This window comes from Desmodus rotundus, chromosome 1, assembly GCF_022682495.2.
Source record: "Desmodus rotundus isolate HL8 chromosome 1, HLdesRot8A.1, whole genome shotgun sequence".
NCBI classification, from domain to species: domain Eukaryota; kingdom Metazoa; phylum Chordata; class Mammalia; order Chiroptera; family Phyllostomidae; genus Desmodus; species Desmodus rotundus.
In genome coordinates, this window is record NC_071387.1 from 84,472,777 (window position 1) to 84,544,865 (window position 72,089).

General features: G+C 41.4%; 1 protein-coding gene and 1 pseudogene across 8 annotated transcripts; both read right to left on the reverse strand.

Moving 5' to 3' along the window:
* Nucleotides 1–5,210: 5,210 nt before the first annotated feature.
* DIRAS2 (DIRAS family GTPase 2) lies at nucleotides 5,211–37,466 on the reverse strand. Of its 8 annotated transcripts, none has more exons than XM_024563362.3 (4): nucleotides 37,337–37,466; nucleotides 37,047–37,096; nucleotides 22,091–22,239; nucleotides 5,211–9,082 (listed from the first exon to the last, which is right to left on the reverse strand). In XM_024563362.3, the coding sequence occupies exon 4, from the start codon at nucleotides 9,044–9,046 to the stop codon at nucleotides 8,447–8,449; it is 600 nt and encodes a 199-aa protein (XP_024419130.1). In that variant the 5' UTR covers nucleotides 9,047–9,082; nucleotides 22,091–22,239; nucleotides 37,047–37,096; nucleotides 37,337–37,466; the 3' UTR covers nucleotides 5,211–8,446. The 8 variants fall into 8 exon arrangements, with proteins under 8 accessions (XP_024419130.1, XP_045053640.1, XP_053781527.1 ...); XM_045197705.2 differs by having other exon boundaries at nucleotides 37,350–37,453; XM_053925552.1 differs by having other exon boundaries at nucleotides 37,320–37,453.
* On the reverse strand, nucleotides 14,741–16,229 carry LOC112307272 (nucleoporin p54 pseudogene; annotated as a pseudogene).
* Nucleotides 37,467–72,089: the final 34,623 nt, after the last annotated feature.

Below are 72,089 nucleotides of genomic sequence, written 5' to 3' on the forward strand. Positions count from 1 at the left end.
TGGCGCGAAAATGTGGGGCGGAGCACGGCGCGAAGCGGGAAGCGGGGGCTTACAGAAGCAGAAGGCAGAAGTTAATGTGGCGGCTTATGGCTTGGCAGAACTTTCTTAAAATGGAGTTCAGCTTTCCTGTCACACCTGGAATCATAAATCAAGATCAAGAAGCATGTAGTTAACCAGCTACTGTTCTGGAGAATAAAGCAGTATGTGATTTCCCATCCAAATACAACCTTCCCTTTTCTGTGACAGTTACAGCCAGTTCCCACTACACTCCAGTAGTGTGCCCTGTGCAGAGCACCTCACCTCTTACAAAATTGGGACAAAGTAAACAAATGATGACAAAAACATCTCCTATGGTGTGGACTCTCTGTTGACCCCTGATGTATCCCATCTATATGTGTTGAACTGATTCAAGTGTGAAACAATCAGCAAACACACTAATGCACTGGTGACTGCTTCTCCACATGGTAGGTCATTAATATTGTGTGATATCCAACAGTAAATAAATTTTAACCAAAAACCAATTGTGCTTCCTCTCAGAGAACATCTGTAACAAGCTTTGAATCTAGTCTTATCGGCTATTCTGTAATAGTATAACTTCCATCTCTTTCTGCTACCAAAAAAAAAAAAAAAAAGAAAGAAAGAATTTGTGTTTTTTTCATTTTTTTAACAACATTTCATTACTTTCACACTTAAAATCATTTGCATTTGTTTTTCTAAAAAAGATCTCAATCTTTTTTGGTGAAAATTGGTTGAATTGATAACTTTCTGAAAGAACAATTAATTGGCAAAATATCAAAATATCAAATCATAAGGTATTTTCATCTAATTTCCCAAACACCTTTTTGTTTTGGTTGGGGAAGAGATCCTTGTCTTCTAAAATAATCATACTCACAGATTGACAGATTCATCGCATGCAAAGAGAGTCACAGTGCTTTAGGACATTATAAATTTAGTGTTTTGCTACTTATTTATCTCTACCTTTAGGCTTCATCAAATCATGAGTTAGACACACAAAGGAAAAAATACACAATTTAACAAATACCAGAAACTATGTATGACAAGCAGGAAAAAGCACTAGCCAAGACAACAGGCACCGTGCTGGTAGGTACAGTCTCAGTGACACCAACAGAAGTCCCGGTGGCTCTGGAACAGCTTCACAGAAGTTGAAAACACAACTTAGGAGGATCTCAATGCAACTGCTATGAGAGCCAACTAGTTTTACAGGTCACAATTGTAAAAGTTATAGGATAAAAAAACTACTTCCCTGTCTTTTTCTTGAAAATTGAAACTGCCTACAGGTTTCTAAACCAGCCATATCTTGAGCCATACTGACTTTTTGGGCAAAGGCAAGATGTTTCAGAATGCTGGAAGTGTTGTTATCCAATTAGCCAAATTTATTGTACATTTTCTGTAATGTAATTCATTTTTAGTTGACAGTCCTCAGCCTAAATTAAAGAATGCTTAAAAAAACATAACCTGTCAAAGAAGATGAAAAAAGTTTGCGAGTCTGACTCTTGGCATGTTCTTGAGAATTTTATCCTTTACAGTAGCACTGTATTTATTTTTAGTGTATATATTTTGTTCATTTGTTATTTTAAGAAGAAAAGGTTGACAAGAAGAAAATGCTGATCTTTAACATTATAAACCGAAGACAATGTATTGGTCAAGATAAGGTGGGTTACGTTACCATAACAAATAACCCCCCAATTACTTTTTTCTTTTTTTTATTTTTATTGTTATAACCCCCCAATTTCAATGGCTTTAAACAACAAAGGTTTATTTCTCCCTGGGGCTATATGTCTATTGCAGGTCAGAGGAAGCTCTGCTCCCATCTCACCCTTTTCCTCACTCTGGGATGCAAGTTGATGGAGCAACCACTGCCTGGGGCATTGTTGCTCCTGAGGGACAAGGAAAGGAGGACACTGAAGGGCCTTTCATTGGCAATGAAATGTTTTATCCCACTCACAACTCCTCAGCCAGAAAGGTCAGAGCCTCCTCAACAACAAGGGTGCCAGGAAGTACAACCCCATGCCAGTGTGGGCAGAATGGGCCTGTTTGAAGAACTGCACAGAATCCTACCATTATCATTTAGATGGGGTTTGCTCCTCATTCTAGCAAGTCCAGTTTAGGTTACCAATGACTTTAGGTTAAATGGTATGGAATAAATCAGGACATAAGCAAAAACTACGTCTGCAAAACGAAATATGTTGGAAGAGCCATAAAGACAGAAAAACAAGAATCAAGAGCAATTCTGAAGAGGGCGAAAATTCTTTTGATTTAAATGACTGGGGAAGGCTTTATAGAGGAGTTCATTGGATGAGAGCTTTAATATAGGAAAACAGTTTAATAAGTGGAATGGGGCAGGGAGACAGAGAGAAGGGATTTCTGAGGAGAGTAAACAGCATGACCAAAGTTGTGGATTTTGAAATATGGACTTTGTAACTGCACGGTGCAAGTTTCACAGTGACAATGATATCTTAAACCAGCCCATTTCCTCATCTTCCTCTGAGCTCCTGGTACATACCCATGCTTGTCACATGGGGTGGTAGGGATACTTTATAATACCTCATTCTGATGGTTCCATGCATGTGTGCAAACATGCACACTGAGTGCTAACAAGTTGGTATTTTCAAGAGGTACTTCTTGAAAGTTAATGTGTTCTTATTAGACAGAGAGAAAAGAACATAATCCTAACCTTGATCAGAGGGCAATAAACCTTTCACATCTACTTTACTTCCCTTCGTTGCCCCGAGTAAAACACCAGAAGCTTTACCTGACATTTTTTATGACTGGACCTATCTCCATAGCTTTTTAGGGGCCCCTAGGCTGCCCTCCTTATACAAGTTCCTGGAAGGCAGGGGATTTACTTGTGTTCCTAACCTCAGGCTAAACCCCTCCATTTGCTTAAGGCAAAGAGTGTGAGGAATTCTAAGAGCAAAACAATTTAAAAAAATGATTAACTATTATCCTTATGACTGTAGAAGTTGTATTAAAATATCTGAGGCAGATGCTTGCCCCTCTGGGTCATCAATGACTTGTATACAGGGGTGGACAAAGGCCTAGAGTTAAAGTAATGGACTGGGAAAGTAACTGAGAGAAATGGAGAACTGTGAAAATAGGAAGGCAGGTGAGACCCTGCCCCACTCTGGAGCAGGACACTGGTAGTGATAGGGGACTCAAGAGTTGGAAAATTTTAGCTTAAGGTAAAAAGTTATAAGTCTAGCAAGTAATGTATATGTTAAAGCTTTTGTTTCAGAAACTACAGATAAGGCCCGTCCTGGCTCCTGGGAAAACAGCTGACCTCCTGGGACACTGCTAAAGATTGCCACCTGGGGACAACTGGAGGCATCTGGGCCTTTGTGTTCCAGGGGGAGACAAATGACCACCCACCCCTGGGAACAGCTAACTGCTCAGGACAGGAATGTTGCGGCTTCTTTCACCCAGTCCTCCCTGAATCTCAAAGCCCTCACCACACCTTGTTTATTCCCTGTTACAAAATGTCTGACCTGGAAAGAGAAGACAAGATGGTCTGTTAGGGTTTGAACCCATCTTTTCAGATCGATGGCCATCTGAATAAAGCACCCATGACAATTCAGTCACTGTCATTGCTTATTGGGTTTGGTAGTGACAGGCAGCCCGAACACCAGTGTCTTTTCTGGTTTCAGCAGGACAGAGCAGCTGCCTCAGGTCTCAGCCAGCCTGCAGGTGAGAATTTCTGACCCCTGACCTGCATTCATGTAAGGTGTCAAGGGCAAGAGCAGGTCTGCAGAGCCCTTAACAGCACATGTGCTGTGCTGCGTTTGGGCTGGATCAGAACAGAGCACTCCAGACAGTTTAGGGCTCAGGCTGAAGACCAGTGAGGTCACCCTTCTAGGTGGGGTGGTGGCAAGATCTACATTACAATTTTCTCTGCATGCCAATGTTGGAAGATGGTGTACATAGAGGGGCCCAGGACCCTCATGCCAATTTCACCAATTTGCTGCTTGGAAAACATTCATTAAAGGAGAACTCCATTTAGGGAGTTGGCAGGCATTCCCAGTGAAATTTGCTTAACAGCAATTGTTCTCAAATTTTATTCTACAGTTCAGTTGCCTGGGAAGTTTTAAACACCCTGAAGCCAAGGCCACATTGTAGACCTGCTTAAATCATGATTTCTGGGCTGGGGCCTGGATATCAATACATTTCAAGACTCCACCAGGTGGCTCCAATGGGCCACAAAGGTGCAATGCAAGTAGATCACAGCCTTGCTACTCAAAGCGCGGTCTTTGGACCATAGTATCAGCATCACTTAGGAGCCCACTAGAAATTCAGATTTCCAGGCACCACCAGCCCTGTGGATTGTGCTGAATCACAATGTCCTCAAGTGCTTTATTTGCACATTAAAGCTTGATAAGTACTGGACAGGATGCCCTTTAATGGAGCCTAATGGAGAACCCTGAATAATGTAACAACCTGGGGTGGGGATATGCTAAGAGCAAGATCGGAAAGCTGTTCAAGAAGGTGAAAGAACCTAAGTTTCTGCTTAACTGTTGTATCTGCGCAGATTAACTTTCACACTGTCTGACTTTCCAGAGTCCTACTTAGTCAAAGGTTTCTTGTTTCCTTTGAAAGCTTAATATGTGACAAGACAGCTCTAAGTGCTTTGTGCTTTATCATTAATTGACCCTCAGGGCTGACCAAGCTGCAGATGTACAGTTCTCGTTTGGCATAAGCCAGTGAGGTTAGGAACCCACCCACTGTCACCTAGCTATTCAGTGGCCCAGGAAGGATTTTGCTTTGCTTATAGTTTTGTATCTATTTTCCAGTGTTACCAAAAGTCAGTTTTATGTGATGTTAGCGTTGAGGAGGAGGGATGAGGACCAAGGGTGTCAAGCAGAAACTGTCCAAAACAGTGCCAGGGCCTCTGCCGCCATCCCTCAATAGCCAGGCTCTTGTGAGGAGTTGGGGAGAGGGAGATATTGCACTCCTATTTTGAGCTAGATTGGAGCACCCTGTCAGCCCAGCAACAGGGACCAGCTGAGAAAACTTCCTGTGAACACCACAGGGCAGCTGCTGAAGGCAATCAATCCCAGGCTTGCACAGAGGCTAAATCTCCTCTCTGGTCCAGAATCACAGAAGAGCGGCTGCAGGAGAATGAGGTCATGACCATCACGGGCAGGCTGCACCCTGAAGAATAAGAAACATCACCGTCTTCCAGCCAGGGTGTTAGAACTAAAGCTTTATTTTAATATTTCATTATTCTCAGAACATCACTGGCCACTAGAAACTTGAATGCAAGGGCAATATTTATCACTGAAGAATAAGTAAAATATAACAGATAATGAAAGTGTAACAATAAATACACCTTAAGTATAAATATATGCATTGACATCCCACACATATAAAAGTCATGCTCTATAAACACTCTGTCCACAGTTGTTTTCGTGGGGTTCTGAATTCCAGGATGGGGCTTTGAGGGCTGACATGTCTCCCATGAGTTATGGATACTTCCAGAGAGCTGATGTAGGAGCAACACATTACACATTTTGAAAAAATAATTATCACAGAGTGACTTTTTAAATATGTAATATATTTTTTATTCTATAAGGAATGAGCATTTCTGAAATATTACAAACAGTGAAACAAATATACTAACTTATGGATACGTACAATGTGCTACTTTATACTTCAAAAATGCAGGAAGATAAATTAGATATATGTTGTTATAGATATAATTTTGATCTGGTGAACAATTCGATATTGCTCTTGTACTAGTCTTGCTGTATTGCCGGCATGCCCAGGGCATGCCCATGGCTTGTCACTGTATGGAGGATGGACTGGCAGGGACAGAAGGGAATGCCTTGGAGCCCCATGCTTATTTCCAGAGTGCTATCTTCAAAGCAATATTTTGAGTTTTTAATTTACTCTGCTAAGTCAAAACTTCTGTGCCCATATGCAATGCAGGGTGCATCCTCAAGAACCACAACTACATATTTGGGATGGGGCCACATAAACGCTAACAACATCCAATTCAGTGGCACTAACTCCTCAAAGCCTGAACCAGAGTTGGGGAACTCCTGAAAGACTATTTGCCATGATCACAATACTATCAGTTAATGTTCATAGAAAATGATCGTAGAACAAGGACCCATGACTGGAGCATCAATAGCCTTTCTGTAAACTCACAGGCAAAATGAAGAGGAACAAAATGTGCCCTGAATGAGATCGAATTTTCACTAATGACAAGGTTCTCGTATTGATGAAGCTCTAAGCACTTAAGAATGTAGATCCCGGCTTGAGAGGGCAAAAAGCAATTCTGACCTGTATGGGTGGGAACCGGATGGCTGGCAGGGAGAGCACACACCGGAAGCCTCATGGACATGGCAGCCTGTGGGAGACCACCCGTTTTACTGCTGGCAAAGTGCCCCTGCAAGACTCTGAATTCTACTCTGGCCATTAAGTCCTGTTTCTTTTTCCAATTAACCCATAGCCAAATTAAAAAATGATTACATTTCTCTGATTATAGAAATAGAAAAAATATAGAGATAAGTTGAAACACAAATGTCCTAGAAAATCCACCAACTCAATCTCACTGTGAGGGTGGTGGGTCAGCCACTTGGAACAGGACAAGCCCGCAGGCGGCACACCCATTAGGCCTTCGATAGGGCCTGGAGAGGGGTTCTGGGTACCCCTGCTGATGCCCAGGCTCCTTCCACACCCTCCCTGCTCAGGATTTGTTCTCAGAGGCCACAGTGGTGGGAAGACCACAGAGCAAATGATTCTCAAAGCAAATCCCACATACTAAACCTATCCCAAGGGGGAATAATTAGAAGAGTAGAGAGAATGAGACAGAGGCAAGGACAATTTAACCAGAGGGTGTAAATTTAGGATTTGCTGAGAGCAGGAGCTGCCAAGTTGCTGCTGCCTCAGCCCTACTCAGGAGGGGCAGGTGCCATGTGAGGAGACCCACATGGTGTGCATGAAATCATCCCACATTTGACAACTCTCCCCAAGCTGGTGCTGCTGTCCACAGCCAGGGAACTCCCTGTGGGCCACAGGAAGGACTGCTGCAAGGAAGGTTCTGTAATCGGAGCCAGCATGGGTTATGCTCACTCAAGCAGATAGGAGAACTCAACAGGCTCTGTCAATGGGAATTTTCAGGAAGCAGAGCCAAACCAGACTCCAGGATAGCAGAGCAATTGAAGGCGGTGGGCTGTGTCCTGCCTGTCTCCAACCATCTTGTCTGCATGCCAGCAGGCAGGAACCAACAGTGGCTGTAATTCAGTTTGAAGGATTAGGATGCACATGTGATCATTAGGAGAAAAAGATAATTGTTTCCCGAGTGAACACTGCATTGAACAGCTCTTAGGAGACATTTATAATGGAAAATGCAAGATAATCTCCTATTACTTGAAGACATTTTCCAGAAATATCCTGTTGTAGATAGGTCATTGAAACACAGTGAAGAACTTGTTTGAAAATATTTCATTAAGGTGCAAAGTATGGCCTACTCGTGTCTGTGTCACTTAAAAAACGAATGTGCCTCTGGTCTTCAGATGGTCTTTGTCAGCTGTTGCCCAGCTGGATACACATCAAGTCATTTAAAAGAAGAAATCCATCTTGCAGGAAAAGAGAAATGTCTATTTAATAGCTTTTGTTTAAAATCTGAGGGCTGGAAGAGTTATATCCTTCATGGGTTAAAGGAAGGAAACTTAAACACATAATATCCTTAAGTCTAACATAGGAGTAGTACAGGGTGTTCATAAAGTCACAATATCCTCACTCACACACTGAAGAATCCCTGACAGAGCAGCACACTTGTAGTGAGCTCATCATTGTGTGTGAAAAGAAACTCTCTAAAAAGTTAAACCAATAGCTGCTAACTAGGTCTAGTGAGGTGAACACAGCCCCTCTGGGAAGCAAGGCGCACAGGTCAGCTGGGAATTGGAGTGAACATCCTCTGGGGGAGGCTGTTATTCTATTTTAATCCAGCCAAAGAACCATGAAATAAAGCCACTTTGGCCTGGTCTTTTCACTTCCTCCAGCCTCTCCCGTTCCCCAAGGAGGCACTGGCTTCTGAGCAGAGGGAAAGGCCTGGTCTGTGGTAGCACCTGCGGCTCCAGGTGAACATGCTCAGGCACACATGCAGGTGACAGTGGCTCCCCTCAGCTCATGCTACCTCCTAATGGCACATGATACCTTCAGAGAATGCTGGCACCTCTCAGCTCCCTGTGAAGCAGAGCATATTGGTTTTTATTTTAACCATCTGGCAGATTCCCTGATTCCGAACAGGGGTGGGAGGTTGGGGCTTATTGTTGGTGGTGTGAAATGCCCTCTTAAGCACAATAGGGCACATCTCAATCAAAATGCAATATATAACATATGGGCATCTTACATGCTACCCTTACGATGGTGGGTTTCATGGGGAAGGGGGAAGGCGAGATGACACGGGACACGAGAAGGGCATTCACATGAGCACACATTTGCCCTTGAGCTTTTCTTTCCTTTTCTGCTGCTTGCTCTTTTTCCCATCGATCTGTAGGCTCACGGTCCTGCGCTTCTCCAGGTTGAGCAGCTCCTGAAAGAGCTCCTTCACGTTGTGGTTGAGCTTGGCTGAGGTCTCCATGAAAGCACACTTCCACTTGCGGGCCAGGGCCTCTGCCTCACTGCACTCCACCTCACGGCTCGGGCTCTCATCACACTTGTTCCCCACTAGCATAATGGGGATACTCTCCACATCCCCTTTGATCTCACATATTTGTTCATAAATGGGTTTGAGCTCTTCCAAGGACTGCCGGCTGGTGATGGAGTACACCAGGATGAAGGCATGCCCTTTAGAAATGGACAGCCTCTGCATGGCGGGAAACTGGTGGCTGCCTGTAGTGTCTGTGATCTGCAATGTGCAGATGCTCTTGTCACAGCTGATGACCTGCCGGTAGGTGTCTTCCACAGTAGGGATGTAGCTCTCCCGGAATGTGCCTTTCACAAACCTCAAGACTAAGGAGCTCTTGCCCACACCACCTGCTCCGAACACAGCCACCCGGTAATCATTGCTCTGCTCCGGCATATTGCTTGAGAGCTCCAACTATCAACCAGAAAGCACCTAGCAAAGGAACCAGATGTTTGAGAGAATTAATTTAAAATATATATTGAAAGAGATCACTTTACCCTCTGATGATAGCTAAAAAAAACCAATTGAAGTTATATAGTTTGCTTTCACTCTCCCAACATTCAAATGCCACTTAAAAAATTCATAAATTCAGCCCTGGCTGGTGTAGCTCAGTGAACTGAGTGCAGGCCTGAGAACCAAAACATAGCTGGTTTGATTCCCAGTCAGGGCACATGCCTGAGTTGCAGGCCATGTCCCCATTATGGGGTGCACTATAGGCAACCATATATTGATGTTTCACCCCCTCTCTTTCTCCCTCCCTTCCCCTCTCTAAAAATAAATAAATAAAATCTTTTAAAAAAATTCTTAAATTCTAAATCCAATCCTCAATTTCTAAAGGGGCAGACAATCTACTCATCTTTGCTCATATATGTACCATCTATCTAGAGGAAAAATGCCGAGTCTTCCCAAGGGAGGCAGAATCAAGGAAAGCTGAGGGAGACATGGCAATTAACTCCCCCGACACACACTCAGGCACACATACACAGTCACAGAATGTCTCCATTGTTTTTCCTGAAGTTTTGTAAATACCCAATGCACTACTCACAATATGTGATTTATTTTTTTATGAGCAGTGGGCAGGGAAGCAATGGAGTGGAAAGACTATTAATATTTATTCACTGTCCATATTAACTCATGAAATCCTCACCACCTTGCAGAATTGGTGTCATTGTCCCTTTTGCACAATGAAGAAACTGGAAACACAGAAGGAATCAGGGAATGCAATGTCCCCATCTTGGCGGGGACAGTGAGAGATGAGGCTGCGATGCAACCCAAAGTATCACAGCCACCTCACTCACCCTGCAGACTGCCTGGGCAGAAAGCGTGTAGCAGTAGGGTGGCACCACTCAGGTCATGGGGTGAGCTGTCTCAACTCAAGCAAGAGTTGATAGTCAACAAAAAAGCTTGGAGAGTCCTTTCGTTCATTAAATTTAAAACAGTTATAAGTGCTTCTTATTTATGAATCATAAGGAGGCAAGCAGTGCCAAGAAAAAATAAACTACTATCAGCAGTAATTAAAATGGAGTACAATGGGGTTTGTATTCATCACAAACATCACCCCAAATCCAGAAATAAATGTACTTTCCTCATGTACAGATTATATCTTTCATCCTGCCCCTTCTTTGGTAAGAGAGGTAATATAACACACAACAGTAGAAAATTAAGCAACATCCAAATTTTGTTTTAGCTGAAGTGTACAAATTACATGATAATATAAAGCATGAAACCCATTTCCTCCAGACAACCACTGAAAGGCAGTAGGCTTTCACTTTTCGAATGTTAGAGTAACTGAGGACTAATAATCAGTCATTTTCTGAGGCCAGAAAAAATATTAAACGTATTATCCATGGAGGGGAATGACTGTGCACAGTGAATGATCAAAGACCAGGACTGTACATCTGTCTCCTGGTTTCACCACATACACATGCCTACAAGTCCACTTAAACACTTAGCTGTTCTCATATGCACTTTGGAATCCTAAACCTACCAAGAAACTGAAGAAACATCAATGCTAAAAGAGAATATAGACAAATGTCAGGAAGTTCATTAACAGTAAAAGACTGAGAGAAAGCCTGCTGACGAGTTCAATTAGGCTATTAAATGCTCATGAGATCCTTATGGTCAATTCAAGAGCGTAGAATTATGATAAATTGTTCTGTGTTTTAAAAAATGCAATGGTCTATAAAATCTAGCATGAAACTTCTCTCTGCATCATCAGAATGAGGTTTTCTTTGTGCTTTGAAGGCAGAGTCCTCACTCAGCCTTGCTTATATTATGGTGCTTTAGCTCCAGACTGGAGGGTAAGCATTTAGCTGGAAGGGAACATGTTTTAGCAAGCTCTGTATCTGAAAATCTCTTGGTCTGAAGCTCACATTCATTCTGTGTTTTGATGAATATTTCTTAGCCAAGCTAACATTTCTCCATTATTAGACTGGTAACCAGATATAGAAAATAAAGATAAAACATAAAAAAGAATAATTTGTGGGTACTATAATTCATTTGTCCAAGAAATCTCTATTGAACTTCCTCTAAAAGCCGGGCTCCGGGCTCTGGGCCAGCAAACAGCTGTGCAGAGGACAGATCTAAGGCAGGGCCTCTGTTCTTGTAGAACTTAGGATCAAGTGGAGCTGACAGACATCAAAAAGATAATTTCACAAAGATTTAATAAATTATATCACAGGAGTGTGGCAAAAGAGAGGTTTAAAGGAGTCTATCCACCCTTGGGTATCAGGAACAACTTCCCTAAGGAGTTGGCATGGGAATAGGAACCTGAAGGATGCACAGGAGACAGGCAGGTGAAAGGGTATAGAAGTTCACTGAATTTATGAGCTAGGTCTGGGGTAATAGCTCCATACTGATCTTCATATTCTTCCACCTCAGATTCATTCATTCATTTTACAAGTATTTGTTAAAACAAAACAAAAGAAAAACCTCCAAATAATATGCAAACTTGGTGCTTACCCAACAGAAGCTACAAAATGGTGATAATAGCACTAATTTCCTCACAGAGCTGCTGTGGAGTTTAGTAAGACAATATATGACCAAGCATTTAACACACTTGCCAGTGCAAAAGTCTCAGGCTATTTTCAGTAAGGACCAGGCAGCAAAGGGGTCACAAAGAAGCAGTAAAGTGAGTAGGGAGAAACTGAAGAAAAGATGACAAAAATGCCAAGAGAGCAGAAAAATGTCAAAAAGACATTGAGGATGTGCAACCAAAGCAGTACTTAAAGGGAAAATATAGCTATAAACAACTACATTGAATTAGAAAAAAGATCTCAAATCAGTAATGTAATTTCCCCACCTTAATAGAGAAAAAAAGCAAACTAAACCCAAAGAAAGAAAAACTATGGAAAAATTAATAAAATAATGAATATAAATGTAATAAGGATGAATCAATAAACCCAAAAAGTGTTTCTTTGAAAATATTAACCAAAAGAAACATTTTGTTCAACTAACCAAAAAGAAAAAAAAAAGGTGAAAAGACTCAAATTATTAAAATCAGGAATGAAAGCAAAGACATTACTACTGACCTTACAGAAATATAAAAGATTATAAGAGACTCCTAAAATCCACTGTATGCCAACAAGTTATATAATTAAGATGAAACAGACACAAACTACCAAAGCTGACTCAAGAAGAAATAAAAAATATGAATAGGCCTATAACAGGTAAAGATATCAAATTAGTAATCAAAAAAAACTATCCACAAAGGAAATCCCAGGGCCAGATGGCTTCACTGGTAAATTTCAGCAAACATTTAAAGAGGAATTAATACCATTTTTTCAGCCCTGGCCAGTGTGGCTCAGTTAGTTGGAGCAGCATCCTATAACCAAAAGGTTGTAGGTTCAATTCCTAGTCAGGGCACATACCTAGGTTGCAGGTTCAATACCTAGTCAGGGTGCAGGCACATGTGACCCCTGGTCCAGACACATATGGGAGGCAACCAATTGATGCTTCTCTCTCTCATCGATATTTCTCTTTCCCTTCCTCTCTCTCTAAAAGGAATGAAAAATAATGTGCTCAGATGAAGATAAAAAAAAATCTTCACAAAGTCTTCCAAAAATAAAAATGAATTGGAGGGAATGTTTCTCACTCTTTCTCAATGTAATATTACCCTGATACCAACACCAGGAAAAGATATCACAAGAAAACTACAGACCAGTATTTCTTATAAATACAGATTTGAAAATTCTCAGCAAAATAATAGCTGATTGAATTCATCACAGTATAAAAACAATTTTATATCATAAGCAAGTAGGATATATACCAGGAACACAAAGTTGGTTTAATATCCAAAAATAAATACAACATAACTTATCAATAAACTAAAAGACAAAAACTATGATAATTTTGATATAAAAAAGTAACAAAACTCAGCACCCAATCATGAAAAAAAAAAAATAAACCTTAAACCAGGAATAAAAGGGAATTTCCTCAACCAAATAAAGGGCATATAATTTAAAACCAGAGCTAAAATAATACTTAATGATAAAAGATTGAATATTCTCTCCCTACAATTAGAAAAAAAAAAGATGTGCATCAACCCTTACAGTTTTTTTTTGAGTTGTAATTATAATTTAATACTTGTATAAACATGAACAGTCATTCTCTCAGAACCAAATAAAGCACCACAAAGAATTATATAAAAGTAATTACAATCAATAATTTGTTTTCATATTCTTTAGAGATAAAAGGGTTTAAAAAGTGAAAAGTTGCAAAAATGAAAAATATAATTTTGTTATATCCTAATTCTTTAAGTGTGTTCTATAAATTCCAAATAAGTAAAATAATAAAACAATATATTTTTAAATCTTTATAGAATGGAAAGAAAATCACATTAATCATTAAACATTCTTGTATTTTCTTTACTTCTCCCACAGATGAATTCGCAAATGTAAAAACTGATATATATTTATATTCTGAAGTACAAATTTCAAACAGCCAAGTAGTCACACATTTTATGTGCAAAATAGATGTTGCGTATTTGCTTGCTATGGAAAGCAGAGTATAGGCTCAATGGAGAATAATCATTAAACATTGATTTTTTAAGAAAAATGCTGTTGTAAAAATGTACAATAGTACATATTTCTGGTAATTATGTACTTATCAAAGTAATCTTTTAAAGGCTGTCTTTGAAGAACTGTGAAGTGACTTATTTCAAATCTGTTGTCATCTGTAATTTTTATCACTCAACTTATTCTCCTATTTTCTATCAATAACACTTTAATCATTCTTTTTGGAGACACTTGTCTTTATTCTAGTTCATAAGTTCAATAGTGCCCACCCCAGGTCATAGTAATTAGGTCAAGAAGGGAAATAATAATCCAAACTGGGCTAATATCTCTATCAGCAATACTTGTTGGAACCATGGAGAGGCTGTGAGAAGTTAGTTGAAGGAGTTTTTTTCAAAACTGAGATTGCTTAACTAATAAGGGTGACAGCCTGTAGCTGTGGGTGGTCCTCTTGCCACCATGAACAGAGAAGCTTCCTGGGAATTGAACAGATATGAAGGCAGAACAAAAGACAGAAAAAAAGAAAAACCCATGCATTCTTCATACATCATTTGAGCACCAAGATCCATCTGTGTATAAAGCCCTAGACTCTTCAACTATTTCATCAATAAATGTCCCTTTTTAAAGACAAAAAAAAATCTGAAGAACATTTTTAATTGTATTTTATTGTTTATGCTGAGAGCTACCCCCACTTTTTCTCCCATTGCCCACCTCCAACCAGCCCCCCACCCCTCAGGCAATCCCCACACCACTGTCCGTGTCCATGGGTCATGTATATGTGTGTTTTGGCTACTTCCTTCTGCTGCTTTCATGCAGTCTGCACCCCAACTCCCCTCCAACAGCTGTTCCATGTATCTGTGCTTCTGTTTCTATTATGTTTAATTAGTTAATTTTGTTAAAGAACAATATTTTGTCAGTAACCTTCTCAAAAACCAAGCCAGGAGAGGATTTTTTCTTTTCATTTTTTTTCCATGTAGTCAGTTTCATTCTTAGAGAAGGTCTGATTTCGCAAGGAAGATATAGGCCTGATGTGGCAAGAAGATACAGTTTGCAAACCTTTAACAGAAGTTGTGATCTGTCAACTAAAGACACCACCTCCAGCGTGGGTGGCTTCATTCGACCATATTCTACCAACTTTTATATGTTCTAGATCATCTTTTATGATGCTAATCAAGTGGCTAAGGCTTCCTGTTCTTGTTTCAAAAGCTGCCTGACTTCTTGTAGCAGATCTTTCTTCAGATTTGACTGTTTGCTCCAAAATGATTCTGCATCCTGATTTGAAACATCAGTTCATTTAGCCAGCCCTAAAACTGAGTAGGTACATTCAATTCACAATGAATTGTATCTAGCTGAACCTGAAGCTGATCTTCATCAGCTTGGCTGGCATACCCACTCTTCCTCTGAATCTCCTGTTTAATTAGGACCTGTAAGGTTCTGTGGAAAAGGCCCATGAGTTTCCTCTTGTACTGTGCAATTTCGGCCAGTACAAGTTGGATTCTTCTGTAATCTCTTCAGATATATCTAATCTGGTCTTATGCTGCTTAGCCATCTGATCTTGAATCTTCAGTCTTCTAAGAAGTTCTTTGAAACCCCCATTGGTACAGGATTAAGTTTTCAGAACAAGGGTGATCCAATTTAGATTGTTCCCAGATAACAAGATCAACAACACCAGCAGGAGGATTCTGTAAAAGCTGTTTGATCTGTGCAGGAGAAAGTTCTGTTCTAGTCATAGACAGTGTTACACCAAGTCATTGCAGTTGTGTTTTTATACTGGTTTGTTCAAATAAGCATATAGTGTTGCAGCTGGAACACTTCTTGAAGTAGCACTTGGAGAACATTTAACAACATAACTGACAACTTCTGTCTGACCATCTGGCAATGTTTCCTACCCTCTACATTTACTGTAAGGGCCTGCTTTCCTCCCAACACTTTAGGCAATGAATCTACCAATTACCGTTGGTGGCTTCAAGTATCTGTTTCTTTTCTGTTGAAAACTAAAACCACTAGCACATCTTCATCTTTATTATTGGGCATACAACTATAACCTACTGCTTTAAATCAGCAAAAGGGACTTTCTTGTGTGAATTCCACTGGTAAAATGTTATTATTGAAATAGCCTTTTTCAGTTCCCCAAATGGCCTGCAGTTGATTCCACTGTGCCAAAAACCATCTTTCTCATCTCCTAACAGCACTGGAGCAGAAAGAGCACTTGCAGTATGCGTCAGTGAGTTGGACTGGGCAGGAGCAGTGTAGGCTGACCAGAGACCACCTAATACAGTTTGTTCCCCCTGCTGTGTATTAAATCCTCCAAATCCCCATCCAGTTCCCAAACCGGTACCTAAACCAGTACTAGTTCCAGCTGTTGTGCCAAAACCAGTACTAAATCCAAAACTTTTGTTATGAATAGTTCAATAGTGCCTGTGTTAGCTGCAGCAAAAAAAGCTGAATGCAGAACCTGCTGTTATAGACGTTGTCTCAAACCCTCTGAACCCACCACAGGGGGCTGCAGTAGCAGCAGTGCCCAAGGCGCCTGAGGTGCCCAAGGGAGCACCAAAGTTGAAGGCCATGTAATGAGAACAAGGGACCAAGAAGCTACTTCCACAACACTCAGTGCACTCCCTTACAGTTTCTATTCAAAATTTTACTGGTGATTTTAGCCTGAGGAATTAAGCAAGGAAATGAAATTTTAAAAATTTATTTCTATAAAGGGAAAGCAAGAAATATAACTATCTTTTTTTGCATATGACATGACCTTGTATATGGAAAATCCTAAGAAATGCAAAAGAAATTAAAACTAATAACCTAGTTCAGGAAGGTTTTAGAATACAACATCCATATAGAAATCGACTATATCTCTACACATGTCTATGAAACAATTTGAAAATGAAAGTTGAAACCAAATCCATTTATAAGATAATTAGTAATAAATTTAACAAAGAAATATAAAATTTACACTCTGAAAATTATGAAATATTGCTGAAAAAAATAAGACCTGAGAAAATGGAAAAACATTCATGTTTATGTGTCAGAGGACCTAATAGTGTTAAAATAGCAACACAGGCAGTCCTCAAATAATGTCGTTTCATTCACTGTCCTTTCATTATAACACTGAGGAAATATAGGAACTTAACTCTTTTTATGTCAATTAACCTATGGTCAAATTGTTTTGTTATATGTCATTTTGCTGCAGTTCCAAGAACCTATTGACAACATTAAATGAAGACTTCCTGTATTCCTCAAGTCACCTACAGATTCAATTCAATCCCTAAAAAAATCCCAACAGACTACTTTATAAAATTTGACAAGCTGAACTCAAAATATGTATGAAAATTCAAGAAGCCCAGAATAGTTAAAACAATGTTGAATAACAACAACAAAAAAGTTGGAGGACACATACTTCTTGATTTCAAACTCACTACAAAGCTGAAATAATCAAGACAATGTTGTACTGGCACAGGATAGAATATAAATGAATGGAAAGATTCAGAATAAAAAAAATGAAGCATCATATTTACAGCCAATTGATTTTTGACAAAGATGCCAAGAAAATCCAATGGAAAAAGAATAGCCTTTTCAACAAATGATGCAGGGACAACTGGATATCCACATGCAAAATAATAAAGTTGGAACCCTCCCTCACACCAGATAGAGAAATTAATTCAAAATGGATCAAAGATCTGAAGGTAAGACCAAAACTATAAAACTCTTAGAAGAAACTATAGGCATACATTTTTCAAAGATTTTTATTTATTTATTTATTGTTTTAGACAGGGGGAAAAGAGGGAGAAAGAGAGAAAGAGAAACATCAATGTGTGGTTGCTTCTTGCACACCCCCATCTGGGGACCTGGTCTGCAACCCAGGCATGTGCCCTGACCAGGAATCAAACCAGTGACTTCTTAGTTCACAGGCCAGTGCTCGATCCGCTGAGCCACACCAGCCAGGGCTATACGCATACATTTTTATTATCTTTGATCTGGCAATGGTTTCTTAAATGTGATACCAAAAACATAAGCAACAAGATCAAGGATAGGTAAATTTGACTTTTTCAAAATTAAAAACTTCTGTGCATCAAAGGGAAGTATTAAGAAACTAAAAAGACAACCCACAGAATGGGAGAACATTTTTGCCAACCATCTATCTGATAAGGGATTAATTCTAGAACATATAAAGAATTCCTATAATTCAACAACAGCAAAAAACAATTTTAAAAATGGACAAAGAATCTGAATACATATTTCTCCAAAGAAGCTACACAAATGGCTAATAAGCACATAAAAAGATGTTCAACATTACTAGTTATTAGGGAGATACAAATCAAAACCACAAAGAAATACCTTATACCCATTAGATGACTATATAAAAACAGAAAATAAAAAATGTTAGTAAGGAAGTGGAGAAACTGAAACCCTTGTGCTTTGCTGGTCTGACTATAGAATGGCATAGCTTCTTCACAAAACATTCTATAACTTCCTCAAAAAGTTAAACATAGAATTACCACATGATCCAACAATTTCCCTTCTAAGCAAATTCCCATGAGAAATAAAAACATAGCCATACAAAAATATTGTACAGAAATACTCATAGCAACATTATTCATAATAGCCAAAAGTGGAACAATCCAAATGTCCACCAACTAATACAAGGATAAGTAAAATGTGGTATATCCATACAATGAAATATTATTCAACAATAAAAAGGTAGGAAGTACTGATGCATGCTACAGCATGGGTGAACCTTGAAAACATTATGGTAAGTAAAAGACACCAGTAACAAAAGACCATACATATTGTCTGATTGTATTTATGTGAAACAAGCAGAACTGTAACCTAGGGATGACACTGAGTGGGCATTTGGTGGGAAATGAGAGGTGACTTGACAATGGGTACAAGGTTTCCTTTGGAGTAATGAAAGTATTCTAAAACCGATTGGGGTGATGACTGGAAAACCCTGTAAGCATGCTAGAAACTACTTTAATTGGGTATTATATTTCAATAAAGGTGTTATTTTTAAAAAAACAGAAGACATTGGAAAGGGCAGTAATCTACTGTATACAAAGTCATTATCTGCTGATTCTGAAACTGGTTACAGCTACAAAGGAATAGGTTCTCAGACCCCAGTGTGAGAACTGTGTTAAAGGTAACAGCCTCAGCATAGTTCCTAAAAGCCAGATAAAGAAAACAATTCACGTGTTCACAGTAGAAATAATAAACAAACAATGGAATAATCATACCATAAAATCAACATAATGAATACATATTCCTACAAGAAGAAAATTCAATGCAGAGCATGAACATATAAGGCGGTTATCCAGACTATCCTGAATAATTTTATTCTTTTAAAATTATAGACATGAAATACCAAATTTTAAAGAAATCATCAAAAATCAGGAAATCTGGGAGACAGCCAAGATGGCAGCCTAGGTAAACACAGCTTGCCTCATCACACAACCATATCAAAATTACAGCGAAACTACATAACAACCATTATTCAAAACCAGAAATTGAGCTGAATGAAAGTCCTCCAGATATGGAATTAAAGAAGAAACCACATCTAGACTGGTAGGAGCAGCAAACACGTGGATGGGCTGGTCCCACACCCACATTTAGTGGATAAAAATTGGGAGGGATATCTTGGGAGTGAGAGATTCCAGCCCCACCCCAGGCCTCCCCCCAGCCCAGGGTTCCAGTGGCAGGAAGGTAAGTCCTAATAAATTCTGGCTATGAAAGCAAGAGGGAATTGAGGCTATGGAAGACAGAAACTGCTGGATTCCCAGGCAGTTCCTCCTAAAGGGCCCATGCACAGACTTACTAAGGCTCACTCCCACTGAGCACCAGCACCAGGGCAGCAGCTTCAAAGGCACCAGAGGTATATGGGAAGGAACTGAATTGTCTCCTCAGGGTGAGTGCTGGGGGCAGCTTTCTCCCAGACAGAACTGCTCCCAAAGGCCATTGTTCCTTTTCTGAGCCCTCCTCCCACAAAGTTGGGAGGCAGGCACCATATCTAAGTCAACATCAACCTGGCTCACACTGTTTGCCACACTGTGGTAATTCTCTCAGGCTCAAATTTCAAGTCCACCTGACCCAAATTTTGAGCCCACCCAAGCTGTTTCCAGCGGCTTTTCCAAACAAATGGCTTGTTTTGGCTCATGCTTCAGATTTTCCTAAATCCTCTCAAACAAGCAGCATCTGGCTTCCGCAAGCCCAGTACCTCTTGCTAAGTAGCCCCAGGCCTGACACTAGTAGCAGCTGGTCTTGGTTCATAACTTGGCCTTAACTGAGCACCTCCAAGTCCAGTACAAGCAGCAGCCTTCTGCAGATTGCTTTGTAACTTATGCCAGTGGGCGTCAGACAGAACACAGGTGGTGGTAGACCTTGGCCTGCACCTCCCAGGATGGCCCAAGCCTGAGCACTCAGTGGACAGCTACAGACTACTTCAGAGCACCAGTACTCAACTACCTCCATAAGCAACTCACTCAATGGGTAGACTCAGTGGGCACCAGAGCCCTGCTGAAGTAAGTCCTGCTCTGTAGAGTGGGCCCCTGCACAGATGATCTACCAGAGTTGTCAGAGGTTGGTGATCAGAGGTCACAGCCAGTCCTAGCAGCTGATTGGCCTGCATAAATCCCTCCCATTGCTGTCCCAACAGCAATCAAGGCTCAATTACAAGACGAGAGTGTACTCAGCCCACATGAAGGTTGCACCTTGAGTACCCAGCTTGGGTGATAGGGGAGGCTGTGCTACTGGACCCTACAGGAAACCTATTATATTAGGCCACACTACCAATCCAGGGAATAATAGCAACATAGTAACAAACACAGGGAGGCTGCCAAAATAAGGAGACATAGAAACATGGCCCAAATTAAAGAGCAGAACAAAAGTCCAGAAAAATATCTGAACAAATGGAGACAAGAAATCTATCAGATGCAGAGTTCAAACTGCTGGTTATAAGGATGTTCAGTGAATGGAGGGGAAGAGCAAATGACCTCAGAGAGAACTTCAACAGCATAAAAAGGACACAGAAGCCATAAAAAAGAACCAGTGAGAAATGAAGGATATACTAACTGAAATGAAGAACAATTTACAGCGAGTCAATAATAGAGTGGATGAAGCACAGAATCAAATTATCAGTTTGGAATCTAAGAAAGCAAATAACATCCAATCAGACAAGTGAGAAAAAAAAGAATCCAAAAAATGAGGACAGTGTAAGAAGCTTCTGGGACAACTTCAAGCATACCAACGTTCACATTGCAGGAGTGCCAGACAGAGAAGAGAGAGAACAAGAAATTGAAAACGTATTTGAAAAAATAACAACAGAAAACTTCTCTAACTTGATGAAGGAAATAGACATACAAGTCCAGAAAGCAAAGAGTCCCAAACAAAGTGAACACAAAGAGGTCCACACCAAGATAACATCATAATTAAAATGGCAAAGGTTAAAGACAAAGAGAATCTTAAAAGCAGAAAGAGAAAAGCAGTTAGTTACCTACAAGGGAGTTCCAATAATACTGTCAGGTGATATCTCAAAAGAAACTTTGCAGGCTAGAAGGGATTGGCAAGAAATATTCAAGGTGATGAAAAGCAAGCACCTACAACCAAGATTACTCTATCCAGCAAAGCTATCACTTAGAATTGAAGGGCAGATAAAGAGCTACTCAGACAAGAAGAGGCTAAAGGAGTTCATCATCAAACCAGTATTATATGAAATGTTAAAGGGTCTTATTGAAGAAGATCAAACTTTGAACAATAAAATGGCAATACATATCTATCAACAATTGAATCTAAAAAACAAAATAAGCAAACAAGAACAGAAACAGAATCATAGATGGAGAACTTTGTAATGATTGCCAGATGGGAGATGGGCAAAAAACATGAAGGGATTAAGAAGAACAAGTTGATAGCTACAGAATAGTCATGTGGATGTAAAGTACAGCATAGGAAATAGAGCAGCTAAAGGACATATATGCATGACCCATGGACATAAACAATGGTGTGGGGATTGCCTGAGGGAGTGGGGGGGGTGCTGCATGGAGGGGGGCAAAGAGGGACAATTAGGACCACTGTAATAGCATAATCAATAAAATATAATTTTAAAAATAGAAAATTGGGAAATCCAATAGGATTTATTCTTAGATTTCAGGCAAAAATCCTATTATTAGATATCATGTATGACAGAAATGGAATGAAGGCTTTGATTTTAGAGAATAGGTAAAATGAAGGCTGGCAAAGCTGCAGTTAAGTGATGTGTTTGTTGGGGGATGTGAACAGAACTGAAGTAATTTTGCTTTGGGCTTAAGGGTGATAGGAATTGATGGGATGACTAGAAAGACAAGAGTGTGAGTTTCTCTGTAAAGGTAGTCAAGGATTAAGGAAAGGGGAAAGAACAATAGGTACGGGGTAATGTAGGGGTTAAAGGACTTGAAAAAATTACCTGTGGAGGTATGGTGATGAATATGCAATGGAGCAAATCTGGAAGAAAACTGGAGCCACTGGGAGCCAGGATTCACACGGCAGGTTGGTACTTGAGAAGAAAGGGCAGGTGACAGCACCCAAACCACGCTCACTTTCTCAGCTTAAAAACTGTAAAAAAAAAAACAAAAAAAAAAGAAAGAAAAGAAAAGAAAAATGGCATAATGCATGTATTTGTTTAAAAATGAAAAGGAGATCATAAAATCTTTTATTCACAACCAGGCCACTTCCTTCTAGAGTTCCAGTCTCTCTTTCCAAAAATAACCAGTTAGAAAGAATGGAAACTTGGTTGTCATTTCCTGGTGTTCGCCAGTATAATTTTTTAAATATATTTATTGATTATGCTATTACAGTTGTCCCATTTCTCCCCCTTCACTCCACTCCATCCTGCACAACATCTCCCTCCCACATTCCCCCCTATAGTTCATGTCCATGGGTCATACATGTAAGTTCTTTGGCTTTGCCATTTCCTACACTATTCTTACCCTCCCCCTGTCTATTTTCCACATACCATTTATGCTACTTATTCTCTGTGTCTTTCCCCCCTCTCTTCCCCTCCCACTCCCCTGTTGATAACCCACCGTGTGATCTCCATTTTTGTGATTCTGTTCCTGTTCTAGTTGTTACCTTAGTTTGCTTTTGTTTTTGTTTTAGATGCAGTTGTTATTATCTGTGAGTTTGCTGTCATTTTTACTGTTCACATTTTTTTATCTTCTTTTTCTTAGATAAGTCCCTTTAACATTTCATATAATAAGAGCTTGGTGATGATGAACTCCTTGAACTTGACCTTATCGGGGAAGCACTTTATCTGCCCTTCCATTCTAAATGAAAGCTTTGCTGGATACAGTAATCTTGGATGTAGGTCCTTGCCTTTCATGACTTGGAATACTTCTTGCCAGCCCCTTCTTGCCTGTAAGGTGTCTTTGGAGAAATCAGCTGACAGTCTTATGGGAACTCCTTTGTAGGTAACTGTGTCCTTATTCCTTGCTGCTTCTAAGATTCTCTCCTTCTCTTTAATCTTGGGGAATGTAATTATGGTGTGCCTTGGTGTGTTCTTCCTTGGGTCCAGCTTCTTTGGGACTCTCTGAGCTTCTTGGACTTCCTGGAAGTCTATTTCCTTTGCCAGATTAGGGAAGTTATCCTTCATTATTTGTTCAAATAAGTTTTCAGTTTTTTGTTTTTCCTCTTCTCCTTCTGGCACCCCTATAATTCACATGTTGAAATGTTAAAGATGTCCTGGAGGTTCCCAAGCTTCTCCTCATTGCTTTGAATTCTTGTTTCTTCCTTCTTTTCTGGTTGGATGTTTCTTTCTTCCTTCTGGTCCACACCATTGATTTGAGTCCCAGTTTCCTTCCCATCACTATTGGTTCCCTGTACATTTTCCTTTGTTTCTCTTAGCATAGCCTTCATTTTTTCATCTAATTTGCAACCAAATACAATCCATTCTGTGAGCTTCCTGATTACCAGTAGTTTGTTTTTATTAATTAATTTATTTTTATTCAGTTACAATTGTCTGCATTTTCTCCCCATCCCTCCACCCCACCCCAGCCAGTCCCACCTCCCTCCCCCACCTCTACCCTCCCCCTTGATTTTGTCCTGTGTCCTTTATAGTAGCTCCTATAGACCCCTCTCCCCACTATTCCCTCCCCACTCCCCTCTGGCTATTGTTACAATGTTCTTAATTTCAATGTCTCTGGTTATATTTTGTTTGCTTTTTTCTTTTGTTGATTATGTTCCAGTTAAAGGTGAGATCATATGGTATTTGTCCCTCACTGCCTGGCTTATTTCACTTAGCATAATGCTCTCCAGTTCCATCCATAGCAGCACAATTTACAATAGCCAAGTACTGGAAGCAAACTAAGTGCCCATCAGTAAATGAGTGGATCCAAAAACTATGGTATATTTACACAAAGGAATACTATGCAGCAGAAGGAAGAAGGAGCTCCTACCCTTTGCAATAACATGGATAGAACTGGGGAGCATTATGCTAAGTGAAATAAGCCAGGCGGTGAGGGACAAATACCATATGATCTCACCTTTAACTGGAACATAATCAACAAAAGAAAAAAGCAAACAAAATATAACCAGAGACATAGAAATTAAGAACAATCTGACAGTAACCAGAGGGGAGGTGGGAAGGAATAATGAGGGGAAGGGTTTTCAGGAACTACTATGAGGGACACATGGACAAAACAGGGGGGAAAGATGGGATAAAGGGGGGAAGGTGGATGTGGCCGGAGTCAGGCGGAGTGGTTGGGGAAAATGCAGACAACAATAACATAATTATTAAAAAAAGATTAAAAAAGAATTTCAAAGTGACTATTATTTAAAAAAAAGAAAATATCAGTTTCCTTGGGTCCATTTTATATTTTTATATAAATATTACTGATTTTAGATGGCATTGAAATCTCTGAGTTCACACCCTCTCATTTCACTGATAGAATGTTGCACCACACAAGTTCAAATTTTTTCCTTTCATATTTTAAGGATTTTTTAATTTTTAACTTTACCATCCAGAGTTGTTAATGTGAAATCCAAAGCCAGTGTGATTCCCTTTCCTTTGTAGGAGAGTTAGGTTTTTCTTTTCTCTTTGGCAGAGTTAGAATATTCTCTTTGTTCTGGGAATGATGACGTTTCAGCAGGATATATCTAGAACTGCTTTTTAATTGTGGGGGTATTTTTAGTGGCAGGGGGTTTGGTGAGAAAGGGTTAAAAACCTCATCCTTTCTGCAGCTTAGAGGAATTTCTCCTACTTTTAAAAAGCACATCATCCCAACCCCTATATCTTTTTTCTTTCTGGAACTTGTATTAGATAATGAACCCACTATACCTGGTTTTGACTTCTCTAGAATCTTTTCCCTTATATTTTCAATAGCCTTTTCTGGACTCCAATTTTTCTATTTTGTCCAAAGACTTTTCTTGTTTTACGAAAGGTGATATAACACTGAATTTCAACAAGAATGCTAATTGAGATTTGTTCCCTCTGTTCTTATTTATCTTAGAAATTCCTGGTTCTGTTTGTTTATTGTAGTTCTTCTCTTCCATGTTAATTGGTTTCACCAAATAAATGTCTGCTTTTCTCTGTTTTTCCACTAATTTATAAAAGAACCATTACGTTGTCTAGGAGAGGCAGCTGGACTGGTTTCTCTGATAATGCACAGATCTGCTCCCCTAAATAGGAAGGCTGTCTAGAATGACTTTAAATCTACCCTCTACTCTCCTTTTCCTGAATTTGTCTGGGCTAAACTGCCTCTATAGCTGCTTGTACTTCTAAGCAGCATATACACAGACAGCCACATGAGGGAGAGGATTGAGGAAAGGGTGTGGGCATCCCAAAGTGTCCCCAAATATAAATATGTGTGCCTTGTAATAAAGAGTTCAAAATGAGACTTTTCAAATGCTGAAAATCAGCTTAGAGGCTATTCTAGGTCTATATGGCCTGAGTTCTGGGAAAATGAATTTGATTTCCTGAGTCACAAAACTTGTCATTTGGAAGAAACATTAGATTCTGATGAATGAGATGAAAGAAGCTTCTCAGTTAACACAAGCTTTCCCTGTATTATACCTGAATTAAGCCTGCTTCCAAAAACAAATACTTAACATGGGAGATATAGAATAGATTGGAAGAGTTCAACCCATTGAAAGTAAAGATTTGGGAAAGCTTGACAGTTTGGTGCACTGCCCTGCCCCACGTGCCCCTAGCCAGTCTGAGTTGCAGGCACGTGGCCACCTGAAGTTCACACAGCTGGCCTCTGCTCTGTTTGCCTTGGTTTCCCACAATGCCTTTATTACAACATTTAAACTTTACTAACTTTAAACAAACTCTATATTTAAGGTTGGTACTTGAGAGCCTATATTTAAAATTTCTACGAATAAAAGGTTAATGGGTCATTTAAGTAGAAATAAGGACTATTACTGATATTACAACATAAGTAAGAATATCCTAAAAAGAAATTAAGAAATGTTTTTCAACAGAGCTTAAATTCCCTAGGTAGGAAACTCTACTTTTATATAATTTTGGAATCTCAAATTAATTAAAAATTCATTTTATGCATCTTCTTAGCTGAACCTAAAAAATGAGATTCGTTTCTCAGAGGGAAACATCTGCCTGATCATAAGGAAGAAGTAAACCTTCATGGCTCGTGTTTCTCTAAAGAAGCAGAATCCTTTTTCAGGAATCTTGCTTCACAGCATTATGGAGACACCCACCCTGGCTCTGCTGGTGCAGGTGCTGAAGCAAGTGCCACATCTACACCCAGGTGAAGGAATCATCATTCCACACTGGGGCAGGAGAGAGTCTCAGGGACTCATTGCAAGACTCAATATCTGCACTAATGAAATCCATGGAGAGGAACAAGGTATTTCTTGAGGTAGAAGGGTTAGAATAAATTATTCTTTAAGAATTTCATTACCAAAAGGCAAATAAATCCATAGCTTAAAAATATGATTCACTAATATTTGTCTGAAACTACTCCATTTGGAGAAAGCATGATGGACAGGAATTCAAAGAGCCAAATAAAATGCACTTGGTGACACTTTTCAGACTTCCAAGCATCTGACTGCATTTGGCCATTTCTGCTTATGCCTATTATTTCCACATGGGTAAGGGAAATGAAAAGGAAAATCATGTGAGTGATAAACGATGCCACAGCCTCAGTCAAAGAGCAACTTACCAAGCTTGACCCTCCATGCCCAATGCAGCATGCTAACTCTGCAGGGAAATAAACACCAAAGGATGAAGGCAACTGTCACAGAAGCTGGATGCACAGGAGAAAGAAAGTGTGCAGTGCCAGACGTGACAGCTTCATGTGCTGCTGTGTGCAGACAAGGTCCTTCCTTCACTATCCATGGATTAGAATATGGCACTATGTATGTATACCTGCTTAGTAGGTGGTTTTCTGGTTTTAGCCAAGTAAAAGTTTACAGAATTGGCAACTAACTAAAAAAGATTCCTTCAGACAATCATGAACTATTTTATTACTCATGCTTTTGGTATTATATCTAAGAATCCATTGCCAAATGCAAGGTCATGAAGAAACCATAGATCTACCACCTCATACCCACTGGGATGGCTACTATCAAAAAGAAAAAAAGTCATGAAAAACAAAAATGAATGGAAAAAAACAAGTGTTATGGAAGTTGTGGAGAAATTAGAATTCTTGTGCACTGTTGGCAGAAATCTAAAACAGTACAGCCTCTATGAAAAAGATTAATTACCACATGAGTCAGCAATCTACTTCTAGGTATGTATCCAAAATAATTTAAACAGTATGTAATCTATATATACATATATAATTGAAGAGATATTTATATATTCACATTCATAAAAGCACTATTCACAATAGCCAAAGGGTAGGAACAACCCAAGTGTCCATCAATTTGGATAAACAAAATGCAGTATATATATACAATGAAACATTGTTCAGCCTTAAAATAGAAGACGATTCTGACACATGCTACAAGATGGATAAACCATGAGGATATTATACTAAGTGAAGTGACCCAGACACAAAACGACAAATACATTATAATTCCACTTCCATGAGGTACTAGATGAGTTAAAATAATAGAGGCAGAAAGCAGAGGTTGACAGGGGCTGGTGAAAGGGGAATGTGGAGATAGTGTTTTGGGAAAGGGAACAGAGTTTCAGTTTTGCAAGATGAAGAGTTCTGGAGATGGAAGGACCATGAATCAAAGACCACACTCATGATATGAGCACAATTAGCCTCCACATCATACAGTAAAAGCAATAAGGGTATAATTTGATCTGACAAGGCCAAAAGTTATCTAATTTCCTGAGAAGATCAATTATAATTTGCACCTACTTCCTGGACCTAACTGTATGTTGTACTAATAGCAACATGAAGCTTAACTATTAGCCACAGCATTTAAACTAAACCTATAGCCTGTGCTGTCTACCACAGTAGCCACTTGCCACCTGAAAATGAGCTAGACTGAACGGAGATCTTCTGCACTGAATGCTGAACACTTAGTATAAAAAAGAATGTGAAATATCTCACTTACAATGTTGATACTGATTACAAGTTGAAATGATAATATACATAAACACTGGGTAAAAGAAAATATTTAGATTAACTTCATCTGTTTTTTTAGATGCAATTCCTGGAAAACGCAAAATCACACATGTGGCTAACACTGTGTATTTATTGGTCTTCACTACTCCAAAACATAAAAACAAACCTCTATTTTTTTAGCAAAGTTTAACAGCACATCATACTTTATCTATTACAAAATTTAACTAAACTTCATTATTTTCAGTGCTTAGAATCCTCTTTTTATTAATGGTGGAAGGCAAAAAAAAAAAAAAATCCCCCCAAAAATCCACAAGGCTTTGGAAAACCTGTGGTAAAATATATAAAACAATAAACCAAAATGTATGGTGACAAGCTAAAATGCGTACCTTTCTTAAAATCCCATACAAAAATAAATAGAAAACAATGCTGAAGGTTTGAATAAACCAACATTAGAAGTTTCACAGGGGAGAGATTGGTTGAACAGTTGACCAAAACTACAAGTGTCAAATACACTTCAGCACCTCTGTTCTGTTATTTGCTGGAAAAATTCTCTTTCAATAAGATGCTTTGGCACACTGACTCTCAGTATTTATTTACTTGTGTTTTCTCCCTCCACTCCACTCAAATATCAGTGCTCTGAAAGAAGTTCATTCACCAGCCCATCAAGGCCTCCAACCCAACACCGGACACGTCAGAAATTCCAAACACACACTGACCAATCATCTCTGCTGCTGGAACACATTTTTGTACCAAGAAAGATAAATCAACTCTTTAAAGACACAAAATAAAATTTTGAAAAATCTACATATGAGTATCCCCTCATAGGAAATAAAAATTACAAAAGGATATGTGGTAACATTACAGAGACAGAACCAGAGGAGAATGAATTCGTTGTGTCATTTCATCAGTCAGTTGTTACAGCAAAGAAGTTGTAGCCAGAAGTAGGTAGGAAATACTGGAATCATGCTTTTGGGTATTTTATTTATTTTAATATACATACAAAACCTTTATGATATAGTAGATTCCTTATAATATTTTATGTGGAGATAAGGAGCAACCACAAAAGTATTTTCTACTTCATGCTGGTTCACTAGTTACCTTGCAACAATAAAAATGTAAGTGTTGCAGAACTAAAGGGCTCAAGTTATATGTTATTCTTGTACAATAAAAGCAACTGTTCTAAATTCATTACCATTTTCTGTATGGCAGGTGGTTTTTAGTAGTGTGCCACATAACAGGTATTTTCCCAAAAATAAGCACCTTCCTCCATTCCTATAATATAAAGGTAACATTTAAATATGATTTGGGGGCCCAGTACCTTCTTTGGGAAAACAACTGTCCTATGGAGAAAGCATTTTGAAAAAAGATGTGTAAAAAGGCTTCCACCAATACATAATTTTGCCAAAAATCAATGCAAATGTGTCCCCAAATAGTTTTCCTCTCTGTGCAATTAAAAACTTGAAAATCAATATTTTAAATCATTTAAAAGGTCTGCCAAATGAAGGATTTCCACGGGTGTTAGTGCATTTGATAAAAACACATCAATGCAATTATCTTTTGGTTACATTTCTAAAATGTATAGTAGGTATCACAAATAACAACAGGCCAGAGAAGGACTTCCTGGAAAGTTGCCATTTGGACAAAGATTTGAGAGAGGTGATGGTGACACCTGGGGGAGGAAACCCAGCCAGGAGAACGGCAGGTGCAAACACAGACTACTAATGTGACATGTCCTAGGAATATGGAAGATGCTGAATGCAGGGAGGAAGAAAAGTAGATGAACCCAGAAAAGTAATGGGCAGGTGCAGAGGTAGCTTTTACTGTGAGAAGGATGAGAGACCACTGAGGGTTCTGAGAAGAGAAGTGACAGATCTGACTCCTGCTGTACTGGGTCATCCTGAGGACTCTGGTGGACAAGAGTGGAAGCAAGAGACGACTCTGGAGGACCCAGCTTGAGCGAGGGTGGTGACAGGAGAAGTGGGTGGATGCCATTGTTCCTACGAGCTCACTCGTAACACAGCCTCCTACCTCCATCCTTATTATGCTTCCCCTTTCTGCTAAACTCACACTCCCAGTGGTGTCATCTGGTTCCACGACTTTGGATATCAACCATATGTCAACCTCTCCCAATGCATGCCCACAGCCAAGCCTTTCTCTTAAACTGCAGATTCTCATGACCTGCTCTCTCCTGGACATTGCCACTTGCATGCCCTGGACACAGCATGGGCAAAACTGAATTCCCCCATATGACCCAAAACTGCTACCCCTTTTACCTCAGTCCATATCAAACTTTTCTTTCCAGTCATCCAGGCCTAAGCTGTCAGTGTCTTCCTGAATCCCTCTTGTTTTCTTGTACCTCACATCCAAACCCATCAGCCAAGTGTACAAGTGATATCTTCAAAATGCATCCAGACACACCAGGAATCTCCTTCCCCACTGTCCCCATATGTTCCAAATGACTGTCACCTCTTACCTGGGTCACTGCAGTAGACTCCTAAGTGGTCAGTTGGCTTCAGGACTTGAGCCACTCCAATGAACTCCCCACCCAGGCACTGGATCACATCATTCCTATGCTCAAAGCCCTCAATCTGCCATCCCATCTCCCTAAGAATAACAGCTCAAGGGCTCTTCCCCCAACCACACCTGCACTCTCACTTTCCACTATTTCTTCCCCTTTCCTGCCACATACCAGCCACGTTTGTCTCCTCAGTACCACTTGGACACACCTAGCCTGTTCTCCTTGCCTCAGAGCCTCTGCACTGGATGTTTCCTCTAACTGCGCCACTCTTCCCCCCACCTTCCAAAGGCCTATGTTCCAACATCGCCTTCTCAGTGAGAACTCCCTGAGCACCTCCTCTGAGTTTACAGTCCCATCCTCAACCCTGGCAGTTTGTGGCCTCTTCTGGCTTTACTTTTTTTCCATAGCACAAATTCCTTTCTGGCATTCTGTGTATTTTACATTTTAAAAATTTATGTTAAATTCTGCTATATTATAACCTCTATGAACAGCTTTTTATCTGTTTTGTTCACCAGTGTCTCCCTAATGCTTGAACACTGCCAGGCCCCTAGGAAGTATGCAGTAAGAATCTGCTCGGTGTGCAACTGAGTCTGCATTTTACTTCTGATGAACAGACTGGCAAGGCCAGGCTAAGTGACTTGCATGAACAGAGGCACTGGGCATCATCTCCACCTGGCCATGCACCTGTGGTCCTTACATACTTCAGTGGGCTGAGTGGGATCTCAGATGGGACTTCTGTACCGTAGAAACAGGACCAGTGTGGACCATGCCACTATTTCAATGATGGATCAAGCACTGCTGCTGGTGATGCCTCGTCCACATCCCCTGCTCTGTGAGAGTAGTGACAAAGTCAGACCAAGACCACATGCAGGCCCTGTGGAGGGAGAGCTTCCAAGTATCAGAAAGAGTGGGCATGACCATCACAATCAGTGAGAGAGAAAGCAGTGAGGTGAGGCTGGAAAGGGAGTCATGGCCAAGACCACACGAGCCTCCAGAGAGCATCACACAATCACTGAAAGGGTCTGGCTTCAACTCAGAAAGTAGATAAGAAGCCTATTATATCAAATCAAGCCCAAAATGGGAAGTTTAGACTAGAGCAATAGCAGAGACAGTGGAACATCAATTGGGGATGGTCGGTGAGAAAAGGAGTTAAGATGTGCAGTGAGAGAGAGTAAAGTGTCAAGAAAAACTCTTAAGGTTTCCAACTGATAGAACTGAAGAGATGGGATGAGATCACTTACTGAGAGAGTACTGGACAAAGGCCAGGTTTTAGGGGAAGAGCATGGGTTTAATTTTCAGCAGTGTGGAGTTCCACATGTCTTGGACAGTAGAGGGCTCACATCATGTGGGCAGGTGGATAACGCATCCTGGGCCACCTGTAGTGTCCGAGGTCAGGATGCACAGGTGGGAGTCATCAGTATTGAGGTAGGCCTTGAAGCCCAGGCTGTGGACGAGATGGCTTCTGAGAACGAAAGAAGGACTTAGACATGGTCTCAGGAGACTCCAAATGTCATGTCTGGAAAGGGAGTTGACCGCAAAGAATTAAAATGGTAGAAGTAACTGTACTAAAGGGCCACGTTATCAAAGCTGAGGAGAGTGAGGACTTCTCAAAGAAGAGAGGGCTCACCAGCATGAACTGGCGCCAAGAAGTGAAGTACAGAGAGAACTGGAAAGCACCCTCAGTAAGGAGGCAGTGAAAGTCACTAACAAGAACCTAGCAAGAGACATTTCGATGGCAGAAGTAGAAGCTACATTGCAATATGTTGAGGAGTGAGCATGAGATGCAGATTTGATACAGGCAGCTTAGACATAGTTTCTGAGACTGTGATTGTGAATTGGAGGAAAGGTTGTAAATTGGTGGCTGAGTGGTACCCAGTTTTGAATTTTTAAAGGCTTCTTTTTAATTAATGTTAAAATACAGAGACATGAACATGTGTAAATGTTAATGAGAAGATGACAAATGAATATATTAGCAAGACAAAATGCAAGTTCTGGGAGAGGTCCAAAGAGATGTTGAGTAAGAATGTTGCAAAGACCGGGTGCTCTGGTCAGACAGGGCATGTTCCATGGCCCCTCTGGAAGTGGGCCAGTTTCCAGCACTGAAAAGATGCCCTGTGACTGTGGGTACGAAGCTTAAGAGGATTGGAGGAAAATATTCAAAAGAACGACATTTGAAATTAGCATAAGAAGAAAGATTGAACCAGGGGCCAAGGCCCTTGAAAAGAGAAAAAAAGAATATTCAGGAGGTCAGAAGCTGATGGAGTGACAAACAGCAAGGGCATACAATCAGAAGCTGTGAACCATTAGTCAATGAATATTTATTTGTGTCTGCTCTACGGTCATTAGGAAGATCAACAAAACAAGCTATAAAGGGCTATAGCTCCTGGTGTGTCTGGAATCCAATCACACTTAACATCAGACAGTCCTAGCACCACCTGTCCTCAGCAGGCTTCCAGTCAAGGCCAGGACCCTCAGCCTCATTACAAGATGAATAGCTCAAGGCTAGAATGACATAAACATGAAGCAGGGGATATTCTTATATCCTCAGAACAGTATGAAATCAGTTATAGAGTTAGGACTGCCTGTGGGGAGATGAGCTCAGTGAAGGAACAAAGGAAAGAATGTTGATGAAAGAAGGAAGAGGGATTTAACCAGATAAAAAACAGGGAGTCCTGTAAGTAAGCCTGGTTCAGAGAGATGTGAGAGAAAGAACCAATGTTTTAAAATTAATTGGAGAGTTGTGTATTAGGTAAATTAGGAAAGGCTGATGCTGAAGCATTCCATCCAGAAGCAAAGTGCAACTATTAGACAGTGGGCTGTATGCCAGGTTGTAAAGGGGAAGGATAAAACTGAGACAGTGAGAGAGAGGAACTGTTGATAATGATCAGATAGCAATTGCAAAAACAGCCCAAGAATCCTGACCACCTAGCAAGTGTTTAGAGACACTACACAAGCTTGACCTTCAAAACACCTTTGATTTAGTTATTAGTAGCCCCATTTTACAGATAAGGGAACTGAGATGTCAGGGGTGTCAAACTCATTTTCACCTGGGGCCACATCAGCCTCGTGGTTGCCTTCAAAGGGCCGAATGTAATTTTAGGACTGTAAAAATGTAACTACTCCTTAGCTAGGGGCAAGGAGTTTGGCAGTGCTGCAGGGTAGAAATTAGGTGCCAGGCCTGATACAACAAGGTGGAGGGCCGGATTCAGCTCCTGGGCCTTGTGTTTGTCACCTGTGTGCTAGGTGGTTAAAGTAACACTTGGCACAGCTAGTGAGAGGCAGAACCTGCATTTCAACTCAGGTTTAGCAAATCCAGTAGGGAATTCAAGCCAATCCAAATTAGCAACAATTCAACAAAAAGCTCTAGATTCCAAAATTTGAGGGGATTTTTTTCACCAATATGTAATATTGCCAAGCAACTTCTAGAGCAGTCTCATATGTATTTTAAAATATAATAATGGTATCAGGCAGCTAATACTAGATGACTGTGTGTATTTCCTGACCCATCAAAAAGTGATAGATGCCTTAAAAAAGGTGCACATCAGAAACTAAACTCTTACTAATCACAACAAGTGGTTAATATAACACATGCTTGTGGGAAAACATGGGTTATACTAATGCCATGGGATAGTTAAATCAGCATTTTAACTTAACCCTAAAGCCAGGGGCAAAAGTGACCTGACAAAGCTGAGCAATAGGGGCTTAGGCCAGAGACCAGAGTCAGTGTAGGAGACCAGAAAATCTGATTTTGCTGGTCTTTGTAAGACTTAGAAGGCAATGAGAGGATATGAAAATGTTTAGGATTCACATATCTTTCAATGCTCAGGTCAGGTAAAGACTCACAGTTCCTGATGAGTACGAATTTCTAATTAGTACAACTCCCTAATTAGTACAAATCCTAGAACTAAAGTGTGGGAGTCTCAGAGTTGCAGGGCAAGATCCTGCGCCCCAAGTATGGCTTATGTTTCCCCAGTGGAAATGGAAAGACTTCAGTGGAATCTGGAATTGACTAAAGGATAGAGATGGATAATCTTTTAAGAGAAAAATCTCAGAATGTCCATGTAAGAATGAAAATAGTACAAAACAGTTACCAATGCAAAAGTTAATAATATTCCCTATACTTTTCCAATGCATTCATTTGATTGAGCTCATTTTTTCACATTAACTCACAGCAGCAATGAAGGTGATTTCTGTTTCATTTGCCAGAAATAGTCAAGAACACAGATCAGATGGGAAAGGAAGGTGGGAAATGAAACATTTAGCATGTGAGTTACAGGTGAGTGGAATCTGTTGTTAAAGCCTAGTCAACTCGGGAGAGATCTCAATAGATAGCTAATCAGCGGAGAGAAAGACACAAGGGAGTGTAGTCTCCCAGTGTTTTGTGAAAATCTGCCCCCATTACTACATACAGAGCCATCTTGTGCTTTGTAACAGCTGCACAGGACTCCCTGAGAGATGAGCTTTTCAATGACTGCTTTTTTTTTTCCTCAATGAACAGCCTTAAACATAAATATCTCACCATATTTTTGAGACTATATTAGTATATTAGAAGAATGAACAGTATGTTTTTTATCATAGATGCATCTTTTTAATAAAAGATTCCCCATTAGTTTTCAATTTAATTTTTTAGTAACGTAGGTATCAGAGTAGAGGTAGTATCCACCCTGAAAAAATCCATTTCTAGTAGGCCGAAATCATGTGTGATTTATAGGGTATGTACAGCATAAAATTAATAAGTCTCTTGTGATGGTGAAGGCATCACTGATTGATAAGAAAGGTAGACTGCTGGACACAAGCTGGAAAGGAATGCCAACAATCAGCACTCAATTTAGGTGTTTTATGCATCTTTTCTTAAGAATAATTCTATATCAAAGCTCTAAGAAGAAAAGATTCTGGAGGCTTGGAGGCTTCCACAATAACCATGCACATACAATTTCCATCTGGAGAGAAAACCGAGGAATGAGCACTGATGCTCTGCCCCGTATAGACCGCAGTCACTCCTTTCTCCTCCTCCTTCTCTGTCCATCCAGGTCCACTGTCCCTACTACCAAATTAAATGGTATGCATTAGATAGGATGAAAACGTTTCCTTGCTTTCTATCTTCTATTTCTATAAAATGAACTGTGGATCTTCCTGTGCCTTAGCCCATAGGACCTCCTGCATTTCCAGAGATAGAATTGTTGACAATTTGCAATTTCAGACAGCCAAAAGAATAGTATTATTTCCCCACAAATTTGTCGAATTTGTTCTAATTTTATTCTCCCCTTTTCTCTTCCTCCCACTCCACCTCTTCGAATCCAAATGCCACAGGAAAAGAAGCGCATTTGGACTCATCTGGAATGTAAAATGTTCCAGTCCTTTATTGTTATCTAGAAAATCTTCCTGAAAAGAATATTTTTAAAGTTTTTAGTTCAAAGCAGAAAGGACTTCACGTGCTAATGCCCGCTTCTCACATGGAAGACAGTTGTTGAAAAGATAACAGGGACAAACATAAAGCATAAATTCCTAAGGAAGGCAAGCTGTGTGACTGCATAGTCAGGAGAAACAGAATCCCACCATGATGTTTTATTTCACCATTCAAAGGAAGGAACCCATGAATCACAGAGCTTCCCATTTAAACGTCTCCCAAATCCACAGAACGTGAGTTGGAGTTTTAAAGGGGAAAACCAGCATTTCTCCACGGAGGATTCCGGCCAGTTCCCACATGGTGAGAAGCCGGCAATGCTCTGCAAGCCAGCCTGGGAGCTGTGAGCAGTCATTGTCATCTTATGGGAACCACAGTCTAACTGACAGCTAGAGATGGGGTTCAGCACCTTTCCTGTATTCTGCTCTTACAACAAGGGGGCATGAAGGAATGCATGCAGATATCATCAGATGCATTCTTCAAAAGAAAATTAAAATATTTAGCCAAGTCCATGAAGTGCTGTGTCTAGTAGGAAAACATGCTGAACAAAACGGCAGCCTCTAACGTGCTTTGCATTTTTCTCACTTTGGACTACATCTTCCTAAAACTTTCATAAATCCATTAAATCATCTTCCACATTAGTAGAAACCCCTGAACCACAGAATTTTCTAAAACACTAACTTCTATTTTGGAAGAAATTCCAATGTGTGTGTGTGTGTGTGTGTGTGTGTGTGTGTGTGAGAACTTGTTTTAGACAGGGATAGCAAAATGCTCACCCTTCCCTGCCCAGGATACATAAATGCAACATTTTCCCCCTCGCGGATTCAAGTATTCTTATTGCTGACTCGTTCTCCCAGAAAGGGTAATCCCTTTTCAGAGACTCACAAACAATAATGCCAAAGCTGTCAGTGCCCCAATGCGGACGCAGCGGAGCCCTAGCAAAGGAGGGGAAATCGGTTACCTGAGAACACAACTGCTCATAGCTTCTTCCCAGCTCGCCTCCCAAAGGACCTGGCAGCACAGAGGGTGCGGATGAGGGCTCCTCAGGGAGGCAGGCAGGGCGCGTACTCCCTCCCCCCGCCGTGGTGATGCTGTCAGCCGATCGCCCGCCCGCGATAGCTAGCCAGCCGGTGCCCCAAACGCGCCCACCGCATCCGCACACCTGCCCCCCTGCTTCCCGCGCCGCCCGCGCACCTGCGCCCCCTTGCGCCCCACATCCCCCAACCCTGCGCACCTGAGGCCCCCGCGCACCTGCGCGCCCTACCAGCGAGGCCTGGCGCTGTCAAAGCCTCCCCGAAGTCCTCAGGCCTTCCTCCTCCCTCTTCTATCTCTGACATCCACTCTTGTCAAATGGCCTGCTGCAGCGGCGGCTGCTCCCGCTTAAATGGCGCCTGCTCTCCACCAAAGAGCTTTGAAGTGCCACCTACTGCATGCTTCTGGAATAGATGGCCAGGACTGGAATTTTCTGAGATTTCAATGAATTAAAGTAATTTCATTGAAAATGTACCAGATTCTTTCGTTTTAGATCGTTCACACTACCAACTATAATTACTACTAACCACATAAGCCTTTCTTTCAATGTCCAGAAACTAAATCAAAAACATACCAATTTAGAAGACAGACAAAATGAGGCTGTGCCTGTAGCCAACCACACAGTGCAGGTTAATACATTTTAATTTGAGGAAGTCCTATGACAAAACCATCTTTGGCAACCTGAGGCTAGAACTGCCTTTTCATTGACTAGTTTCACAGTACTGTCTCAAGGAAATAACCACGTTTATTTTCTGACATTGATAAACAATTTTGTCAAAGAAGTATTGGTCAAAAACTGGTGAATCAGCAAGAAATAAGATGTATGACTAACAATTCAGTGTTGACATTTTAAAAATGCTTGCCTGTTTGCTTTTTACTTCTATTGATTATGTTCCAGTTAAAGGTGAGATCATATGGTATTTGTCCCTCACCATCTGGCTTATTTCACTTAGCATAATGCTCTCCAGTTCCATCCATGCTGTTGCAAAGGGTATAAGCTCCTTCTTTCTCCCTGCTGCGTAGAATTCCATGGTGTAAATATACCATAGTTTTTGGATCCACTCGTTTGCTGATGGGCACTTAGGTTGCTTCCAGTACTTGGCTATTGTAAATTGTGCTGCTATGAACATTGGGGTGCACAGGTTTTTTTGGATTGGTGTTTCAGGGTTCTTAGGGTATCATCCCAGCAGAGGAATTGCTGGGCCAAAGGGCAGTTCCATTTTTAGTTTTCTGAGGAAATTCCATACTGTAACCAGAGACATTGAAGTTAAGAACAATCTAACAATAGCCAGGGGGAAGTGGGGTGGGGACAGTGGGAAGAGGGTATTACAGGAACTACTATAAAGGACACATGGACAAAATCAAGGGGGAGGGTGGAAGTGGGGGAGGGAGGTGGGTTCAGCTGGGGTGGGGTGGAGGGATGGGGAGAAAAGGCATACAACTGTAATTGAATAACAACAAAAATTTTAAAAAAAAGATTGTGGAAAAAAAATGCTTGCCTGTAACATTGATCTATAAATTTAAACTACGGGTTTGAGGATAATTTGTTCTATTTTAACTTTCTTTTTTATAAACACTACCCAATTTTCTATGAGTTGAGCAATATTAATATTTTCCTGCTTTTAAATTTGATTTAGCTGACAGAAGCTCATTAACCTGTCTTAAAACTGTTTTTGAATTTCTGTGTAATTTCAAACAGCATTATCCTTTGATGTTCACTTCCAAAGTAAATTTCTACCCTGTTATTCACAGGAAATGTGTGTCTTTAAAATCTTACTCAAGAAGTATAATGATAATCAAGAAAATTTATTTTGCTCATTTGTTCATCCTAATTCTGGCCTTAAAGACATGGCCATTGGAATATGAGAAGAATATACCACTTTTGTCCATTAGTTAAGGCTTACCATCAGCAAATCTACCTCTACTTCACCAATGCCAGAAAGCAGGGTAGTCACTGCATTCCCAGTCTCCTCTCCATTTCCAGGGAATGGGTGGCCATTGGGAAGGCTGTCCTAGGAGAGTCCAGATACAGTGTGGAAGGTTCTGGGCACTACCTGCTGCCAATGCTGGAATCTGAAAGGACCATCCAGACTAACAAGTCAGATAGTTGTTTTCTGTGACAATTCAAAATGTAGGCTATTGGGTTAAGTTAAATGGTAAGATGGAGGTTGAGGACCAAACAGAGAAGGGTAAAAAGATTTATAGAACTAAAAAATGTTGAAGGCAAAAAGTCAGTTGTAGCCCAGAGCTACTAGGGAGCAAGAGTCTGCAGCTGGAAGGGCACCAGTTCGATTCTACAAATTATGCACTGTGGAAGAATCCTGCATTTTGCCATACATAATTACTATTTGTTCTAGAAAAGGAAGCATGGGCCTCAGAGGCCCCATTTAAATAGGAGCAACACACTTAAAATGGCCTCCCTGTCACCTCCTCATAAGCCCTGACTTTTCATGGGCCAGAAGGAACAGATTGCTCCCAGAAACTGAGTGTCAGAATCAGATTTAATAATATCCCCAAGAGGCATCTTGGCCTGTTGGAGGTGAGAAGCTCTAGGCCAGTGTCTTTCAAATTCCACTGCTCATCAGAATCACCCCAGGGGCTTGCTATACATAGCCAGCTGGGCAACAGCCCACATTTTCTGATTTAGCGGGGCTGGGGCTAGGTCCCAAAATGTGTAATTCTAACTAACAAGTTTCCTGGTCATGTTGAGGCTGCTTGGAGCAATCATGCCCTGAGCACAGCCGCCTACTTGGAGCACAGACTGGTAACTAGTGGTAATAGGCTCAAAGAAAAAAAACATAACATGCCTCTAATTTCTAAAGCAGGTTGAGCCTGGCTCAGCCTATCCAGTGTCCCCAATTTTGAGGAAGTCATGTCCTTCTCATTGACTCACAAGTGTGCCCCATGGTCTTTTGGGGAGGTCATAAAAGTAGCCTCTTCAGCTGCATTGGACTTTGCTCTCATGACCTAAGATTCTACAAGCTTACACTTGGCTTCTATGCAAATTAGGGGGGGGACCCTCTCAGGTGGACACAATCACTCTCCTCCCACCCCCTCAAGACAGTGCCTGACCCAAGGGTCAGAGGGCCCTTTGTGCAAAGAACTTTCTTGAGAAAGGTGCAGCTCACTCCAGGCTCCCAACTGGGTGAGTGGGCACCTGCTGAACCCCAGCCCTACTCTTGCCCTCTGCTGGCCACCTTTGCATATTACAAAACTGCACAACCCAGCACTTCAGCCCTCTCCTCTTCAGCCCACATGGTCCATGTAAGAGCTAGAAGCTTCATTTGGGACCTGGGGACACAGGTCCAGAGACTAGCAGACACCATCAAGGGAGAGGAGGAGCCAACTTCCAACCTCAAAGGTAGGAGCTGAGAGATAAAGCAGAGATTCCCTAGTTGGCTGCTGAGCAAGCAGACATGTAATAAAATACACATCTTTGGACGCTGTTCCTTATGTTTTGATGTCTCTCTTTTACCCTGTCACCTAGAAAGTAATTAGAAATGGTGATTTCAGCTCCACCCTGGACTTAGTAAATCAGAAACTTAAGGTGGGACCCATCAATCTGTGTTTCAGCAAATAATCTAGATGATGCTAATGATGCACAGTACAGGCTGGGTACTGTACTCAACCCACTGCACTCGTTTGTTTTTTTAAATATATTTTTAACAGAAAATGGTGGCGAGATTAGGTGGGAGCAAGTCAACTTCCCTCTGCACCTATTTAATCCCTATTTTATCTAAGGCTGTCCTAGTTCTCTTGTTTTAATAAAATATTAACAAACACAGATAGATGCCTATATCTGTAAAATGCAACTTTGTAAGCTCTAACTGCTCTGTACATTCCTGGATCCAGCCCTGCCTTTCCTCATTCCCAAAACTTCCACTTTATGCTGTACAACACTGTGCCTTATTCATCAAGTTCCTCTAAATCCTAACCTGCTTTGGGAAGACTCTGCCACCTTTATGCCCTAATGAAGAGCTGACTCTTCTGCAGTCCTCACTTCTCCTATAGCACATCATACAGAGACTTTCTTTTCAGGCCCTACCAATTCCTTGATCTCCATGCATTGTATAACTTCCCCTCTGGTGGCAAAATCCTTGCCTCCTTCTGGATTGTACCACCCCCTTCCTTTCATCTTGACATCTTTTAAGTCATCTGCCATTTTCCATCCTTTGGTGGCCTTCCTTTCCACCCGGATAGTGCCACATGAAATATTCACCCTACTTTCTGCTCTTTCATTCCCATGGTCTCCTTTCCTTACCCCAGTGACTTTTTCCCTCTAGCATATCCCATCCTTCCCACTGAAGACCATATCCTACCCCCTTCCATCATGACAAATCACAGAGCAGCAGGACATCTCCAGCCATTGGCACAGTCACACCTCCCTCCTAGCAAGCCAGTTTCTCCCATGTAGTCAGAATTACCTTCCTTCCAAGCATCTGTATCTTCCACATCATCACTTCTCCTTTTTCTGTCTGCATAATAGGTAGCAAACACAAGTTTTCTGTCCCTCTCTCTCTCTTGTCCTTTCTGAAGAATCAAAAAAAAAAAATGAAGGTATCATCAGTTGATGCTGAGCTTCTAAACAGCAGTCTCCCCTCATTTGTACTGGTAGCCTCCAGTCTGTGCCCCAATGCAGCCAGGAGGAGCAGAGCTGGGAGACACTGGAGGGGCATCCCTGAGCTTTAGAATCCAGCCCAACCTTTGTGTTGCCTCACAAGGCTCTCATGATCTGGCAGCTTGCTACATCTCCAATTTCATCTCTTGCCCTCTTCACTAGGCTTACAGGTGCCAACAAAACTAGCCTTTTTTCAGTTGTCTAAATGCACCCAGGTCTTCCTACCAACATAGCTACTGCACATGCTTATCTTCAGCTCTGTGAGCTCATCCAGCCATGGTCATCCTACTACGTTCTCTACCTCAAATCTACTCCCAAATCAATGTCCACAGAGAGGCCTTCCTGATGACTCTGCTTAAAGTTTTATCACACCCCGCTAAATTTGTTGAATTGTGCTCCTCCAAAAAGATATATGAAAACTATCCCCACAGTAACTCAAACATGTGAACTTATTTAAACATAGGAATATTACAAAAATAATTGGAGAAATTGAGGTCATATTGAAGTAGAGTGGGCCCTTGCTTCAAAATGACTGGTATTGTTTTAAGAAGAGGAGAAGAGATGTATGGAAGAAGATCACTAGCTATATGATCATAGGAGCAGCAACTGGAGTGGCAGACACAAGGAATGCCAAGTATTACGAGCAAACACCAAAACTCAAAAGGAAAAAAGGATTCTCCCCAAGCTTTCAGAAATAGCCTAGCCCTGACAACAGCTTGAAGCCTCCAGAACTCTAAATTCTAGCCTCCAGACATCTAGATCCAGACACTGAGACAACAAATTTCTCTTACTTTAAGCTCCCTAGTTTGTAGGATGTCGTCACGGAAGCCCTGGGAAACTAATGTACCTTCCATCACCCAGCCTGTGGATTCTACTCTCTTCATAGTCTGCACCACAATTAGTTTCCAGTTTTTGTTTGTTAAGTAGTCATACAGTTTGTATGGGTTTTATTGTGAAATTTTCTCCTTTTATTGCTTTCTGATTATTTGTGGGACGTCACTCTCTTATAGGACCATGGATCCCAGTTTAGAAACTCCTGTTGTGTGTCACAAGAAGGACCCACAGAGGGAGGATCCCACTTTCCTGGTGCAGACTCTGAAGAATCAGCAGCACCTGTAGGAGCTCGATGTGTGTTTTGGTCCCTGCATTTGAGGGACACTCATCCATTTGCCTTGAATTGGAATTTTCTAAGCTTAAACAATTTTATATTCAAACCTCCTCTTGTAAACTTATGCAAATCATTTGAAAGAGCACTTGGCAGTCCACAGAGATGGCCATGATTGCAGGGCCAACAAAAGCCTTCCAGAAAATACTAGAGTTTAGCTGTTAAATTTTCTGTATATTTATATTTGCACACCTTGACAATTGCCACCTATTTTACTCAAGTGAGCCTGTCAGAAAATTCCTTTCTTCTTTTCTTTTTTTTTTTCAAAATAGACCTCTTAGTAAATTTATTTTACTTTTTTTTCTCAGAAGCATTTTTTTTTTGCTTTTTAAGGTTAATTTTGTAGTTTTTCTACCTCATCACCTGTACTTTAAGAGAGATATGCTTGCAATTCCATATTCTGCATAACTTGAAGAATATATATTGATGATAATTAACATTGCATGATATTGAATGCCCTATAATATGTGACTTGCAATAAGCACCTGTATTAAAAATTATGAGCATTGAGAAAACATCAAGAGAGACACGGCAGAACAGATGCTCTGTCTTTGTTCATTGTGGTTTTACTCTTTCACCTAACCATAAAAAATTCTAACCTAACTTTTTATTTTATTCTTTTATTGTTGTTCAAGTACAGTTTTCTGTATTTCCCCCCAACCCCAGCCCAACACCCCAGCCCTCTCCACCTCCCTCCCTTGTTTCCAAGCCTCCCTTGTTATTGTCCATGTGTCCTTTATAATTGTTCCTGCAAACCCTTCACCCTTTTCCCCTATAATCCCCTCCTTTTGAAAGAGCACAACATAACAGAACAAAGGAATGAAAAACAACTGTTACAGCTGAGCTGTGCTCTTTCAAAAGGACAGTTTCCACCAGTCTCTCAATCTTGCTTGCAGGAGAGGTTCCTAAAGAGCAAAGAAGCGACCTAGGATGCCAGAGGACGTTTATTTAAGTGTCACTTGTACACTGCGTAATGAGAATTGAAGGAGTTCCATTTGAGATAATAAACCAATTTTTGCAAGAGAAGATGAAGTAATTATTCAAGGACAATGACTTCTTCAGCTTCATTTTCACAAACCACATTTATCCTTAGCTGTTTAAATAGGAAACAGGCTGCATACTACAGTCACAAGTACCTTTTTAAATAAGAAACTAGCTGTAGTTTAAATCAGGAACTCTGAATTTGAGTGTCAGTGCTTGTCAACAGAGTCCTCTAAGCACACGGACTACATCTGGGCAAAGCAGGGCTTCTGCTCTCCCACCATTAGGATGGTGGGAGATACACAGCCAGCGGTTCCAGCAAGGTCTGGCTGGGTGAAAAACAGCAAAAGAGGTGGACCCCTCAAATTCAGCAAAGGGAAGCTTCCCACCAGCAGGATCACAGGCTTGCTTTCAGATATTCCCCTTAGGAAAATGTTGCTGGAAACAGGATTTTGGGGATTGATATTGGTAATAATTTTCCTTTGGACTTGTAGCATCCTCCCAGATTTGCTGGGAGCCAGAGGAAGGAGTCACAGGTATTTGGAGAAACCCTGTGGTATAGAGGATACGCCAACTTTCAAAAGCAAATGACATCAGACATATTTTCCTTTGCCGGTTGGACCTGTCGTTGGCCTTCTCTAGGGCTTAATTTCCTGAACAGTTATACTAGATGATTTCAATGTTCTCTTTAGTTACAAATTGAAGGGTTTTTTAGCCCAGAACAATGGATTTCTTTAAGTGAAAGGAGAACAAATTACATGAGCATAAAATATCAAGGTAGATTTGTGTAGTGTTGGTAAAATGGCCTTTCCTTGAGCATTTATCTCTTTCTCTAGCTTAGCCTCATCTACAAGATGTGACATTCTACCCTGAGGGCACCATGAACTCATCCCAATTTAAAAAAATTTTAATTAAATTTATTGAGATGACCATAGAATTGTACACTTGAAACCTATACAAATGTGGAGTTTTTTAAAGATGTAAAATATAAGGCTCCTTTCAATTCAACATGACAAAATAGGCTGTATCTGCCTATACATTTTTTTAAAATCTTACTGTATTAGTCATGTTTCTTCAGAGATAGAACCAATAAGATGTGTGTGTATGTGTTTATTACAGTCAGGTGCTATATCACAACATTTCCATTTCCACTGATGACAAAATGCATACAATGGTGGTCCCATAACATTATCTTGGAGCTACAAATTCCTATCACCTAGTTATATTATAACCATCATAACACAATACATTACTCATGTGTTTGCGGTGATGCTGGCAAAACAAACCTACTGTGCTGCCAGTTATATAAAATAGCACATACAATTGTGTATGGTACATAACACTTAATAATGATAATAAATGACTGTGGTACCAGCTTACATATTTGCTATATTATACTTTTTATTCTTTTATAGAGTGTATTTTTCTATTTATATAAGAAGTTTGCTATAAAATAGTATGCCTTGTTACGCCTCATACATCTCATGTTTACTAAGTCTCTTGGTCAAATCACTTTCTCTCATGCTTGATTTAATCTTGTATTGTTTTGTTCATCATGGCCACGAAGCACACACAATCCACTGCCAGTAACAGGCCACGTTCAGTGATTGACCTGAAAATAAAGTCAGAAGTGATAATGACTAGGAACACGGAAAGTCAATGATGGTTATTGTTTGCCAGTCAGGCATGTCCCATTCCACCACAGCCACAATCTTTACCAACAAGAAAAAAGTGATGGAAGCTGTTACAGGATCTGTTTCATTGAAGGAAACGAGACTAACAGAAGTTCAAGAAGAGCCCATATCATATGTGGAGAAACTTCTAGTGACCTGGATTGAAGACCAGACACAGAAACCTGTCCCTCTCCACACTGCGATGACCACAGCCAAGGGTATAAGTTGCGATGTTGAAAGATAAGGCTGCACCAACTATGATGTTCAATTTACTGCTAGCTCTGGGTGGTTTAAGCAATTCAAGAATCATTATTCATTACATAATGTGAAAATGAGTGGTATTCTGTGGGTGCTGATGTGAAGGCAGCTGAAGAATTTTTGGAAACTCTAAAAGCTGATTGTGGAGGAAAATTACTTGCCAGAGAAAATATTCAGTATGGATGAAACTCCATATTTTGGAAATGAATGCCTGAAAGAACTTGCATGTATAAGGAGGCCAAGTCAATACCAGGTTTTAAGGCTCTTAAGGACAGAATAACAGTCTTGCTTGGGGGCAATGTCACAGGCTACAGACTGAAGCCCCTTGTGATCTGGCACAGTGAGAACTCCAGAGCCTTCAAGCACATCAGTAAACACACACCACCAGTGTGCTACTACTACAGGAGCAATAAGAAGTCGTGATGACCCAGCTCATCTTCCAAGACTTCCTCCCAAATTACTATCCCAGTGAAATGGAGAAGTACTGTTTGGAGAATAACAGTTTGCAAGATTTTGCTTGTTGTTGACAATGCTCCTGGACATCCATCTTTTGTTGGTGATCTTCACACCAATATCAAAGTGTTGGGTATAGGATGGAGAGATGGGCCTGGATGGCCAAGGGCAGATGGAACTTTGAAAGAGAAACCTGGAGCAGAAGGAAAAGTTTCTGTCTGTGGTGACTCCCAGGGTCAAAGGGTATGAAGAATGAGTGTGGAGTGGAGAAGACTACACCAAAACAATTCATGAAAAAAACTCTTCTTAAGGATTAAAAGGATCAGCTTTCTCCATATCGTGGTGGACGAATGAGCCAAACTCCAGGATAAAAGCAAAGAAGTAATTGCTAGAGAAATGGGATGATCTTCCTGGAAGGAGACTGAAATTAAAGAGTTGGTGCCTAGAGTAGCCTCCTCCTGGACTGGACTCGGCACGTTGGGAAGAGCCCATCTGCTCCTGTGGTACTCACTGATGCCCCATAAAATGAAACCTGGAGGTTAGCTCAAGCTGCTCACAGCCACAGAACCGTGGCCAGCTCCTTTGTCATGAGGAAGCTGAGAAAGGCAGAGGGGATACTATATTGATCAGCTAAGGCTTCCATTAATAATAAAAATAGTGTATTCATAAAAAAGCCTAGTGGTCAACCTCAGAAAACTAGACACTAGAGGATATGCTACTGTGTTGTTTATTCTCCAAAAGGTAAAACAAAATCATCTGTCAACTTCTATCCACGGTGACATTAACTCTGGGCAATTCTTTTACCTGAAAGGATAAGATCTGTAATAACATGTTAGATTCGGGTGTTTCAGGCATTTATATAAAAGGAGGAGAAAAACTCAATGCTTTATCATGTTTTAATAAGATTCTGCTTACTTTTCTGTGTACTGTGGTATGAGAGCAGACAATCTGGCACAAGTATAGCCATCTCCTTTCGTGTTTACTTCAGTTCAGTCTCCTTTCCATCCTCCCCTTTATCACAGAGGTCATTTCCATTTCTACTCCTAAGGCTTTTGGCTCCATTTTATCCTTTCCTTCAAAACACGTGATTCTTATTCTTTAGAACACCCATGCCAGCCTGTGTATGCTCAGCAATCCTTGCCATCTCTGCCACCATTCACAGCATTTAACTAAGATGTTATTCCATGGGACACTTAAGCCTCCCCTTGTCTCCTAGACAACCCAATTCTGAGAGCAAGGGATAGGACTCAGATTATCTTGTGTCCTTTACACCCTGTCTACCTCATCAGTCAAGACTGCATTGCAGCCCAGGGTACAGGGGCACTTCATGTTAGCAGAACTGAACTGCTCCGTGTCATGGCCAGTTTGTGGGAGGCCCGGACGCTACAGGTGAAGTGGAAATGCCCCATGTGCTCTTCAGTTTTTGCACATCTCCTGGTGCAGATATAACCACTCTCCTGAATTTGATGTGTAGAATTCTCACACCTGTATTTATTCTTGAGCTAGGATAGGATTGATTCACCATTTTCAACATTTTAGAAAAGATATCATGCTGTGTATATTCTTCTGCAACTTTCTTTTCTCACCATTGTATTCATGAGCTTCATCTGCAATGATCTGTGGATAATTCATTTTTACTTCTCAATAATATTCCTCTCTTAATATTTAGATTGTTTCCATTTATTATGAAATTTTGCTATTTCAAACAATGACTATGCAAACATTTTTACACATGCCACCTTGTAACTGAGTGTGGGACTCTGGGTACCTCCCTGGAGTGAAACTGCTGGCAGCACATCTTCAGTGCTGCTCCAGAGGGCCAGGTTGTCTCGAGATGGCAACACCAGGTCCTGGACGCTCCAGGCGAGTGGCACACAGGCTGCCCACACCCCCTCTGACACCTAGATTCTCCGATTTTTCATTTGTTTTGGTCTGATGAGTTAGAAATGGTATCTCATTATTTAAATGCTTACTTCATTGATTACCAATGAGTTTGGGCATTTAAAAAAGATATTTATTGTTCATCCGCTTTTCTTGTGAATTGACTCCAGATTATTGGTACATGCTGCTTCTCTTTCTTGATTTTAAAGATTCCATATTTATTTATATATTTTTGTAGGACCTAGAGACTGCATAAGCTTTTATTTTTATTTTATTATTCAATTAATGACATTCAATATTATTTTATATTCATTTCAGACATACAGCATAGTTATACAATCATAAAATTTACAAAGTGATCCCCCTGATACTTAAAGTACCCACTTGGCACTAGATATAGCTGTTATAATATTATTTTGTTAAGATTTTATTTATTTAGTTTTAGAGAGAGGGAAGGGAGGGAGAGAAATTGATGTGCAAGAGAATCATTGACTGGTTGCCTCTCACATGCCCCCAAGCAGGGGCCAGGCCCACATACCCAGGCATGTTCCCTGATAGGGAATTGAACTGGCAACCTTTCACTTTATGGCATAATGCTCAACTGACTGAGGCACACTGACTAGGGCTATTACAGTATTATTGACTATATTCCCTATGCTGTACTTTTATATCCCCATAACTATTCTGTAACTACCAATTTGTACCTTTAATACTTTTACCTGGTAAAAATACCCAGCTGCCAAAACCCCATCCCGTCTGGCAACCATCAGTCTGTTCTGTGTCAATGAGTTTGTTTATTTGTTCTTTAGATTCCTTATATTAGTGAGATCATATGGCATTTGTCTTTTTCTGACTGATTTCTTTCACTTAGCATAATACCCTCCAGGTGCATTCATGCTGTTGCAAATGGTAAGAGTTCATTCTTTTTTATGGTCTAGTAATATTTCATTGTATAAATGTACAACTTTTTTATCTACTCTTTGATCGATGGTTACTTGGGATGCTTCCACATTTTGAATATTGTCAATAATGTTGCAATGAAAATAAGGGTGCATACATCCTTTTGAATTACTGTTTTGGGTTTCTCTGGCTATATAACCAGAAGTGGGTTTGCTGGGCCATAAAGAATTTTTAAGTTTTTGAGGAATCCTTCATACTGTTTTCCATGGTGGCTATACCAATCTTCATTCCCACCAACAGTGCAAGAGGGTTGCCTTTCCTTCACATCCTTGCCAACACTTGTTTGTTGATTTAGCAATGATAGTCATTCTGACAGGTGTGAGTTGATATGTCATTGTGGCTTTAATTTGCATTTCTCTGACGATTATTAACATTGAGCACATTTTCATATGATTATTGCTCATGCATATATCCTCTTTGGAGCAATGTCTATTTAAGTCTGTGGTCCATTTTTTAACTGTATTGTTTAGGGGTTTTTTGGTATTAACTTGTATGAGTTTTTATAAATTTTGGATTTAACCCCTTATCAGATGTACCGTCGGTGAATATCTTCCTCCATTCAGTAGCTTGTATTTTTGTTTTGTTGATGGTTTCCTTTGCTGTGCAAAATCTTTTTATCTTAATTTAGCCTTATTTGTTTATTTTTTCATCCATTGCCCTTGGCTGAAAAAATATAACAGAAAAAGATATTGCTAAGAGAAATGTCACTGCGTTTACTGCCTATGTTTTCTCCCAGGACCTTTATGGTTTTGAGTTTTACATTTAAGTCTTTCATCCATTTTGAGTTTATTTTTGTGTATGGGGTAAGAAAGTGGTCTGGATAATTTTTTTTGGCATATATCTGTCCCATTTTCCCAACACCATTCATTGAATACACTGTCTTTCTCTTATTGTATATTCTTGCCTTCTTTGTCACATATTAATCGACTATATAGGCATGGTTTCTATATACTGTTTCATATGACCTATGTGTCAGTTTTCATGCCATTAGCATGGTTTGGTTACTGTAGCCTTGTATACTTTGATATCTGGTACTATGATACCTCCAACTTTGTTCTTCTTTCTCTAGATTACAGTGGCTATTTTTGGATCTATTTTGGTTCCATATAAATTTTGGATTATTTGTTCTAGTCCTATGAAAAATGCCATTAATATTTTGACAGAGATTGTGTTGAATCTATAGGTTGCTTTGGATAGTATGGACATTTTACCAATGTTAATTCTTCCTATCCATAAACACAATATATACTTCCATTTATTTGTATCTTCTTCAGTTTTTTTCTTCAATGTCTTATAGTTTTCTGAGTACAGGTCTTTTATTTCCGTGGTTAAATGTACTACTAAGTATTTTTTTAAATGGGATTGTTTTCTTAGTTTTACTTTCTAATTGTTCATTATTGGACTATAAAAATGCAATTGATTTTGAATATTAATTTTGTATCCTTCTACTGTGCTAAATTCAATGATCAGTTCTAGTAGTTTTTATGGGGAACCGTTCCAAGCGTGGAAAATGTGGCCCAGCCCCCACTCGGAAAAGCCAGTGCGGAGCAAGGTTGGCGGGCAGGACCCACGTCCATAGACAGGTTTTCCCGTGGGGAATCAGGCCTGCATTGTACTTAGGCCACTTTGAGACTTGCTCTTGCTAAAATTCCCTCACCCTGAATTAAGGCAGCAAACGTTTACTGCATATCTTTAAAGTAACTTCCTAAACTCTATGCTGAACCTTCCAAGGACCAGTGTAACCAGCTTAACCACTTTTCCCTTTACATTTGCAAATATCCTTCCTCTTTTATGTAATTAGCAACACCCTCTCCTTTGTTTTTTGTAACCACCTAAAGGGAACCTGTGCTTAGTAAATGAGGACCATCCTCAATGTAATGTGCCCAGAAAAGCAATAAAAGCCTGTCAAGGCAAGGGTCAGGGCGCTCTCCTCTAGAGAGAGCGGCCGCTCCATCCCTTTTTCTCCACAGGACTCGGTGGTCCATGTGTATTTGTCTATTGCTGCCACAACACAGGATCCTGCAGGCCAGGATCCGCGACAAGTTTTGGGTAGAATCTTTAGGCTTTTCTATATTTAATATCATGACATCTGAAAATAATGACAATTTTACTCTTTTCTTTCCAATTTCGACATTTTTTATTTCTTCTTCTTGTCTGATTGTTCTGGTTAGGACTTGGAATACTATGTTGAACAACAGTGGTGAAGTGGACATCCCTGTCTTGATCCTGATCTTAAAAGAAACGGTTTTAGTTTTTCCCCACTGAGTATGATTCTAGCTGGGTTTCTCATAGGTGGCCTTACTATGTCATATTCCCTCTATTCCTACTTTGCTGAGAGTTTTTATTGTAAATGGGTGCTGGGTTTCATCAAATGCTTTTTAGTATCTATTGATATGATCATATGATCTTTATCCTTCATTTTGTTTATGTGATATAGCGTGTTAATTTGTGGATATTGAACCAACTTTTTATCCCAGACATAAATCTCACTTCATCATGGTGTATCTTTTTAATGTATTACTGAAACCGGTTGCTAATATTATGTTGGGGATTTTTGCTCCTATGTTCATCAGGGATATTGGCATATAATTTTTTTTCTTTGTAATGTGTTCATCTGGTTTTGGAATCAGGGTAATTCTGGACTTGTAAAATGGGCTTAGGAGTTTTCAATTCTCTTAAATTCCTTGGAATAGTTTTCGAAAAATAGGGATTAGGGTTTTTTTTTTAATGTTTTGTGAAATTTACCTGGGTGAAGTCACCCAGTCCAGGACTTTTGTTTGTTGGATATTTTTTTTTTAATTACTTCTTTAGTTTTGTTGTTTGTGATTAGTCTGTTCAGATTTTCTGTTTCTTCTTCATTTAGTCTTGGAAGATTGTATGTTTCTAGGAATTTATCCATTTCTTTCAGACTGACCAATCTGTTGGCATATAATTTTTTATACTATTTTCTTATAACCCTGTGTATTTCCATGCCGTCTGTTGTCACTTCTTTTTTATTTTTGGTGTATTTAATTGACTTCTCACTATTATTTTTTCTTGAAGAGTTTGGTTAAAGGTTTATCAGTCTTGTTATCTTTTCAAAGAGCCAGCTCTTAGTTTCATTAATCTTTTGTATTGTTTTTTTTAACTGTATTTCACTTATTTCTGCTCTGATCTTTATTTTTTCCTTCCTTCCACTCACTTTGGATTTTATTTGTTCTTCTTATTTTAGTTCCTTCAGGTGTAAGGTTATAGTATTTAGTACAGATTTTTGTTTGTTTCTTGTGGTAGGCCTGTATTACTATGAGTTTTCCTCTTAGGACTTCTTTTGCTATGTTCTGCATTTGAAAATGTGTTTTCACTTTCACTCACTTCCTGGTGTCTTTTGATTTCCTCCTTGATCTATTTGTTCACCCATTCATTGTTTAGTAGCTTGTTATTTAGCTCCTGTGCGTTTCTGTGTTTTCCAGTTTCTTTCTTGAAACTGACTTCTATGTTCATACCATTGTGGTCAGAGATGATTCTTGATATGATTTCAATCTTCTTAAATTTATTGAGACTTGTTTTGTGGTCTAACATGTGGTCTATCCAGAAAATATTTCATGTGCACTTAAAATGAACATATATCTTACTGCTTTGGGGTGAAATGCTCTAAAAATATCAATTAAATCCATCTGTTTGTGTCATTATATGTCATTGATCCCTTGTTCATTTTCTGTCTGAAATATCAATCCATTGATGGCAATGTTGTATTAAAATCCCCTACTATAACTGTATTACTGTTGATATCTCCCTTTATGTCCATTCATATTTGCTCTATATATTTAAGTGCTCCTATCTTGGGTGTATAAATGTTTACAAGGGTTATGTCCTGTTCTTGGGTTAATCCTTTTATCATTATGTAGCATTTATCATGAATGGAGCATTTAAACAATTTACATTTAAAAATAATTATTTTTTCTTTTGCTCGATCCCTCCATTCCCTAGCCCTACACCCACCCCTGAGTGCTCTCCTGCTCTCCATCTATGAGTCTGTTCCCATTTTCTTTGTTAGTTCAGTTTGTTCATTAGATTCCACATATGAGTGAAATCACATGGTATTTGTCTTTCTCTGACTGCCTTATTTCACTTAGCATAACATTCTCCAGGTCCATCTATGCTGTTGCAAAGGGTAAAATTTTCTTCATTTTTATGGTCGGGTAGTATTTCATTGTGTAAATGTCCCATAGCTGTTTTTTCCACTCATCCACTGATGGACATTTGGCACTCTACTGATTGATTATCCCTGCCCTGGTGACAACCAATCAGTAGAGATCACAACCCTTAAAGGACACATCTGAAAAACTGATGACTATTCTATTGAGATCCTCCCCTGGGACCTTCCCTAAAAATCCCACCCTTAAAAGCCCTTAGAAAAGATGACGCAGCAGCTCTCCCTTCAGGGAGCATGCCTATGCCTTTCCCCTCCTCTTCTTCTTTGCCCCAGGCAAGCTGCCTTTACCTTTCTCCTAAGCTCCAAGGGCTCTGCTTTTGTCCCTGTAATGTTTTCTGGTCCCATTTCTTCTACAGCTCACTTCATCTACCTTTGTGACTTTCTAAGTAAACTTTCTCCTATAAATAATAATAAAATAAAGTGATTATTTTAGATATATAGTTATTGTGATTTTATTCTTTATATTTATGTTTTTCTTTTCATTATTTCTTCTTCTTAAAGAAGTTTTGTTAACATTTTTTGTAATACTGATTTGGTGGTGAAGAACTCCTACTGGGATTGTTTGTTTGTTTGTGTTTGTTTTGTCTGGAAAGCACTTTATTTGACCTTTAATTTTAAATAACCTTGTTGGATAAAGTAGTCTTGGTTGTAGGTTTTTGCTTTTTATCACTTTGAATATTTTGCGAGAGTCTTATGGAAGCTCCTTTGTAGATAACTAGCTATGTTTCTCTTGGTGCACTTAAGATTCTCTGGTCTTTAACTTTTGCCATTTTAATTACAGCATGGCTTGGTATGAGCCTCCTTATGTTTATCTTGTTTTGGACTCTAGTCTCTTTCTGGACTCGTATTTATTTTATTTCACCAGGTTAGAGAAGTTTTCAGTCATTATTTCTTCAAAAAGTTTCTCAATTCCTTGCTCCCTCTCTTCTTCTGGTACTTCTATGATGTAACTGTTCTTACATTTGATGTTGACCTAGAGGTCCATTGAGCTCTCCTCAATTTTTTATTCTTTTTTTTCTTTTTGCTGCTTTGAATGGATGTTTTCTGCTATCTTGTCTTCTAAATCACTAATTCAATCCTCTTCTTCATCTGATTTGATAGTTTTTTTTTCCTAGTGTATTCTTCATTTCAGTTATTGTATTCTTCATTTCTGGTTTTTTGGCATATATGTATATATGCCATAAATATATATTTGCTTACTATCTTCTTGTTGAAATTCTCACTTAGCACATCCGTTTTTCCTTTAAGTTCTTTTACCTTATAACTACTCTTTTGAACTCTTTATCTGGTAGATTGCTTACCTCCATTTTTAAAAAGTATTTTATTTATTTTAGAGAGGGGAAGGGATGGAGAAAGAGAGGGAGAGGAACATCAATGTGTGGTTGCCCCTCATGTGTCCCTTGTTAGGGACCCAGCCTGCAACCCAAGCATGTGCCCTGACTGGGAATCGAACCGGTGACTCTTTGGTTCACAGGCCAGCACTCAATCCACTGAGCCACACCAGCCAGGACTTGCCTCCATTTTATCTATTTTTTTCTGGAGTTTTCTCCTGTTATTTCATTTGGGGCATGTTTCTTAACCCCACCTCCATTTTGGCAGCCTCTCTGTGTTTATTTCAATGTATTAGGTAGGTCTTCTATGTCTCCCAGTCTTGGCAGGGTAGCCTATATGCTTATGCAGTAGGTTTTCTGAGGGGTCCAGTGGCAAGATCTCTTTGATCACCTGAGCTGGGTGCTCCAGAGGGCCCCTTGTGTGAGTTATGTGTGCCCTGCTGTTGTAGTTGAACCTTGATTGCTAATGGTACATCTGTGGGGGGAGAGGGACTGACACTCAGGCTGGCTGGCAGAGGGGAGTTTGGCAATAACCACAATATTTGAACTGCTGTGTGGGGATTGCTCCTCTGTAGCAGAACTTGCCCCATTGGGTTCTGGTGCCTCCCGAGACTTCTCCTCGTGTGTTCCACTTGTGTAAATAATTGGATCATACTTTCTTGTGGTCAGAAGCCATTCACTCGGTGTTTGGATCTGGGACTTCTTTGGAGGGACCTCAGTACAAGTCAATGACAGATTCTGCTTGTGACCAGCCCTGGGCTACCTGTTAGGAGCTACAAAATAATCCACAGTTGGTAGCTGCCTATTCTGCCTGGGCTAGGTGAATGTGGGAGAGGCCAAGCTGCATACCTAGGCTGTCTGCCACGGTATTGGACCTGAAGCAGGTTAGCAAAAGACCCAAGGCATACTACTGAGACCTGCTGCCACCAACTGGCTGATCATTAGCCACTGAAAGAACTTCAGGAAATATGTGAGTTGAGATAGGGAGGTTCACAGGAAGTCATCAGGTAAGGGCAAAAGGGTTTAATCAGCTTAATACAGATTCAAATACAGCTACCACCTGACTGGGGCCCACAGACCTTTGTGGTTGGGTGAGGTCTCAGGGAATCACCAGGATGAAGCCAGTAGAGATCATAAGGTTAAAGCAGATTAAGAATTGACCCTGTGGAGGGACGGCTAAGCACAGGACCTGTGGCACCCATTGGACATGTGAGAAGATGGCCCTTGTTCTAAAGCTGAAACCAGAAGGGTCAGTGTTTGTGCTACCTGTCACTAACCAGAACCAATAAGTAGAGACAAGGGTAGAATCTTTATGGGCACTTTATTCAGATGCCAGTGATCTGTGAAGATGGTGGGTTATGTCTCTTTTACTTTTTTTTTAAACCTTACCCAAGAATACGTTTATTGATTTCAGAGAGCGAGAGAGAGAGAGAGACATCAATGTGAGAGAAACATTGATCTGTTTCCTCCTGCACGCACCCTGACCAGTGCTTGAACCTACAACCTTTTAGTATACAGAATAGTGACCCAACCAACTGAGCCACACTGTCTAAGGCATACTGTGGCTTTTTAATGAAATTATACATTACACTGCCACTCTCCTATATTTTCTCATGAGTAATTGAAAATTTTGCATTCTATATTTTAGTTGGTAGTCCCTGTGGAACTTATTTTTATATGTTTTCATAGAGCTGTGAGTTGGGATCCAAATACACTTTTTCTACACAAATAAACAATTGTTCTGGTAATATGTGTTAATTTGTAGGGTTGCCACTTTCATTTACCGAGTTTCCATGTAGGTTTGTGGTACTATTTCTCAATTCTTTATGTTGTTTCAGGTGAAATTGTTATTTCCTAAACCAAAATTTTACTATACTGATATAATATTTTCTATTAATTATTTATTATAGTTATTATTAATATGAGTCCTAATATCTAGCAGGGCAAAGACACCCTTGTATTTCTATTATTTTTCCCCAAATTGAATACTTCCAAGATCTTTGTTTTTTTCTTATCTACCTCAGAATCTGTCTTTTCCACCCATGAAAGTTGTCAGGACTCTGTGGACTTGGGTTGAATTTACAGCTGAATTTTGGGAAAAATCAACTTCTGATAATGAGTCTTTCTATGTTTCAGTATGATATATTTATTGCTCAAATGATTTAGGTCCTCTGAAATGTCTTTTTAATAAAACTTTATGGTATTTTCTGTAGAGATTTCTAATTGCTATCATAAATGGCACCTTTTTTTAAATTAAATCTCAGACGGTTGCTTACTCATATACAGGAGTACATTCAATCTGTATTTACTGATTTTTTTATTCAGCCAATTTGTTAAACTCTCCTTTAATTCGGATATTACTGTATGTCTGCAGATCCTTTTGTATTTTTTATGTAGACTGCCTTCATATCTAAAACTAAATACAGTTTTGTTTAATCCTCTCCAATTACTTATTTATTTGTATTTTCTGGCTAAGATATTAAATAAATTGAAGGGTGGCATTCTGTTAATACAATTGTGATCATATTATTAAACATTCTGTGTCTATTTGATTAAAGTTTGTTATTTGAATGGAATATTCTAGAAATTCAATCATGTAAAGTTGATCGATAGTATTGCAGTCTTTCCTATTCTTATTGATTTTATATCTAATTGTTCCATCAGTTATTGATAGGTAGGTGTTGAAATTTCTGGCTATAATTGTGTATTTGTCTATTCTCATTGTAGTTGTATCAGTTATTGTTTTGAAATTTAAGACTGTTTTTGCTCTCTTAAAGAATTGACACCTTAATCATTACAAATTGACCCTCTTCATTTATGATGATATTTTTGGCCTCAAATCTATTACATTAATATAGCCATTCTAATTTTTTAAAGATTTTATTTATTTATCTATCTAGCTATCTAGCTAGCTAGCCATTTATTTATTTATTTTTAGAGAGGGAAGGGAGGGAAAAAGAGAGAGAGAAACATCAATGTGTGGTTGCATCCCACATGCCCCAACCTGGGGACCTGGCCCACAACACAGGCATGTGCCCTGACTGGGGATCAAACCAGTGACCCTTTGTTTCACAGACCAGCAGTCACAATCCATTGAGCCACACTAGCTAGGGCTAGCTGTTCTAATTTTTAATCCATATTAACATAGTTTATCTTTCTACAAAGGATGTATATACATATTCATAATTTAATTATATAACTAAAATGATATATAAATTTATCTGTAGGTTTATATATGCATATATAAGTATATTTAAAGCATAACTACCAGTAAAATGTTTTAATTATTTTGATATTGAATAGGCTTAGACTAATTTCAATATATGATTGCCAATTTTAATAAAACACAAATATAGTGATTTTATAGCTATTTCTCTTTTAACTGTTTTACACACACATACACATACTTTGACTTTTAAACTGAGAAATATGCATAATTATTTCTTATTAAAATAGTCACAAAAGGAGGTAAGAGAAAGTAAAAAGTTAAAAAGCATCGCTCCCAGGCTGCAGCCCCTAGCTGTACCCTTATTGTCCTCTTGTTTCACTGTCAAATGCCAGTTGCTGCCTGGTGCCTATGAAAGGTGGTTGGTGGGAAGATGGAGACAACTGTATTCAAACATTAATAATAAAAAATAAAAGAAAAAAGAAAGGCAGTTGGGAGATTGCTGGAGAAGGTTATGATTTTAACTTGATGACAGTCGACATCTTTTTGGGCTTCACACCCTTCTCAGTGCAACTTCTATTTAAGAAGTGGAAGCTCATTGCCTTCTCACTTGCTAGACCCAAGGGGCTCTAGGCCCAGGCACCTGGGGGAGCCAGTTGCTGACACAGGTCCACTTGTTCCCTCAGAGTACACATGGAAAGAGCTTTTCCTTCAGTGAAAACTCCTTTTCTAAAGACAGATCTCGGGTGGAGAAGCTTGTGAGGGTAACTGCTGGAATGCAGTTTCAAAACTCTGCTCTAAGAGACAGGAGCAGAGGCTGTCAGTGCTATAAATTATGTGACAAGACTATTTAAAGCCACGAAGACAGAATAAATGTGTGTTTTAGGTCTAAGTTTAGCTCACATCTCGAATGACTGTGAATCTCCTCACTCACTGTCTAATATGCTTTGAATAATGTTGATTCATTTACTCCATGTAAAAAGCTTGAGCAACTGTAATTTTGTTCGCATTTAAAAGGTTGGGAAAAAAGAGAAAAAAAAACATCTGAGGCTGGAGTACATAAATACCTTCCACATCCCAGCACTAAGATACAAAAGTTATACAATTATGAATCAATGGCAGGTTTCTGCCTCAGAGCTCACCCTCTAGAACACCCAGAGAAGAATAACCCTGCCACCCTCTGCCAGGCCAGCCCGATCCTAGGTTGAGCCTGGAGTTCCTTCTCATCCAAAATACTGCCAGTTGGGAAATGCAGGCAGCTGCCACATGATCATCCAGGCATCCCAGAGGAGGAAGAGGCCTGAGAGCCCGAGAACCAGCCCTTGTTTTACTTCCATGTGCTCTGCAGGCATTCAGCTTCTCAGCCAATCTGGTCCTAGACCATTGCCTTGGGAAAACTCCTACAGCCTCTCCCTACTCCTCCCCACTGATCTGATCAGATCTTTCATATCACTTCTTTCTACAAAAGTTTTGTCTGCAGCACCCTCCCCCACCTTCCCTCTCTCCTCTTCTTTTCACAGACATTTTTGAGTACCTGTATGTATAAGGATCTTTGTTGGGTTTTGTACACCAACCATAACTTGTATAAACTGTAACTTCGGGCCACCTGTGATCACCCACATTATCACCCACATACCTTCCTGGTATGCTGAGGTGGCATTCTGAGTGTTTACAGGATGTGAAGGCCATGGCTAACTTTGGGACAGGAAGACCCTGCCGATCCACTGGTTTGCCCCTATGTGTTGGACAAGCAGTGGAACAGATGAGTCAGGAAATTCTGAGAAAAAATACCAAATCCTTTTCTAGGAATCTACTTTGGAACCTGAGCAACAGGTTCAACTTGATTTTCTTTTTATTACTCAGAAGAGAGAAAACTGCTCCGCATAGAATACCTTGATGAAGCCATTGTTGATATCTGATGTAAATGAGGGAATTCCAACAGCAGATTCTCCAACAGAAGGTCAGGTAGGAAAGGAAACAGCAAGTGGGGCTGGCAGAAGAAGGTGGTTGATAGGAGTCAAATTGCTTCCTATGCCATCTTTGTTTACATCACCAGATGCACCCCCCACCCTCTGCTCCCTCCTCTTTGCCTCTGAGGACAATCTGTATGGGCTACTTCAGCAGGCTGTCTTACCCACTGGTACCTGTATTCAGCAGTGGGGAGCCCTGGCAAGATATCAGAGGTGGGGGGCTCCATTCCTACTCCCCTGTGTGGTCACTTCAAGCTGCCTGGACCCTGCTGGAAGGGCACAACTCCTGCCAAGATGGCCCTTCTTATGTTTCTCTCCTGGGCTCTGTTCTGCTCCCTCTATCACAATGTCAAGGGCCCCACACTTCCTTGCCCTTTAGTACTGCATTATCATCTCTTGGGGTATCTCTACATCTTGCCTGCCTTTTGCAAATAATCCCTTTATTAAACTCTCCTCAAATTATACAATTTAAGGATGTTGACTCTGTTCTGCTAAGACTCCAATTGTTGTAGGCTGTGATCCATCTTTGCTTCCTCACGCCTTTCTTCCACGCCCTCATTTTATCATTTCTATCTCTATACCCAATTTTTGTACACCACCAAGCTCATATACACTGAGTGCATGGAAAGCCTGAAAAATAATTGTGGGAAGGTGGTAAGTTCTAGTGGGAAAAACTGGGCTTGGGCATCTAGGAAACCTGAGTTAACATTACTACAGGTCTGAAATGACTACACACGTAGATGGGATGAGTTACCAGTCCCCTGCTCGCTTCATTTTTCAGTCCCCTTGTATGTATCCCCTCTGCTGCAGACAGCGTGAACTTCCTGGAGGATAACTCTCTGTGGTGGGCTGCATGGAACTGACCCTCTCCCAAGAAGGAGAGATGGGCCTGTGGCTGGCCAACCAGAGCATTAAATGAGTCTGAAGAAAACCATCACTACTACTCCTCAGGTAAGATTTGCTCCATTTTAAGGCTCATCTCAGGAAACCAACCTGCAATTTCTACAGAGAGAAGAAAGAGGTACAACTCTGGAAACCCAGAGTGATGACTCATAGCCTAGTTCTTCTGCTGGCCACTGGATTCACTGGGGTGGGGGGGAGGGGTGGTTTAAAGTATATCCTTTTTATAAATCTTACGTTTAAAAAAGCTAACTCCCCGAGTTTAGATTTTTCATTTGTAAAATGAGGAGCTTAGATCACACGACCCCAGTCATACCCCAGGGTGGGCCTTTTCCACACTAAACATGCCCATTGCCTTTTCTGTCCACATTAAGTGAAAGTGGATCTTGGAGAAATGTCCATTCTCAGTATGTCCTGCAGCTGTACAAGGACAAGCAGGTTCACACAGGCTTTAGGCAGACGGAAGAAAATTCTCAGAGCCTAAGGGATGTCTGACATGCCTTTATTCTGGGGCGGGGCGATCTACCTGCGTCATAAGCTGTGAGTCGAGCCTCGGGAAGCCCTGAGTCTCTTATATACTAAGTGCACACAAAGCTGGCAAGGTGCCAGTATTGACCTTCAGTTATATAACCGCTTCATTCTACGCATGAGGGCCCTTACTCAAGACCACATGAACACTGTCAAGCCACAGTCACCCTGGCATCTGGGTGCGGGATCCTGGCTGACTCCATTTTCCCTACATTGGACCCCTTCACGTTCCTCACCAGACAATCTACTCAAGGGTGTCTTCCGAGAGGGTACCTTGGTAAGGAAGGCAGAGCCCTGTACCCATATACCACAACATCAGTGTAGACTACAGTAATAAGTGACTAGGAGACAGGCACTGCCCCCCAAAATAGCAAGGGCCCACCACCGTTCAGAAGTTAGGGAAGCCCACCATTCCTGCAGGGGATCACTGTTAGGCATTCAATAGCATGGGTCTCAGAAGCTAATGCCCGTAGAGCTTGGCTAACATCGTGATGGACATCTGGAATGTACACACAGCATTTGGCCCAAACTAGGGCACAGACCCCATCTTGTGATGCAGTGAGCATGTCTAAGGCCATGTGATTTTGTAGGGCAACTTTTCTCAATTGATACACTTTCTCATTTAAGAGGCTCAAGGAATCATGTGTTGTATTCAACACACAAGCAGTGTGCAAAACCAAAGCAGTTATCTCAGCCTCAGTGACAATAGAAGCAGCATGAGAAGAAAAAATGGCTAAGGGGTAGTACCACCAGGGAGTACACTTTACCCAGTGTCTCACCTTAAATGCTTCTCAATTGACTGACTGGTTCATAAGAGTTTTCTGAACTTGGGCAGGCAGATAAGACAAGCCCCAGATACAACAACCAGTCCAATTTCTGGGCAAGTAAGGCCACCCATGTGAGCTGCACACCCAGAGGGCCCCTGTGGGAACTTCAGCCCATGTGTTGTTTTGCACCTCCCAGTAATGCTTAAGAGTATGCTTCTGACACAACCTATCAGAGTCCAGGCTGCTTGGGCTTGTCCTTTGATGTTCTCAATACAGAGCAGGGCTGGTCCAGCCAACTCCACAGTCTCAGCCATGAGCCAACCTGAATCATCCCATATGGAGTAGCTGACTAATGGCCTAGGTCGGTCATACCATTGTTCTGCCCCAACGTAGATGTCAGTCCAGGTTGAGTTCCATAAGGACTGTGTACTGTTCCAATTGGTATTTTAACCAAGTCCAGTTGGAAATGGAAGCCAGAGAGATGCACCATGGGAGGCCGGCAGCCATGCTAAGGGGGACTTTAGTGCAGACCCAGCACACTGATTGGTTAGCCACTGAGGCATAAGTATGTACCAAATCAATTAGGGTGTTAGTTTTTACACTAGGGGCAAAAAGACAAAGCAGTTACTGAAACTAACAGTGGTAAATCGCAACCCTCAGGCAAAATACAAGCAAGTTTCTGGTCAGTCAATAAGACATTACATTGGCTGGCAGAGGGGGCCTTCTTGAGAGCGAATACCATACCTTTCGTGCTTCAACTGGGGGTTCAGCATCCACTTGCAAAAAGAGTGGGGAACTCATAATGGGCTGCAGGGATATCACAAAGGAGCCACGGAGCAGTGTTTCATGGTCTGCTGCCCCTGGGCATGTCACCTTCAAAATTAGGGGCCTTGTCCCAATCACCCAGGGCATTATTTGCACTCCTTGTCCCCATGGGCAACAAAAGCCACTGGACGCATGTGGGGGGCTTTTATCTCCCAAGGCCATGTCCAAGTGGCTGTTTGTCTGCACTCCAGGCCCTCAGATGCAGGCAACAGAATGTTTCCTTGTTTCCTCATGCCTGGTTTTAGCAAAGCCTCCTTAGTTTGTATCTGTAGCTGAATTGGAGCTGCAGTCCTGTCAATTTTATTTCAATCTACTCCAGCCCCCAAAAGATCCACCCACATCTGGGTCCTGGTCACCCACACAGGGTTGCTTGATTGAGGGGCAGAGGGGACTCAAGACACCGTCCAAACTCCTTTACGTTGCCACTGACACTCCACCTCCCCCAGACTCGCCACTACTGTAGTGACGTTATTAATACAGTGTCCAACATAAAGGGCCAGAAGAGCCATGAGGGACCCAAAGAAGCAGAAGGGGCATGCTGCAACACCAGATATCATCCCTTCCATCAAGCATTCATCACCGGGGCCATGAGTATTAAGATTAAACATGACCTGGTACGTTCCCAACTCCTGTAGAATATGCACTAAGTCCACATAGGACTGCCATTTACTCACAGCGTCTGGCATGTCTCCTGCATCCGCCCAGACTGTACCAATCACAGCCATGACCCATTCTGACAAAGAATGAGATCCCTCCCCCCTCCCATTGTATGGGCTATTTTGCAGCCACTGGTGCAGGGAGGGGCGAGTCATGATGGAAGCCAACTGTTCCATCTCGTTATCAGTGCACATGATACTATCCACCACTAAATCCCAGAAGCAGAGGAGCCATACCACCAAGGGCGCCCTGGGCCACTACAGAAAATGCTTCGGCAGATCAACTAGTTCAGCTTGCATATATGGATGCTACATAGTGTGCTCCACCATCTGGGAGGGGCCAGCCAGATCCCCACTGGGCACCATAGGCTGTTGGGATTTCATCTTCTGTACCACTACTAGGCAGCCTTCAGGGAACTCAGTTCCTCTTCCCCCTCCTCCAAATTGTTCACTGTAACTGGGGAGGGGGACTATTGCACTTCCACTGTTCAGAGGTCTTCCTGCAGGGCATGGACCCGAACCTCCAAGGCTTCTGCTCCCTCTCAGAGCTCTCATAACTTCACCGCATCACAAAGCACAGTCTCTGTCACAGCTCACAAAGCTGGAAAAAACACCCAGCCCACGGTCCCTATGGCCACGTGGGTACTCAGCTTCTCAAGGGTCTCCCCTACCACCCACAGGGCCTTCTCTACTGTGTCCAGTGCACCACTAACATTGGGCCAGTCCTGGGTGGGGAGCCGAAGCTGCAAGGAGCCCTGCCACCAAATACCACCAGTGGCAGGCCACCTCTCTAATCCCCACTCTGGGGGTCCCAATAGCTCTATACCATACTGAGATGAATCCTGCTGACTACACCAAAAGTCTTCCAGCCATTCGAGGCCAGGCAGGTTCGCATGGGATTCAGGTATATGAAAGGAAATTTGCAGAGCCGTCGGAATATCTGACATGCCTTTATTCCAGGGTGGGGCAATTCACATACACTGCAAGCCATAAGACGCACCTCAGGAAGTCCCAACTCCCTTATACACTAAGTTCACACGAAGCAGGCAAGGTGCCAATACTGACCTTCTAACTAGAAGCTTCATATAACAGAGCTTCATTCTAAACATGCAGGCCCTTACTCACCCAAGGCCACATGAACACTGCCAAGTCACAGTTGCCCCGATATCCGGTGAGAGAGCCTGACTGACTCCATTTTTCCTACACAGTATATTTGGAGAGGCTCCATCCTCCTTAACTGCTGCAAAGTTTCCCCTGTATTGAGCACCTAATGTTTGAATAAGAAATAGTCATTATCAGCTGGGAGAGAGTGGGCAGTTGTTCTTTAATGGGTATAGAGTTTCAGTTTGGGAAGTTGAAGAAAGTTCTAGAGATGGATATTGGTGCTAGTTGCATAGCAATGCAAATGTATCTAATGCTACTGAGCTGTACAGTTAAAAATGTTTCAAATGGTAAAATTTTACCACAATAGAAAAAAATTACATCCCTCCTTACCTCCACAAAAATAGTCCCCAACCTCAAGGAGTTAACACTTTAGAGAGGTAGGCAGACATGGTACTTACCTGTGAGACAGGATCAAACATGGAGTGATCTTTAACCAAGGTGTGGATGAAATGGTCTTAAAAACAACCTTCCCAGCTGGGGATCTGGGAAAGCCATCCATGGTGGGGAAACAGGCAGAGGAAAGAGGACAAGCCATCACTCATGAGCCTAATTCTGCCAGTACGTGACTCAGAAAGGCTGAGTTAGGACCCTCTCCCTTTACTTTCAGGTAACAGGTCAGGTCAGATATGAGACATACACTCCTTAAGGTTGATTTCAAATGGCAGTTCTTATGTCCAGGTATCAGTGGAGGTTGCTTGCTCTATATGGTTTGATTGATGGCTTTTTTTATACTCCTTCCATTTGTAGGTAACTCCAAGGCTAGGTGACTAGTATTTACATAAGAAGAAACTGGGCACTCAGAAGTATTGATCTGGTGATATGCTTTTACATAAAGTGCACATTTCACATACTAAAACATCTAGAACAGGAATAGTTCATGTTGATCATTTGATTTTTTTCAATAATTGTATAACATTTGTATAGGCATTCAACATCTTTGAAGTTATTTGTAATGGACACAATTAACTTTAGACTCAGAGGTTCTCCACTTCTGTTTGACCATCATTGGTTTAATTCTTATCCATCTCTTATTACTCACCTTGGCATGCTCTTCCCCAGACATGTACAGCTAAGCCTTTATCTTCTTTAAGTCTTGATTCAAAGGTGACTTCAGTAAGACCCACTTGGAACCTGTTTATAATCACAGCCTCTCGCCCCGTGGATTGTCCTACAGATTCCTATTGAACTTTTTCCCATGGCAATAATCACTCTCCAATGCGCTACATAATGCACTTGTTTATCAATTCATTGCTTATGTCTTCCCCCACAAGAATATAAACTCCTATTCTGTATAATTTTATAAGGTAAGCCAAGGGTGTAATCTGTGCCTAGTGCATAGTAGGTGCTAATTAAATATCGCAAATTAATCTTTCAGGCTTTACTAATCTACTACTTTTGGTGGGGTTTTTTGTGTACATGGCTTATTTTTATGTTAAGGATTTAGTCATGGCCTTAACAGACAGATGCCCATGTTGGTTGGTTTTGCACTGACAGTAAATGTATTGCAAACATTCTGAAATGAAAATGACCACTTTGTGTAAACATTCTCATGAACATACAAATTATCTCTGAACTTAAAAAAGTGTCCTTCATCTACCCTCTGCTTCCAGCTATCTTATTTCCCCAAGATTCTTTATGAACCAGAATTAATTCTTAAAATCCTTGTCTATTCCCACTATCTTCACTCCCTCTCCTCTACTCATCAGTCAGAAGTCTCCACAGAGTCCCCTTCCCCACCCCAGAGGAGGTGTGCTCTTTGCACAGTGTCCCTGGAAGGTCCGGCCTCCTCTGTGTTTCCATGACGCTGCATTCTGCTGGTTTCCCCTGCTAGCCATCTCCTTTTTCTGAGTTGTCCATCTTCCTCTACCTGACCTCCTCTCCACATTGAAGCTCCTCGGAGTTTGATTCTGGGTCTTCTAGTCTCTTCTCTGCACTTTATTCCTTGGAGATCTCTAAGGTTTAAGTCCCATCTTTATGTTCACGACTCTAAAATAGTTATCAGAAGGTTTCAGCCCTCTGGGGCTCCACACTGGCATTTCCATCAATGTCCACTGACTCCCCATGTGGGTCCTTACAGATTCTTCAGTTCTAAATATCTAACACAAACCCTTGAGTACTGTTCCCTCATGAGGTATCTCCTTCCTCCTCGTGTCAGCAGAGTGCCACCGTCTTCTCAGGTGTCAAGCCAAACACTTGGCTGCATTTTCAATAGATGTTTGAACTTGTTCAGTTTCCTCGGGCTCTCCCCGATCCTTCTAATTAGTCACCCTTCCACTCTTGCCTTTCTCTAATCCAAGCTCCACCCAGCAGCAAGAGAGCTCCTTAAAAATAGAGTTCAGATGATTTCATTCTTGTCCTTAAAACACTTGGGAGTGCTTCCCAGGAAACTTGGAGTAAAATTGACCTTCACCATTATATCCAAGGCCTTTTCCCTGTCTCTCCCTCCAGAGCCTTTGTGCTCCTTTCCCCTTGCTTGTTGCCCTCTAGATACAGTGATTTCCTTTTCATTCCCCGACCATTCCAGCTCTGGCAGGTTGGGAACCTTGCACTTGTACTTCCATCAAGACCTCCCCCTGTTCTCCATGCAGGCCCGGTTCCTGGTTTGAATGCTTCTTTTCAGAGAGGCCTTCCAGACCAGCACACTGCCCATGCAGGGGTTTTCTACAGAAGCCCGTTTCCCTCTTTCATCATTCACATTATAATTGTTTTGTCTGTATACTGGCTTTGTATTGCCAGTCTTCATCTCTGGAACATCAGAGCCAAACAGGGCAGAGTCTGTCCTCTGTCCATAGACCCCAGAAGTATCTGACATAGATAAGACACTTGCTTAATATCAGTCAAATGAATGACAATTCCCAAGTACTTCACTGTTGGAAACTGTAATCAAAGCTCTGTACTGAGTTTTGCATTTTAGAAATAGTCAGAAATACTTTTATATAGGAGACCGTTCTGCGTGGCGTTGAGCTCAGCTCCCACTTGGAAAGGCCAGTGGGAAGTGAGGTCTGGCACACAGGACCCATGTCCACGGATGGGTTCTCCCATAGGGAATCAATCCTGCACTGTACCTAGGCTGCTTTGAGACTTGCTTTTTGCTAAAACTCCCTCACCTTGAATTGAGGCAGCAAACGTTTACTGCATATCTTTAAAGTAACTTCCTAAAATCTATGCTAAGCCTTCCAAGGACGAGTGTAACCAGCTTAACCACCTTTCCCTTTACATTTGCAAATATCCTTCCTCTTTTATGTAATTAGCAACACCCTCTCCTTTGTTTTCTGTAAAAGGTAACCACCTAAAGCGAACCTGTGCACAGTAAATGAGGACCATCCTCAATGTAATGTGCCCAGAAAAGCAATAAAAGCCTGTGAGGCAAGGGTCAGGGCGCTCTTCTCTTGAGAGAGTGGCCATGCAGTCCCTTTTCTTCCACAGGACTCGGCAGCATGTGTGAATTTGTCTTGTTACGGGACAAAAGACTCAGAGGAAGTTCTGGGGTAGCGAAGTCAAATTCTGGGCCCTGGGAAAGACAAAAGCCTGCTTAATAAACAGGGGCTGACCGTTACCACGGTGCAAGGCGGGAAGCAGGCACTTACAGAAGCAGAATGCGGAAGTTAGTGTGGCGGCTTATGGCTCGGCAGGGGTCTCTCTTAGGGTGGGATCTAGCTCTCCTGCCACATTCCCCCCTTTTGATGCTAAAAGTCATTCTCGGCTCCTTTAGCATCACCATAGAGCTGGCCATAGTCCTGGGTCACCATAGAGCTGGCTATAGTCCTGGGTATCAGTAAACTGCCGTAGTTTCTGGTGCTGATGCTGATAATTCTGAAGGGCTAACACCTTGGCTGCTGCCCTACGAGTGACTGCAGTTTCCAGATTCTGAACTAGGGTCCAGAGGACGCAAGGCCCTAGGTTTATTCCTAGTAAGACTATGAGTAAGGGGCCCAGGTATGGTAGTACCCATTTTAGCCACGCCTGTGGGTCGACGCCTAGATTCCAGCTTCCTAGTTCTTGGGTCCGCCTTTCTAAATTTTCCTTTAACTCCTTCACCCTTTTTGTTACTATACCTGACTGGTTTACAAAATAGCAACACTCCTCTCCAAGTAGCATACATGTTCCCCCCTTCTCAGCAGTGATGAGGTCCAGGGCCCGTCTATTCTGGAGGGTCACCTTAGCCAGAGAATTTATCTGTTGCTGTAGGGTGGTCAGTGAATCAGCAACTTTATCCATATCATCATTTAGTTGGGCTGATAACTTGTAGTAAGTGGAAGCCGATAGCCCTAACGCTCTGGTCCCGGTTCCTATTCCCCCAAGTAGGCCTGTCCCTATGGCTATGGCGGCACCTACTCCCCTTTTTGTCCGGGCTGGCCCTTTCTGCTCTGGATGGAGGCGGCTTACCATCTCTTGGGGAGTCTATATACTGATGCTGGGGGTCAGGAAGACTTCACTGCAGATCCCCGTCCAGTTTCCAGGGAGGCACTTATATGCCGCCCGCCCACACAAGAGGAATATACCTGGCTCTGCACAGAGGCCATAGTTGTTGGGGATGCTGCACTGATCGGAGCAGATCTGGGAGTTGAGGGACCCCACCTCATTTTTCTCCATGGAGGTCCTGTTGGCTACTAAACAAGTGATGTTTACTCCTCCTGTGCTTAGGAAAACTGTGGTGGCTACTGGGCCCAGGGTCACTGTTTGGTTAGGGAGGATAGAGCTACCGGTACGGTTCTAGTTGTGCGGGACCGGGACCCCTACTAGCCCCTTTTCCTTAAAAGGGAGACATATCCAACACGCTGTTGTACCGTTGGTGGTGTTCTGGTAGGCAGAATACATAGTCTGTACTATTTGCCAGGCCTGCACAGCTGGACTTATTGCACGCACAATTTCTTGAAAGGCAGTGAGGTTGGCACCTCTGTAGGTGACTACCTCCTGTGTCAGGTGGTCTGCTACTTCTTTTACTGTCTTCTTTCTAGTGTGCTCAAATTCTGCTTGATTCATAGAGCTCAGCTGTCAATAATGGTTCCAGCACACTCGTCTGCCTGGGGGTCCGTACCCCTTGCATTTCTGACTTTGGTACCCTCCAGTCCCTCCTAATACACTGGTCTGATATAATTTTCCTTTCCAGGCACAGGTGGATGGTCAAGGCTGCACGCAGCCTCCAGGCATGTCAGTGTGGGAGGTGAAGGCTGATGCTGGCAGCCGATAGCTGACCACCCCACCCGCAAGTCTCACCCTCTCCCCGGGAGTGCTGCATCCGCACAGTGGGGCTGAGATCGGGGCTGTGACAACTAGACGAAACATACCAGGTATCCAAAGATACAGACAAGACAGAGATAAACTAGTCCAAGGGCGGCTTGTTCCTTGGGGTGCCATTCTGGAGGAGTCACAGTTATTAACCCGATCCCCAAGATTACTGCGAAGATGCCGATGAGGGCCAGGTATCCTCCCGTCAGCCGTGGGCGTCCTCCTGAGCCTCAGGGTGGGCAGCCCCGGCGCCGATGATCCTGACCTCCTGCCAGTCCTTTGGTCCTCGGGGTCAGCTGCTGCCTTAACTTGGCTGTGATGGATCCAGGGTGTGATTCCTGCAACTTTAAGGGCAGTCGGGGTAGTCAGTATAATTAGGTGAGGCCCAGTCCACGTGGGTTGGAGGGGTTCCTTTTTCCAGTCTTTTACCCATACATAGTTCCCAGGCCTGAAGGAGTGTGCTGCCCCCTCCCCGGGGTTGGGGTCCTCGGCCTAGTCTGGCCTTGGCTATTCTGTCTAGTGTCCTTCCTAGCTGCTGGAGATACCTGGCCTGAACTAACTCTCCCTGTAACCGGAGCTCCCCTCTGGGTAGACTAAGGACAGTGGGGGGCCTCCCCAAAACTAGTTCATATGGGGTATACCTGGAGGGGTTGGGGGCATTCCTAACTCTAAATAGGGCTATGGGCAGGAGATCCGTCCAAGGCAGTCCAGTCTCTTGATGAAATTTCACCAGAGTCTCCTTAGGTGTCCGGTTCATTCGCTCTACCTTTCCTGAGCTCTGAGGGCGATAAGCAGTATGCAGCTTCCAGGTAATATTTAACAGCCTGGCCACTTCTTGTACAACCTTGGAGACGAAGGCCGACCCGTTATTGCTCCCAAGGGTCAGGGGCAGTCCATATCTAGGGATGATCTCCCTGAGGAGAGCTCGAGTAACTTCTCAGCTCTTTTCTGTCTTGGTGGGGAAGGCTTCCACCCAGCCAGAGAAGGTACATACCATTACTAGGAGATATTTGTATCCCCGGCTGGGCTTGACTTCAGTGAAATCTATTTGTAAGTCCTCAAATGGTTGCTCCCCGCTATGCTGTACTCCTGGTCCCTTCCTTGGGTGCCCTGCAGCGTTGTTCCGGGCTCAGGATAGGCACTGGGCAGAAGTGGAGGCACAGAGTTTTGCCAGGTTGGGGAAGTAGAAGTACCTCTTGAGCAGGTTTTCTACTGGGGTCTTGCCCATGTGGGTGAGGGCGTGGCACTGTCACCAGGTTGCTGGCTTGTCCCCAGGGAACATATATTCTCCCATCTGGCAGCCTCCACTCTCCTCCGGGAGATTGTTGACACCCTGCCTGCTGAGCCCAGCTATTTTCTTCCGGGGCATACCCCTGGGGGTGTATCTGGATGTCTAAGAGAGGCCCCAATAGCGAGGGGTTACTTCTATGTGGTCTGGGCCAACTGCTGCTTCTTTGGCAGCCTGGTCCGCCCTTTGATTTCCTCGGGCGATCATGGTGTCTGGTTTCTGATGTCCTTTGCAGTGTATGACTGCCACTTCGGTGGGGGCCCGTACTGCCTCAAGTAACTGGAGTATTTCCTCTTTATTTTTTATTTCTTTCCCTACAGCTGTCAGCAGCCCTCGTTCACGGTATATTGCACCATAGACATGGAGGGTGGCAAAGGCGTACTTTGAGTCCATGTAAATATTAATCCTTTTGCCTCGCCCCAGCTCCAGAGCCCTTATTAGTGCCCACAGTTCGACTCTTTGTGCTGACCACCCGGTCAGTAGGGCTTTGGCCTCTATGACGTCCTGATCATCTACTACTGCATACCCAGCCACTCTTTTACCTTCAGCCATGTAGCTGCTTCCATCGGTGTAATATGTGGTGTCAGGTCGAGTCAAGGGCTGGTCTCGGAGGTCTGGTCGGCTGGCATGGACCTCCTCCGTCACCTCGAGGCAGTCATGGTCCGGTTCTCCAGGTTCAGCAGGCAAAAAGGTAGCGGGGTTAACTCGCCTGACAGTTTTGATGTGTACTCTTGGATTACCGTGTAAGAGGCCCTGGTATTGGGTCAGCTGAGGATTCGAGAGTCATTTGTGTCCTTGGCCGGCAAGGAGGTTATTTACAGCGTGTGGCACATGGAGACTAATTTCTTGCCCTAATGTTAATTTGTCAGCCTCTTGCAGGAGGACCACTGCAGCCGCCACCGCCCTCAAGCAGGGTGGCCATCCGGCTGCGATGTTGTCTAACTGTTTAGACAGGTAGGCCACGGGC

What these genes read in the sequence shown, in the direction of transcription:
- DIRAS2 (XM_024563362.3), bottom strand. Translation starts at nt 9,046, where the DNA reads ATGCCGGAGCAGAGCAATGATTACCGGGTGGCTGTGTTCGGAGCAGGT.